This window comes from Camellia sinensis, chromosome 8 (genome assembly GCF_055761805.1).
Source record: "Camellia sinensis isolate YWXY chromosome 8, ASM5576180v1, whole genome shotgun sequence".
Classification (NCBI taxonomy): Eukaryota; Viridiplantae; Streptophyta; class Magnoliopsida; order Ericales; family Theaceae; genus Camellia; species Camellia sinensis.
Window position 1 is genome coordinate 28,005,054 of NC_138968.1, and position 72,089 is coordinate 28,077,142.

Genomic DNA, 72,089 nt, shown 5'->3' on the forward strand with positions numbered 1-72,089 from the left:
GCACAAAGTTACTCCTAAAGTAACTCAAAATTTACACAAATATATATTATATTAAGACCTGCAATATTTTCTATTTTATTTTTTTCACTATGCACATTTTCCTGTTAGGTTAAATCTTCCAATCCAAAATAGATGTATCCAACATGTTCCCATGCTTCTCCCTTCATGCTTCTTGTTTTTCTGTAAATCCAAACTCCAAATAATGTGTCCAAGGATTTGTGTAACGCCTTTAAAATAATACAACATGAACCACCCACATTAATCAACATTCACCCAATAAATAATATCATAGCTCCAACCTTTACATAATATACCATCAATGTTTATACATTCAAGAATATGGAGATACATAAATCTATAGCATGTGAAGCATCTAATCTAAACACAAATACAATGCCCCTAAGGGCTTACATCTTCCAAGGCAATAGCCCGGTTACACACAATGGTTTCTCGGACCCATACACATTAGCCCTTGGCTTACAAAAAGATCACAACAAATGGAAGAGCAAGACTACTCTTCACCAAAACATATCCACGCCCTTAGTCCGGCAGGACCACCACATCTTAACCTATATCAAATCCCATAGGGGTGAGCATAACGCCCAGTAGAGAATTCTAACAAAATATATACAGTCATGCAATTCTCAATAAAAATAATGCAAAATGCCAATGCTATGCCATGCTCTTTTAAAGAAATTACATTTCATGCTTTTCTTAAAGATTTCCATTTTTCAACAAAAGCTTGCAATCTCAACACATTTCAAAAACTTCCAATTTTAATCAACAGGGGCGGTAAATATGACACTGGTAATCCCTAGGCTAGTGTCTGCAAATAGACTCTGCGAGTACTACCAAACTGTCATTTTTACCGGGATTAACCGGAAGGCTCGACACCAATCCGCGCGGTTTTCTGGTCTTTCATCATGGACACTCAGGCCAACTTAACAAAATTCATCTACACTCCCTAACCGGACTTACCACCGTATTTACCCCTTTTCACATTTCCATAATTCATATCACAACGTTATTTTCTTTCATAAAATAAATATCTTCAATCAGAATTTACAATGCAAAAATGATAATTGAATGAATATGCAATGCAATGATTTTCCATAACTCAAAACATTTCTCCATTCAAGTACATGACAACAATATTGAATAAATACATTTCTCATTTTCTTTCTTCAATGTTATTTCACAAAATAATATATATACCTTCAACTCATAGCAATTCCCGCAATCCATGGCACATACCAATTTCCCATTCCTCAATCATGCATGCTCATGTATTATATAATAACTTCATAAATAGTTTCTCATTTTCAAAGTCTTTACAATAACATCAACAACCACAATTTTTCCATTACCTCTTTTCATTACTCTTTCCCAAGATAACCATATGTTATCTACACTTAGCCACAATTTCACTTTTCACAATTCTTAGCAATATTGTATCATCAATACAACATGTAATGTTTTTCAAACATTAACTCTCACAATCCATAATACACAACAACCATCATCTTCCACTTAAATATCTCCATACATTCAACAATAGTTTAAAAATAAGTCCTCCACTCTTTTATATCATGAAAATTATCATTTCTTTATATCACATTGTGAAATCCAAGCCCTTTTACTTATTTAGACACAAGAAAAGAAGAATTTCATAGTTTTCTTCATGTTTTCAAAAACCCCCAAATTTCCTAGGGTTCTTTCTCAAAACCCAAAACACCTCCCATTTTCATGTGAAAGCTCATCAAAATCATTTTTTCTCATATCATAGGAAAAAGGCTTCAAGGGTCACTTAGAACATGTAAGGCTTAGATCCTCATTTTGAAAAAAATCTCATCGTTTTGAAACAAAACTAAAATTTCATAATGCAACCAAGATAAACACAAAACCAACATCAAACCTTGCAAAACATGTATATATAACTCAAGAATGTCGCTACCTCAAACTTGGAAGATAAGATGAGCAAAAGGGTTGAAACTCCAAAGTTGTCGAAACCAACTTCTACTTGGATCAAAACGAAGCTCTTGACGAGATCTACAATCTTTCTCAAAGAAGCAAGGCAAGAAGATGCTTCCAAGAGAGTAGATCTAAAGATTTTTGAGTGAAAAGTGCTTTTTCAGAAGAGAGAGAGGGTCTCACGGTTTTAGAGGGAGAAAAGAGAAAAAGAAATAAAGAAATGGGTTGAGTGGAAGCCTATTTATAGTACTAGGTCAAAGTAAAATACAGTCCCAAAGTCAACCTAAAAGATCAAGTCAAGATCTTCAAAAAGTAGAACTAAAAACCGTACAGAAATCTTAAAAAAAATTCGCAGGTGTCGACCCTTATGAAGAAAATCTGAAACTTTTTGTTTGACAGCAACACAGGTGTTGACCCCTCCCAAACCTAGTGTCGATACCAAAAAACAGCAAGCAAATTTTGGACAAGGGTCGACCCTTACAGCAGGGGTGTCGACCCTTCAGGCAGAAAAACAAAGAGTGTAACAGGTATGGTGTCGACCCTTCCTAGGCTGGTGTCGACACCAAAAAGCAATGAGCAATTTCAGAACAAGGGTCGACCCTTCCCAGATTGGTGTCGACCCTTGTGGCCAACAAAAGAAGAAGGTGTCAACACCATCAAAACCGGTGTCGATCCTAGAACAAGATTTTCGAGTTTCCAAACAACTTTTCAACGCGAACAAGTTTGAACGAACAATCCCAACAAGTTTAAATTAATTTTCACTCATCCAAAACCAAGATACAACAACACCAAAGGTTCCCAAAACAAAATAAAGGATTCAAATACACTTCTCAAAAGTTTTAAAAGGGTACAAGTGCTACAATTTTGCAACTAAAATTAAGTTAGCAATGACAATATAATGGATTACTTGATATTGGAAGCACTACAAAATTTTATAGAAAAAATGAAGTTTTTCAATCTATGTCAACAATCATTTTTTTAAATACTTTGTCACACTTAATTAAAACTATTTCATAAAAGTCTTTAATTTTGTAGAGTATAAGCAAAGATATATGCACAGCTTAGTTGATAAGAAAGCACACCTGTCAATGCCTACTGCTGCCAATCACAAATGAGATTCAAAGGTCTTGAAAGAGAGAGAGAGAATAAGAAATGGACCATAGCAACTACAAAAATACACTTTCAGTTTATAAGAAAAAATTATAGATTAAATTTATACAATCATTTAGTAGAAAAGAACCATGCTCATCTTTAGAAATTTTACACTAAAATAGGTTCTACATGCTCCAAAATATACACATTCCGTAGTGATTGCTTTACTTGCTAAATATTCCAAAAACAAACTCAAAAAGTAATGATTGAAGAACCATACCATTTGCGGTACATTTTGTGTTTCCATTCCTGCATAGCTTTCATTTTCATTTTTGTTAAGACACCTTAGCCTTTTCTTTTTCCTTTTGAAAAAGAAATAAAATTTAGTAACAGGGGTTTCAAATAAGATTAATTAAAGTATGAGATTAATTAAAGCTTGAACAATATATAACACCACAAATTCAAACCAAAGTATGAATTTAAGAAATCAAACGGTATGATACCACAATATGAATTTAAAAATCAATTAATTTAAAAAATTAACTCATGAATTCTATAAGGGCCTATTCGTTGAAATAGAAAAATGAAATGTTGTTTAGATTTACGTATTGGAATCAGTTATATATATAATCATAATCATATATATATATATATATACATAATCAATATTAGAGCAACCAGATAAAACTTTTGCACCCTTGTTGTTGGGGTCTCAATGTTCAGTTTGTATGTTTCATTACATTAATCCAACTCCTAAATAAGTACTAAACATATACATACAGGGATACATTCAACACAACTCTACCTAGATGACAACTAAAAAAAAAAAACAGGGATACATACTTAATCATATATAAAATTATATATATAATACACATAAATGCATATATATACATAGATGACAACTACCAAAAAAAAAAAAAAACAAAACAAAACAAAACAAAACAAAACAAAAACAAAAACTAGAGTGATCTCTAGGCATTTCAATGTTCTCATTTCAACCTTATGTATATACATACATATTCCATATATATACATAGATGACAACTACAAAAAAAAAACAAAAAACAAAAAACAAAACAAAACAAAAACTGGAGTGATCTCTAGGCATTTCAATGTTCTCATTTCAACCTTATATATATACATACATATTCCAATCTCTGAATCTCAACCTTATATATATACATACACAATCATATATAAAATTATATATATAATACATAGAAATGCATATATATATATATATATATGCATACATTTTCGACTCCCATTTCTGAATCTCTCTATTTTATTTCGACTCCCATCTCTAAATCTCTTATCTCTCTGGTCTCTTTTGTAATGGCTCCATTCAATCTAATGTTCAATATTGAAGGGGGTTTGGGGCTGCCACTATTGATGACGATTGGGAGGAAGAGAGAAGATGAAGAGACTAATAAGGGGTTGGGGTTCGGTTGTCGGCAAGGGTTGGGCTTCGACAGGGAAGCACGTCTGATGGAGGTAGAGAGAGAGAGAGAGAGAGAGGGTGTTCAAAATTTGAAATCAGAAAGAAAGAGATGAGAGGAGTGTGTGTGTGTGTGTGTGTGTGTGTGTGTGAGGGTGTGTGTTGAAAATGGTCCATATTTTGGACCAAATAGAGGATGAGTGATACATTGTGAGCCCTTGGATTGAATTGAATCTAAGGGTCCATCTTTTGACAAAGAGATAAAAGTCCATCAGGAAAAAAAAACAGAGCTATTTTATTATATAGATTAGGACATTTATTTGGACCCTCTTACATGAGAGAAAAATTATAATATTGTGTATGTCTTCTAGCCCCTATTTCTTTCTCCCTTTTATTTGCTCGCTTACAATGGTTGCATCCATATTTTGGTTTCATATCATTCCAATGTGTAAATGCACATTTTTGCATGTATTGGGTTCGGATCATCATTCTAACCATATTGGCATTTCCTTACTTGCTTGAATACGTGTGTTACTGCATGTTAAGGTGATTCACATGACACATTAAAAACTGAATCTCGTAGTTGCATTTTTATGTGTTGCATTAGTCACTTGCATAATAGAGCATTCATTTTTCCAATGGTTTCATTTCTTTTGGCTCGCCTCGGTTGAGTACTAGGTAAGCATTTTTTGCTTTAGCATATTGCATGTGTGTTTGTGTTGCCATATCAAGTATGTTTACTATGAGGCTAAGTGCTCACTTGATATACTTCTTAAATGCCTGTGGATGACAAGCTTTTTCTCTTAAGTTGGGATGATTTGATTAATGTAAATGTGAGCTTATTTTTTCAAGTAGCACATATTCAAAACTCTTTTCAAACAAATATGAAATCAAAATGTTCCAAAGTGGGTGAATTAGTCTATATTTGTGTGCATCACATAGTCAAGATAACATAATAATTGGAACAAGAGCATATACTGTACATAAGAATCACATAATAATTAGTAAAGGTCGATTTTTGATCGGGTGAGTGGGGTGCTCAATGCATGACCTTCCTTTCTCATACCTAAGTTCCCGAGCTGAGACATTTTGGTGATGATGGATAAGTGGCCTTTGGCATGAGTCACAAGTTTCCTAAATTTTTCAAAAATATTTAGGTAGCGACTCTGAAATCTGGCAATGTGGTCCATTTTTTACATTTTTTATTAAAACTCGATTTTTCAAAAATTTGCCGGATTTGGACTCTTGTGTTTTCACTATTTCACATTGCACTTGTGAAATCAGATTCAGAACCACGGGAGTCTGAATTGTACGGTTATCGTATCCGAAGAGACTAAACTCCTTCGAAGAGCATGAGAAACTAGCTACAGGGGCTATTTGTAATTTTGCAAATCACATGGGGCCGTCTGTATTTTAAGCAAACCTTAGAAGATGTATTTGTAATTTATCCAAAAATTATATATAAATTAGAGAATTGACTCATTTTTTAAATTATTTAGGAAACTAACTCACTTTTGAAATCATATTTTGAACATATAATTCTAACTTGAAGTCACATTTCTAAAATGCAATTTTAGGTTGACAAGGATAATGATGCATTGATGTGACAAGTTGAGATCGCATATTAAAAATGCGATTTTAAGTTGACATGGTTTCTATTGTAATGACATGGTAACTTAAAATTATATTTTCAACATGTGATGTCAATATAAACTCGCATTTTGAAAATGCGATTTTAAGTTGCGCAATTACAAAACTCATTTTGAAAATGACATTTGAAATTCAAATTTTGTAAATCCTTAGCAGATTGAAATTCCTTTCACTTAGAACATTTTTTAACATACATAGACAAACTATTCATATTATTTTAGTACATATAAATTTATCACTCGTTGAATTTTTTTTTTCATATATATTAAAGTGAATTTTGAGAAAAGATAAAGACTCCTTTAACATAATATAGTAAAAGCTATTTTAATATAATTATATTGAGTTCTCTTATTTTAATTTGTATAATAGTTAATTTTCATCAATAATTTTTGTAGTTATATAGATGAAAAAATAACATTGTCATCATTTTTAAACAAAATTGTATATTTTACATTATTTATTTTATGCTTAAACAATATCTGCATTATTTTTTGTCCATTTCACTTTACTAAAAAAGAGATTAGCATAATAATATGAAATATGTGAGACTTGATTTATTTTTATTTTTTTAAATTTCAAATGAGGTCAATATAATTTATCCTAAAAGTTAATAAGTGCACAACATAATATTTTTATTGAAGAACCACATAGTGGTATGGTACAATTCAAACTCTAGTTCATCGTTGGTTAATTCGACAAGTTATTATACATATATATATATATATATTAATTGGCAGTTATTAATGCCACATGCATTATTAGCCTTAACCAAAGATAAAGTCAATTTGAAAATGTGACAACTCTCTAAATCAACTATCTACATAAAACTACAACTATGTTAATTGTAATGTTTATCATTTACTTCATTTTACTCATAAAAACATAAATGTTATAGCACATTTTTATATTAAATTTAAAAATGTGACAACTCTCTGAATCAACTTCTTACATAAAACTATAATGCACATTTCCAAATTTTCAAATTTATGACACATTTCCAAATTTAAAATAAAAATGTGTTATAGCATTTATGTTTTTATGAGTAAAATGAAGTAAATTCAGAGAGTTGTTACATTTTTAAATTAGCTTTATCTTTTGTAAGGCTAATAATGCATGTGGCATTAGTGACTACCTATTAACATATATATGGACTTTTCTAATTAACCAACGATGAATTAGAGTTTAAATTTGTACCATACCACTATATGGTTCTTCAATAAAAATCTTATGTTGTGCACTTATTATTATCTTTTAGGGTAAATTACTGACATGCTCTTAAATTTTTTATTTTAAAAAATACATTAAGCCAGGCATTTTTTATATAATCATGCTAATCTCCCTTTTAGTAAAATGAAATTGAGCGAAACTAATGCAAATATTGTGTAAGTACAAAATAAATAACGTAAAATATATAATTTTGTGTAAAAAAGATGATAATATTATTTTTTATCCATATAACTAAAAAATTATTGATGAAAATTAAGTATTGTACAAATTAAAATAAATGAACTCAATGTAATTATATTAAAATTATAACGTTTACTATGTGGGTGTTTGGGAAGTGGGTTTTTATGTAGGTTTTTTTAGTTGTAGGATATTATTGGATAAAAAAAATTTGGTGTTTGTGAAGATAGTTGGGTTTTTTTGTGGTTGGATGTGATGTTTGTGAGAGAAAAAGTGAAATGATTATGGGGTTGGATGTGATATTTTGTTTAGATTTGTTTTTTTTTTTATTTTGTAAAACGTTTGTCTTTTAGTGTAAAAAATCAAAAAAAACCCAACCCACATCCTTATATTTTTCTTAAAATTCACTTTAATATATAGGAAGGGAAAAAAAAAAGTGATGATTTGACATGAATAAAAATTTATATATACTAAAATAATATGAATAGTTTGACTATATATGTTAAAAAATGTTGAAGTGAAAGGAATTTCAATCTGCCAAGCATTTGCTGAATTTCAATTTCAAATGTCATTTTCAGAATGGGTTTTATAATTGCACAACTTGAAATCGCATTTTCAAAATTCGATTTTATGTTGAAATCACATGTTGAAAATGCAATTTCAAGTTGTCACATCATCGCAACAGAAACCATTACAAGAAATTTCACTTTTGGTGACTAAATTTTTAGGCGCCAAAAGCATGATTTTTGCTGCCGAAAATTTTGCCCGACTAAATATTTTGGTCACTGAATTGGTCGCGAGAAGGTTGTCGGGGAAGATATTGGCGACTAAAAATATTTAGTTGCCAAAAGTCCTATAAATGGCGACTAATATTTTTAGTTTGCAAAAATAATATTTTAGTCGCCAAAAACCTTATTTTCCACTACTAAAACTTTGGTCGCCAAAACTTGAAGTATCTACATCGACTAAAGTTTTAGTCGCCAAAGGGTTTTTTTTTTCATCTAATTTATTATATTTTTTTCATTTTATTTTTTGTAGCTACTAAATTCTTCGTCGCCTAAAGTCTGCTTTTATTTTAATTACTAAATATTTAATAGCCAAAAGTTTTTCTCCATTTTATTTTTATTTTTAGCTACTAAATAGAAGTTTTTTTTTCCATTTTATTTTTATTTTTAGCTACTAACTATTTAGTCGCTAAAAATATTTACTTCATTTTTGGCCACTAATTGTTTAGTCGCCAAAAACATGATTTTATTTTATTTTTTAATTAATTTGTCCATAACATGTATGTGTTCCATGCAACTTGTATCATATATATAAACAAAACAATACATATATTATCAATCATTCTGCAATTTGCATCCATTTCACTTCCAACCATCCAAACAGGAATAACTTTCAATGTCAAATTTTATACAAATTAAGTATATTCCAACCTAAAATAATAATATTATTTCATACAAAACAGAGAATCATATCAAAACATGTCCTCCATACACAAATATATTCACTACCATGCCAAATATATTCCCTAAAGAAGATATCTTTATTGTTGTAAAGTGAGTTGATAATGATGTCCATAAGCCGAGACACCCAACCTGAAATTCAAACTTCTTTGTATTATTTTGGAGTGATATCTTTATTGCTCTAAATCCCCAAGTTGTTTGCTCTAATTATCTGTCATAAAATTGGTTAGATCTAAATATATGTATATATAATATCAAAGAGGAAACTGAACTGTAGTATCCATATCTGCCAAAGACTATACTTTGGACATACGTAGTTTGAAAGTAATTTGACTCGAACATATTGAAATACTTACCATGAGAGGATTCAACATCTAGAATTAGATCCAGTGCATAATCATAATATGGAACTAGGCTGCTTAACCCACAAAGATTAAAACCATCTTGGATGTATTCATCATCAACTTCACAAAAAAATTCATTTCCTCGCAAATTGCAAAACCAAGAAATCCAAGACGTGTCATCCCCATCAAAACCACTAACATCAGATTCCTCACTGTCCGTCTCAGATTCCTCTGCAATATAGCAAACATGAGCACATTAATTTCACTGAAGTGGGAGTGATTACATGTATTACAATTATGTGTATTTCTTAGGGGAGCATTTGTGCATTTTATGTATAAACAGATTGTAAGAAATACTTTTTCCTAAGTTGTGGCAAAAAAGAACAAAAGGCAAGAGGTTCGGGAAATCTTATATTATTCCAATTTATTCGCCATTTTTTAACCCTTCTTTTTTTTTCTTTTTTTTTTTTTTTAACTCTAAAGATTATATTCAAGAGGTACTAAGGGGTCAACCCTAGGTTAATTGGGATGCCACCCAAATACCAGCTAGGCTTCAAAACTACCATCCAGTCAAAAAAATAAGAAACTGAACTCAAGTAATTGGGATGTGGCTTTGAATAATGCCAACTAATGACCAATCCATGTAGCCAACCTACAGAAAATGGGGTTAAAGCTTGTTGAGTTGAGTCGAAAGGAAATTCAGGAACAAGATATCCACTAAGATATTTTAGCCTCTAACAATCAATGAATTAAAAAAATGAAAAAAAAAGCTAAGAATTATGGAACCACCACATATGCTAATCATCATTATAACAAATGTGGTCACTTAGCAGAGACGGAATGACAGAGTGCCATGTTTTGTACCAACTCATATGCTTGAACAGCCAAAGCAACCTTCTCATCAGCAATCCTGATGGCATGCTTTTGCTCATCAAGTACCTCATCTGAGAACCTGATATTTGAAGCATCTGGTGTAATGTTACCAGACCTGATTCCCTCTTAATTTCCTCTATTTCCTGTTCACAGTCTTGTTGATTTTGCTGCTGGATATCTGTTCATAAACAAAGTCAGTAAAAGCTTGTTTAAGAGTTTGGTGGGGGCAGACAATATGATCACATGCATTGTCCAAATAAAAATAAAACAAAACGAGCTGCAAATACTGATATACATAGAACAGAGAAGAAAACAGTTTTAAGGTCTTGGCTCAGGTCATCAACCAGTGGGGTATAGATTGATTAGGGCCCTAGGCTTAAATCTTGCCTAGCAGCATGAGAAATACAGAAATACCAACAATTGACAGAATTATAACTTCACATATGCAATTATTATAACCAATATCGCCTCCCCATATTACACTCCTAAAAAGTTTTATTATCTTTATTGACTTATTTATTATTTATTCTCCGCTTATTTATTTATTTATTTATTCAGTTTAGGACGGGTGGAGTTCATCCATCACAGCGTAATTAGTTCATCAACTGCGTCTCTTGTTTTTTGCTCTAACCCAATATGTGCGTTTGTAGTTCAAGCTGCAGCTGCTGACTGCTCTTCACAGAGAAATCAGTGTGGTGATTCATTTTAGTATGGAGATGGAAGCGGGACATCTGGTTATTATTTAACTGATTTGCTGTATGTAAAATTTTTACACAAATATGGGGGCTTCTTTAGTCGCTCACTCTTCTGCTCCAATTGTTTTTGGGCAAGTTGTTGTTGTTAATGTTAATAGTGTTTGACACACTATGTTTTCAACTCAGAAAGCCCTTAATTTTACCAAATATTACAAAAATGTTCTTAGGTCATAATAAATGAAGTTATGAGTTCATAGAAACATTAAATCAATTATTTAGTACAGAAGCAAACAACCCATATCAAAATCAAGCTAAACACTGATATAAAACTAACAAAACCCAAATCAAACATCTAACAGAACATAACACACCAATTCCCAATTCAAATGAATTGATTGAGCTCGGACACCAAAATAGAGAGGGAGAAACACAGAATCAAAGAGAGATCAAAGTCGATGAACACTCACTTGAACCCACTTGTTTGACTCTTATGGACATATTGTCAAACAGATGGTGTGCGTAATTTGTGAATGCAATAACAAACACTAAGACAATACAAAAACAAAAAATTCAAATATCAAAATCTCTATCATCATCCCTACATTTATGGGATGGGTTAAACCGTTGGAAGAGTGAGAAAAAAAAAAAAAAAAAAAAAAAAAAAACAGTGCATGTGTATCTATATAGTTGGGACGTGTTCTGTTAAATGAGAGTGGGATACACAGTGTGATATATATGCACAGTGAGGAGTTGTATTTGTTTCACCATTGTAATTGTTCTATTATTAGTGGATTGCTTCTCACAGTAAGAATTTGAGTTCTATTATTGGAAAGTAAGAAGCTGACTATAATTACAGATTAGAGAGAGGAAGATCAATGGATTAGATCGATACGTTTAAGCAATAATCGGTGTAGAGATTATTATATATATATATATATATCAGTCGATTAGAGAGAGGAAGATATAAAAACCTTGCAATGCGAGGAGCTGCGAGGGAGGAGCCGCCAATCGAGCTTCCTTGGGTGATGGATCTCAGGCGACGGTGACCAACAACGAGGTGAATCGGTGCTCCGGTTGCTGGCGACTGCGGGGGAGGGAAGAGGAGCAACGGAGAGGGAGGGAGAGAGAGAGACGCTGAAGAGAGAGAGACAGAGGAGCTGGTTTGGGTTTGGAAACCACATATATCATTAGCGACTAAATATTGTTCGTCGCAAATTAATTTTATAAATCCCTCCAAAATTTGAAATGTATCCCTCCAAATATTTTAGTTTTTTGGCGACTAAAATATTACTTTGTCACTGAAAATATGTTTTTGGCGACTAAAATTTTGGTTGCCAAAGATAAAAGAATAATTTTTTATTTTACATTTGGCGACCAAATTATTTTAGTAGCTAAAACTCAATATGCGGTGACTAAAATATTTTTTTGTCGTTAAAAATATATTTTTCGTAACCAAACTTTTAGTCGCCAAAGATTAAAAATAATTTTTTATTTTACATTCAGGGACTAAATTGTTTTACTAGTCAAAACTCAATATACGGTGACTAAAATATTTTTTGTCGCCAAAGATAAAAAAATAATTTTTTATTTTACATTTGGCGACTAAGTTGTTTTAGTAGCTAAAACTCAATATACAGTGGCTAAAATATTTTTTTTGTTGCTAATTCTTTTATTTTTAGCGACTAAATTTTTTTTAGTCGCCCATAAGCAATATACCCCAACTAAAAAAAATTAGTAGCTAAATATTGTACTTTTGCTAATTAAAAAAATTTTTGGTCGCCAATTCCACAACTTTTGGCAACTAAATTTTTTTTAGTCGCTAATTTTAGTCTCCAAAGGTACATTTTGTTGTAGTGAACCATGCCAATTTGAAATTGCATTTTTAACGTGGGATTTCAACATGCCATATCAGCTCATCGTCATCCATGTCGATCTAAAATCGTATTTTGAACATGCAATTTTAAGTTGAAATTACATATTTAAAATGCGCTTTCAAAAGTGAATTAGTTTTTTAAATAGTTTGAAAAGTAGGTCAATTTTCTAATATATATACATATTTTTTAGAATATTCCAAAAAAAAAAAAACTCGACTTTGGGTGGTTTGGATTTAAATTCAAATTAAAAATAAATAAATAAATAAATATATAATTTGATTTCGGATCTTTTTGTTGTTGCTGATTGCCCCTCCTTGGATCCAGCTTGTGATTGGTTGGGATTTTGTGCCAAGTTAGATTTTTTTTTTTTTTTTTGGGGGGGGGGGTTGGGGGGTGTTCAATTATAGGTGAAAATTACATATTATTATTTATAAATATAAAATAATTACTTTAAATTAGACAATTATAAACAAATCCAAACAATAAATATTTACAAGCACAAAACCAACAATACAAAACAAAGACTAAAGAAACAAGTCACACACACTTGGTTATCAAAAATGAAAAACAAACAATCGAACAAGTGACCCTATGATCTTTCAATTAAGAGTGTGTAAGAGTGGGCAACTAAAATAGTTTTACTAATTTTATGTGATAACTTAGTTGGAATAATGCTTTTTCACCAATGATGTCATTCTTTCCTTAACTTTTTGTTACATTTTTATTTTGTGATGATCCTTTCAATATAACTCTTTTTCTTTGATAATAAAAACAATAAACAAATAAATGAAATGCTATAATAATATTCTTTTAGATTGTGTTTGAATTTTAAATTTAAGTAGGGATATGCAAAAAAAGGAAGGGGGGGGGGGGGGGGATTACACTTTATTTCACAAAATTTTACTCAAATTTAAAATTAAAAAAGCAGTTCAAAATTTCTTAATTAGACACCAAAAAAAAAAAAAAAGGGCCCTGAAATTTGAGGGACTACTCACCAAATGACTGAAGGATTCAACATGGGCCCATTGCGAGGAATCAGGTATGAAAGTGTATCAGTGTTTGGGTCACCAACATATATAATAATATGTTCGTTTACATTTTGTTTTGTTTTGTTTTTCCTGTTTTTAAACTAAACAATGATGGTATCCTCTATACTTAATAGAGTTTATTAGTAATAAGTCTATTTTTATAATTCACCCAAAAAGACGTTAGGTTTGATAATTGAATTTTAATAGAGACAGACATGATTAATGAAATTATTTGGTAAAAAAAATAAATTACGTTTTAAATTTTTTTCCCTCCATTTTTACGCTATTGCTGCTAGATAACCATTGGACCACTGCTAGTGTCAAAAAAGTCACTGAAAAAATGGCCGAAAAAATCATCAAAAATGATCGTGGTTAGGAATGGCAACGGCCGGGGTAGGGCCAGCGATTACACTCTCCGTCCCCGATTCCCAAAGGTAAAAAAAATCTCCGCCTCCTCCCCCGATCCCCGGCGGTGAACCCATCACCCCTCGCCTCCGCCCTCGTCCCCGCCCCCTAACGGGGATCGGGTTTCCTCGACCCTAAAAAATCCCCGATTTTTTTTTTTTGAATTTTGCATATCCCATTTTATTTTTATTTTTTTGAGACAAATAAAAATAATATTGATAAAGCAGAATGAATCCACAAATAAAAATTCCATTCAAAATTGATAAAGCAGTAAACACTTCCAGTGACTCAGTCAATGATACAACACAATACCAATGGCAGTGTGAGATGCTTAAACCCCAAAAAAACAAGCTTTTATGTATTGACAACAAACAAATGACAATACAGTCCAAAAAACTGACCACTTCCAATTCTGGAATATATAAAAATATATTTTTAATATTTGTATAGCTAAACATGTTTATCTGTATAACAAACACTAAAAAAAATTGCAACTGAATTTACTTGAAAGAATATGGCGGTGGATCTGGAGATCTCAATGTTGTGGTGGTGGAGACCTCGATGTCGTGGTGGTAGAGATCTGAGGTCCTTGGAGTAGATTTGGAGATCTTGATGTCGTGGTGGTGGAGATCGGCTTCTATCTCTTCTTTTTCCCTCGCTGGCGGCAGCAGAGACTGTTGGAACAATCTTCTGTGTAAATAAAATAAATTGAAATAAAATAGAACAAATAAATAAATAACGTACTGAATTTATTTATCGAACCGAATTAAAAATTAAAAAACCAAGTTGAGTGTGTGACACTCTATCCTTAAGACAGATTCGCCCTGCTACGGTGCTTATGGTTGAGTGGCGTCTATCTCCCAGGATAAAATGATCTTAACCAATTTGTAGTAGCACTCCAAAACAAATTGTACGGCGAACCAAACCTGTGTTCTAACTCTCTGAAAACTTATTCTAAAACTAATATGAAGAATTAATGCAAATAGAAAAATCTGGACAGCAAGAGAAATAAAATTCAGACAGATTTTTTTTTCCGTCTTTAAGACTGCAGAAAATGGTCTGAATTTATAGGCAAAAACCTGACCCCGAACAAGTACCAAATTGAAGTGAATAGGTGCACACACTATTCAAACAGATAACTGTTGAATAGTGATTTGATCGTTGCAAAGATTAATTTTTCAAACTGATTGAAAAAAATCCGTTGGTGGCACAGTTTTAAAACTGTTGGAATTTTATTATTAAACTATTTGAATAGTTTAATCAATAAAGCCAATGGTGGAAAAAAACTTTTAAAACTGTTTGGAATATAAATATTAAACTATTTGAATAGTTTAATCAATAAATGAAGAGGTACAAACTTTAGGAAATCACTAATGAACCCAAAATTTGAATTTAGATTTAAATTAAATTCCCACAATAATTTTTATTGAAAAAATTCAAATGAATTTTATCTAAAAAATTAATGTTAGACCTGAAAACGACGTCAATTTCTTATTCACTTATAAATGGTTTTGACGTTCTGTTTTCACCGTGTGACTTGCCACGCGGCAAGGAACACTTCACCTCTTCAGACCCACCCCAAAAGACGTTTGGGGCCCACTCAAATTTGGGCTAAAAAATATGCCTATATTAAACCATTTTTCCAACAATCCCCCACATGAATGGAATTTGACGGAGAGAAAATGCAACAACATGATCTAATTACAGAGAGTACAGAAATTGGAAATATTCTGCAAAGGATAGGTAGCTTTTGGCTTTGAACCTTCCCTTGTGAGACACTATTGGATTTACTAGCTAACTAATAAACATGATGTCTTGAACTGTTCAGCCGTTTGTGTAAACCAAGACAATAGAACTCACACAATATTTTCCCAGACGCAGTTTAGTTATCACTATTGTTTTCATTTTGGCCCTGAACAACTTGGTCTTTTATGAGTGCTCTAGAGAATTGTAGCCCTTCACAAATCTCATAGAACCGGCCCAGTTCACACTCATATAGGTGATTCTTATGAAGAGTATCCTGCCATACTCCACTAGGTATACCTAGATATAAGAATAATTAAAAGTATTACTTAACCTAAAACTCTGCAATCATCACTATTTCATCATAGAAATTGGTAGGAGTTTAACTCCCCAGTGACCCTTCTGAGTCATACACAACTCGGTTGTCCCTTTGAACCTAGATCTTGGGATCTCCAGTCAACTAGGTTGGGTTGCCGTTGTGGTAACTCTTATTGAATAGGCTTAAGTCTCATTCCCCTCGATGAATTCTCAACTAACTCTCTTGCTAACCCTTTGGTTAGTGGATCCACTATGTTGTCTTTAGACTTCATATATTCAATGGAAATAATTCCATTAGAGAGTAGTTGTCTTACGGTATTATGTCGACGACGAATGTGTCTAGACTTACCGTTATACATATGACTCTGTGCTTTATCTATTGCTGATTAACTATCGCAATGTATGCATATAGCAGGCACTGATTTTGGCCATATTGGAATATCTTCAAGGAAGTGACGAAGCCATTCTGCCTCTTCCCCAACTTTGTCTAAAGTTATGAATTCTGATTCCATAGTAGACCTAGTAATACAAGTCTATTTGGAAGATTTCCAAGATACAGCCGCCCCACCAAGAGTAAAGACATACTCACTGGTGGACTTTGAGTCTCTAGTATCCAATATCCAATTTGCATCACAGTATCCTTCAAGTACTGCTGGATATCTAGTATAATTAAGCCCAATGTTACAAGTAAATCGGAGATATCATAGAACCCTGATAATTGCTTTCCAATGTTCTACTCCCGGGTTACTCGTATATCTACTTAATTTACTTACTGTATAAGCTATATCCGGGCGAGTGCAGTTCATCAAGTATATTAAGCTTCCAATAATTTGGGCATACTCTAATTGAGAAATACTTTCCTGTACATTCTTAGAAAGATACAAATTAACATCTACAGGTGTTCTAGCAAGATGATCATCATCTTTCCTGAATTTGTCAAGTATTTTCTCAATGTAATGAGATTGTGACAAAGCATATCCTTCTGGTGTTTTGATAATTTTCATACCAAGAATTACATCAGCAATGCCCATGTCCTTCATGTCAAAATGTTTATTCAACATTTTCTTAGTAGTTTTAATCATATCATTATTACTACCTATGATGACTATATCATCTACATAAAGACATACAATGACATAACCTTTGTCTGTGTTTTTAATAGAAACACATTTGTCACACTCATTAATTTTAAATCCATTTGACATTATTGCCTTGTCAAATTTCTCATGTCATTGCTTTGGCACTTGTTTTAAACCATATAATGATTTAACCAATTTACACACTTTCTTTTCTTTTCCTGGAACAGAAAAACCTTCTGGTTGTTCCATGTAAATTTATTCATTTAACTCACTATTTAAGAAAGCGATTTTTACATCCATTTGATGAATTTCTAGATTGTATAGAGATGCAATGACAATTAGCATTCTAATGGATGTTATTCTAGTAACCGGTGAGTATGTGTCAAAATAATCTAGACCTTCTTTTTGTTTAAATCCTTTGACCACAAGTCTTGCCTTGTATTTGTCAATTGATCCATCCGCTTTCATTTTCCTTTTGAAAATCCACTTATATCCAAGAGGTTTACAACCTGGTGGTAAGTCCATTAATTCTCAAGTGTGATTTCGTAAGATGGATTCAACTTCACTATTGACAGCTTCTTTCCATAAAGGAGCCTCAGAACTGGACATAGCCTCTTTGAAAGTTAAAGGCTCATTTTCTAACAAAAATATTAGAAAATCTAGACCAAAAGATTTTGAGGTTCTAGCACGTTTACTATGCCTAAGTTCCTCTTCTTCATTTTGATCTAGCTCTTGCTCTTGATCAAGTTCATGTTCTTGATCCTGACTAGTAATAGCATCATGAGATCTTTTATTACTACTAGTCTCTTGTCCATTCTTATGTGGAAATATATGTTCAAAGAAAGATGCATTTCGAGATTCAATAATAATATTTACATACATTTCGGAATGTTCTGATTTAGGAATCAAAAATCGATATGCACTACTATTCTTAGCATAACCAATGAAAATGTAATCAATGGTCTTAAGACCTATCTTAGTCTTTTTAGGACTAGGTATAGCCACTTTAGCCAAACACCCTCACACTTTTAAGTATTTGTAGGATGGTACTCTTCCATGCCACAATTCATAAGGTGTTTGATTCACTTTCTTTCGGGGTACTTTATTTAAAATATAATTAGCAGAAAGTATTGTTTCCCCCTACAAGTTCTGAGGTAATCCAGAACTGATTAACATGGCATTCATCATTTCTTTTAAAATCATATTTTTTCTTTCAGCAATTCCATTTTGCTGAGGTGAGTAAGGAGTGATGGTTTGATGAATTATTCCATGTTCTTTACAAAACTCACCAAAAGGTGATTCATATTCACCACCTCTATCACTTCTAAGTTTCTTGATTTTCTTACCAAATTGATTTTCAGCGTCATTCTTATATTGAATAAAAGTTTCCAAAACTTTATCCTTGGCTCGAATTAAATAAACATAACTATATCTAGTATAGTCATCTATAAAAGTAATAAAATATTTTTTCCCACCTCTAGTTTGAATTGATTTAAAATCACAAATGTCACTATGAATTAATTCAAGTGGTTCCGTACTTCTTTCATTTGAATGAAAAGGAGTTTTAGATAATTTTGCCTCAATACAAATTTCACATTTATGATTTGAATCAATGTCAAATTTAGGTAAACATTCCATATTAATTAATCTACGTAAAGATCCATAATTAACATGTCCTAGTCTACCATACCATAAATTTGAAGACTCAAGCAAGTAAGAAGAATATGTATTTTATTAATAACTGAGAGTACAACGGTCATTACATTCATCTTGAAAAAGCCATCAGACATGTAACCTTTTTCTACATACATCCCATTCTTAGTAAGTACAAATTTATCACTCTCAAACACTAGCCTAAACCCATTCTTACTTAACAAAGATCCGGAAACAAGATTCTTGCGAATGTCCGGTACATATAGCACATTGTTGAGAGTGAGTTCTTTTCCAGATGTCATCTTGAGAACAATCTTCCCTTGTCCTTCAACTTTGGAAGTTGAGGAGTTGTCCATAAAAAGTTGTTCACCATTATCCACTGTAGAATAAGATGTAAACATCTTTTTGTCGGCACAGATATGACGAGTAGCACTAGTGTCCACCCATCATTCTTTAGGATTTCCAACAAGATTTGCCTCGGAAACAACTGCAGAAAGATTGATGTCATCTACACCGTTGGAAATATCGTCCACTTCGGTCATATGGGCTTGAGCAGGCTTCTTGCTTGTTCTTCTTTTTCTTTTGCCTTTGCTACGGCAATCTTTGGCCCGATATCCCTCTTTGTCACAGATGTAACATTTACCATTAAACTTGTACTTTTTATTCCCCCCCCCCCCCTTAGAGCCTTGTGATAAACTTTCTCCAGAAGACTTTCATTTCTTGATTTTTTAAGCATGTTTCACCACATTTGCCTTAGACTCCATAGGATGCTTACCAGCTCGCTTTTTAGAATTGCGGTTGTCCTCTTCAATCCTCAAACGCACAATTAATTCTTCCATAGACATTTCTTTGCGCTTGTGTTTGAGGTAGTTCTTGAATTCCTTCCAGCCTTGTGGTAATTTTTCAATTAAGGCTGCAACTTGGAAGGATTTACTGAGAGACATGCCTTCTGCGTGAATGTCATGCAGAATGAGTTGGAGATCTTTTTCTCCAAAGACTCCCAAAGTTCCTTTGTTGTCTTGATAGGACTGTAGACGTTGTATAATATGTTGTCAAGTCCGTTCAAGATGTAGTTCCGGCAAAGGAAATTGGCATGTTTCCAGGCATCAACCGCAGTAACCATTTGCCGGTCGGTTTCATCCTCTTTCAAAATAGAAGCATCCTCACGGAGGAAACGAGCCAGGTTCAGAGTTGTAAGATAGAACAACATTTTCTGTTGCCATCTTTTAAAATCAGTTCCTAAGAACTTCTCTGGCTTTTCACCGTGATTTACCAGTACAATCACAACAGGAGAGGGGGTTGGCGTCATTGCAGCCACCACAGTAGTATTTGTTTGACATTTGTTTCAGAAGCCATTAATTCTAAATTATAAAACAAAATTATAATTAGAATTTATACTACACAGAAAATTAATCCAAATTCACATAATTAAATTCTGTTAAAAATAAAAGAAACAAGAAAGTAACTTTTATTTTTCAATTAATTTGGAAATAAAATAAAAATTTTATTTAGCCAAATTAATTCCACACAAAAAATTAAATTTCTGTTTCACTTCAATAATTAAAATACTGAAACATAATTTTAATTAATGAAAACTCAGAAAATAATTTCTAAAAACCAAAATTAATTTTTGAAAAAATTTCACAAAAATATATTCTGAATTGTTAATAACACAAATATATTACTACTAGTTGTCAAATAAAATAGGCAGTATATTACTACTATCTGTCAAATAGCATATAATCACTATTTATTTTTCCAACCAGAATATTATTTTGTAAATCCACAGAAAATAATTTTCTTAAAAGAAGAAAGAGAAAAGGAAACAAATGAAAAATTCTGTAAACAGAATAATTTGATTCTGTCTTAAGATTGATGGAACAATCTTCTGTGTAAATAAAATAAATTGAAACAAAATCGAACAAATAAATAAATAACGTATCGAATTTATTTATCGAACCGAATTCAAAATTAAAAGACTAAGTCGAGTGTGTGACACTCTGTCCTTAAGACAAATTCGCCCCGCTACGGTGCTTACGATTGAGTGGCGTCTATCTCCCAGGATACAATGATCTTAACCAATTTGTAGTAGCACTCCAAAACAAATTGTACAGCGAACCAAACCTAACCTGTGTTCTAACTCTCTGAAAACTTATTCTAAAACTAATATGAAGAATTAATGCAAATAGAAAAATCTGGACAGCAAGAGAAATAAAATTCAGACATATTTTTTTTTCGTCTTTAAGACTGCAAAAAATGGTCTAAATTTATAGGCAGAAACCTGACCCCGAACAGGTACCAAATTGAAGTGAATAGGTGCACACACTATTCAAACAGATAACTGTTGAATAGTGATCTGACCGTTGCAAAGATCAATTTTTCAAACTGTTTGAAAAAGATCCGTTGGTGGCACAGTTTTAAAACTGTTGGAATTTTATTATTAAGCTATTTGAATAGTTTAATCAATAAAGCCAATGGTGGAAAAGTTTTTTTAAAACTATTTGAATAGTTTAATCAATAGAGGAAGAGGTACAAACTTTAGGAAACCACTTAGGAACCCAAAATTTGAATTTAGATTTAAATTAAATTCCCACAATAATTTTTATTGAAAAAATTCAAATGAATTTTATCTAAAAAATTAATGTTAGACCCGAAAACGACGTCAATTTCCCATTCACTCATAAAATGGTTTTGACGTTCCGTCTTCACCGTGTGACTTGCCAAGCGGTAAGGAACACTTCACCTCTTTGAACCCACCCCCAAACACTTCACCTCTTCGGATCCACCCCAAAAGACGTTTGGGGCCCACTCAAATTTGGGCTAAAAAATATGCCTATATTAAACTATTTTTCTAATAGAGATGACGTAGATGTTGATGGAGAAGATGGATATGGAGAATATGGCGGTGGATTTGGATGGAGGTTAGGAGGAGGATGGTGGAGCTGGAGCTTAGAAGGAGGACAAAGATCTTGTTGGAAAAATTTGTTTTATAAGGCTTATTTTGGGCCAACTTTGAGCCCAAAATTGAGTGGAAAGAGTTATGGACAAATGAAACCTTAGCTCAAACCACCACATATGCGCGCGTTGCCGCCAGGTGGGGTTGTGGGTCTGGTCGGTTCTAATATTAATTTTTTGGAGAAAATTTATTTGAATTTTTTCCAAAATTCTTAATGAAATTGAATTCAAATTTTGTACCAAAATAGAATTTAATTTTCTGTCCATTTTCTAGCAGTTCAACAGGTTCAAACTGTCCAACAGATTGGGAAAAACTGCCCAGCAGGTCCGAGCATTTTTAAAACTACCAAACAGTTTGCAGATCTGTTCAAAACAGTTTCAGATCTATCCAGCACCTGTTCAATTCAATTTTACACTTGTTCGGTTCAAAATTAAACCTGTTCGGCAATTTATGTTGTCTATAAATACTGCCATTTCCAGCAGTCATTCTCATTTGAAAAAAAAGTCTGAAAATTACTTTTGTGCTGTCCAATTTTCTGCTCTGTTGCATATATTCTTCATATTAGTTTTTTTAGAAAAAAATTAAAGAGAGTATAGAACACAAGTTCTAGTTCACTGGACAAATTTATTTGGAGTGCTATTATAAATTTGTGAAAATTATTGTATCTTGGAAGATAGACGTCATTAGTTTGTAAGTACCATAGCGGGGCGAATCTGTCTTAAAGACAGAGTGTCACACACTCGACTTGATCTTTTATTATTCATTCGATTCGGTAAAATAAATTTTGTAAGTTATTTATTTTATTTTGTTTGATTTAGTTTCAATTTATTTTTTTACACAGAAGATTGTTCCAACAGATCTCACGCCAGTGTTGGTGAGGCGACAGAAGCGACAGAGCTTAGACGATAGAGGGACGATGGTGATCGGCGGTGACAAAGAGTAAAGAGAGAGAGAGAGAGAGAGAGAGAGAGAGAGAGAGAGAGATGGGTATATATATGAATGGATAGAGGGGTATAATAGTATTCGAGGGAAACGGGGACGGAGATGGGCTAGGTTTGAGGTTGGGGAACGAATCACCGTCCCCGGCTTGAAAATTATTGAGGATTCATTTTTGAATACCATCCCCGTTTGTCAGGGGTGTTTTTCAGGAAAAAACAGTTCTAATCGAGGTCGGAGGCTGGGTCCCCATCGGGTCGGGTTCAAATTGCCATCCCTAATCGCAGTAGAGGCACTGACAGGTGGTGGTGGTGATATGGAAATTAGGTGAGCAAATAGGTAAATCGTGGACAAATAGAGTTTGACACATAGACAAATAAGTAGATAGATAGATAATACTTGGACAAATAGATAGATAGATAGATGATATGAATAAAAAGGTGGACAATGGATAAATATACAAATAGATAGGGTAATATGATATTTCAAATTGTTTTATTCTTTTAGCCCTAAAGGAATAGAATTTGAAGTGATTGCCCTAAAAATTTTGAAATTAAATTTACAGCTTGAGTGCCCATACTTCTTTTAGAAGTTAGGGGACCAATTTTTGTTAAATATAAAAATTGATAATTTACTTCTCATTATAGATTTTTTGTTATATTGCTCATTTCTCCCTCTCTACGGACTTGTGTTTGACTATATGATGTTGACCGCTTCTCACGGAAACCGTTCATAAGAACGGGTGTCAAACTTCCCCTTCTTTCAGGAAATTTGTTTTAGATAATGGTCCTCAACTTCTATGCATCTTCATCACGTTCATAGAGCAGTTGGAACGTGCCCATGATAATCTGAAACAGTGGCAACATGGAGCCACCGAAAAGCTTGATGGAAGCTTGGCTATAAATACTTGGTTTTGGTCCCCAAGCTCACTGACTTAATTCTCTTCAGTCTTACACCATCATTTAGAGTGAGCAGAGTTTGGAAGACTGTTAAACCAGTGTCTCCTAAGTGAGCAGCACCAATGGCTGGAGGTATTATTCTTGAGCAATTTGGTTTCTTCTATTATTGCGATTCATATCAAGCATTTATTCCGCACTAAAGAATCGTATCAGTTACTTCATTTGGTATCAGAGCCATTTCTATTCTCTGCCTTGGTGTTCATAAAAGTGATGCTCTGTTTTATCTCTCTCCATTATATATATATATATATATATAATATAAATACCTATAATAATAATAAAAAAAAAAAAAATTGGGTCTGCCACCCAGTTTTGTTCCTTTTATTTTTGTTCCTTTTCTGTTATTAAGTCCTTGCTTGTTTAATTTGATAATGTCTAGTGATCTATATAATCTTTAATTAATTAGAGAATAGCCACAGCATCTTTAATTAAATAAAATTATATATATATATTGATAAGGATCACATAAAGAATATTAGACATTAATTGTAATTGATATAATAAATTTTATCCCACAGGAATTTTTATTATTATTTATTAGGATAAAATATCAAGTTATTCATAAATTACCCACATGAATTATGAATTCAGTAAATAATTTGATAGTTTTATCATAAAGTTCAATTTGTGATACTATATATCATAAAGAATAATTGAATCTACTTGAATTAAAATTTTAGTCCACAGGCAATTTTATATGTCATTAGATTCAATTTTTATTTCTATAGCATGATTCACATTGGTAGATCATGACCTTCATTTATACCTTATTTTAATGTAAGCATGTATATTTAAATTTATGCAGCTAGCCAACCTGTTAAAATTTCTGATGTCGGTTGTGACATTCCCGAACTTAAGGGTGACAACTTTAAAATGTGGAAAGAGAGGGTTTTACTTCATTTAGGGTGGATGGACATTGATTATGCTATAAGGAAAGATGAACCACCTGCAGTTACTAATACCAGCACTGAAGCTGATATTGCTCTTTATGAACATTGGGAGCGATCCAATCGACTCATTGTTATGTTCATAAAAACCAAAATCTCTACTGGTATTCGTGGTTCAGTCGATCAGCATACCAAAGTCCGTGATTTACTCAAGGCCATTGATGAGCAATTCGTCACTTCAGATAAGGCGCTTGCAAGCACCCTAATTATGAAGTTTTGTTCCACAAAGCTTGACAATGTGAGGGGTGTGCGTGAGCACATCATGCAGATGAGGGACACTGCAGCCCAACTTAAGAAACTGGAGGTTGATATTTCGGATTCTTTTCTCGTGCACTATATTTTGAATACTCTCCCACCTCAATACAGTCCTTTCAAAATCTCTTACAACACACATAAGGATAAATGGTCTATTAATGAACTAATGACCATGTGTGTTCAAGAGGAAGGGAGATTGATTATGGAGACGGGAGAGAGTGCAATGCTGACTACGCAGGGAAAGAATAAAGCTAAGGCCAATAAGAAAGGGAAAGAGAGGTTGGCTCCACAAGCTGACATAAAGAAAGATCCAGTGTGTTTCTTTTGTAAAAAGAAGGGACATGTTAAGAAGGATTGTCCCAAATTCCAGAAATGGCTTGAGAAGAAAGGTAATCAACTCTCTTTAGTTTGTTATGAATCCAATATGGTTGATAATGTTTATAATACTTGGTGGATTGATTCTGGTTCTACAATCCATGTTTCGAATTCCTTGCAGGGTATGCGAAACCTAAGGAAGCCGGTGGGAAGTGAACAAAGCATCTATTCGGGAAACAAGATGCGTTCACATGTGGATGCTATAGGAACATGCAATTTGGTTTTAAGTAGTGGTTTTGAATTAATTTTGGAAAAGACTTTCTATATTCCTAGTTTTTCTAGGAATTTAATTTCAGTTTCTAAACTTGTACCATTGGGATACTCTTTTAAGTTTTCAGATACATCTTTCAGTTTAGATTATAAATCTGAAATTGTTGGAGTTGGTACATTGTGCGATGGTCTTTTCTGTATTGATTTACAAAATGATGCCACTCATAATGCTATGCATGTTCACACCGGTATAAAAAGATGTGTTATAAATGAGAATTCCATTACATTATGGCACCAGAGATTAGGTCATATCTCCATTGAGCGTATTAAAAGATTAGTAAGTGATGGAATACTTAGTACTCTTGACTTTACTAGTTTTGAAACTTGTGTGGACTGCATAAAGGGAAAGCTGACCAACAAGTCTACGAAAGGTGCCACAAGGAGTTCTCACATATTGGAAATCATACATACAGACATTTGTAGTCCAGACATGGACTCACATGGTCAGAAATACTTCATTTCATTCATTGACGACTATTCACGATACATGTATCTCTACTTGCTTCATAATAAGAATGAAGCATTAGATGCCTTTAAAGTTTTCAAGGCTGAAGTGGAGAAACAATGCGGTAAGCAAATTAAGATTGTGAGGTCAGACCGAGGTGGAGAATACTATGGTAGATATACAGAAGATGGACAAGCACTTGGTCCTTTTGCAAGGTTTCTTCAAGAAAATGGGATTGTTCCCCAATACACTATGCCTGGTTCACCGGATCAAAATGGTGTAGCTGAAAAAAGAAACCGAACATTATTGGACATGGTGCGGAGCATGCAGAGTAGCTCCAATCTTCCTAAAAACTTGTGGACTGAGGCACTTAAGACGGCTGTATACATCTTAAACCGGGTTCCAACCAAAGCTGTTCCTAAAACACCGTTTGAGTTATTCAAAGGTTGGAAACCGAGTTTAAGGCATGTACGTGTTTGGGGATGCCCGTCTGAAGTGAGGATTTATAATCCACAAGAAAAGAAATTGGATCCGAGGACCATTAGTGGTCATTTCATTGGATATGCTGAAAGGTCCAAGGGTTACAGATTTTATTGTCCAACTCTTACCACCAGGATTGTGGAATCAAGGAATGCCAAATTTCTTGAGAATGACTTGATTAGTGGGAGGGATCATTCAAGGAACACAATTTCTGAAAATGATCATTCAGGTAATCAACCTTCCACTTCAAATAATAGGATGATTGTTGTTCATAACACCCCTTCAGTACAAATTGGTGTTGAACAACCAATCATTGAAGTTCCACAAGCGGCTGACATCATTCAAGTAGATCAGCAAGTTCAAGAATTACCAATTTCTGAACAAATAGTTGAACCACATCCTCCCCAAGAAGATGTTGGTGCAACATTAAGAAGATCTACTAGAGCAAGGAAGTCGGCTATTCCTAGTGACTATGTAGTGTATCTACAAGAAACTGACTATGATATAGAAACTGAAGATTGTCCTGAATCTTTTTCACAAGCCATTAATTGCAAAGAGTCCGAATATTGGTACAATGCTATGATAGAGGAAATGAATTCTATGAGGGACAACAATGTCTGGAGCCTTGTAGAGTTGCCTAATGAAGCTAAAGCTATTGGAACTAAATGGGTCTTTAAGACCAAAAGGGACTCGTTGGGCAACATTAAGAGATACAAAGCTAGACTTGTTGCTAAGGGATTCACTCAAAAGGAAGGAATCGACTACAAGGAGACATTCTCTCCTGTATCTAAGAAAGATTCCTTAAGGATTATTTTGGCATTGGTAGCACATTTTGACATGGAGTTGCACCAAATGGATGTGAAAACGGCTTTTCTTAATGGTGATTTAGAGGAGGAGGTTTACATGAAACAACCAGAAGGATTCCCCTCTAGTAATGGTGAGCACTTGGTTTGCAAACTCAATAAATCCATTTATGGTTTAAAACAAGCATCCCGCCAGTGGTATTACAAGTTTCATGGTGTTATTTCTTCATTTGGATTTGTTGAAAACGTCTTGGATCAGTGTATATACCAGAAGGTCAGTGGGAGTAAGATATGTTTTCTTGTTTTATATGTGGATGATATTCTACTTGCAACTAATAATATGGGGTTATTACATGAGGTGAAACAATTCCTTTCTAAGAATTTTGATATGAAAGATATGGGTGAGGCATCTTATGTCATTGGCATTAAGATCCATAGAGACAGATGTAAAGGCATCTTAGGTCTGTCTCAGGAAACCTATATTAACAAAGTCTTAGAGAGATATCGAATGAAGGATTGTGCACCTAGTGTAGCTCCCATTGTGAAGGGTGATAGGTTCAATTTGAACCAATGCCCAAAGAATGACTTGGAAAGGGAACAAATGAAAAACATCCCATATGCCTCAGCTATTGGAAGTCTAACGTATGCTCAGGTTTGCACCAGACCTGACATAGCTTTTGCTGTGGGTATGATGGGACGATATCAGAGTAATCCAGGTTTAGACCACTGGAGAGCTGCAAAGAAAGTGATGCGGTACCTTCAAGGCACCAAGGACTACATGCTTACCTACAGACGGACTGACAGTTTGGAAGTAGTTGGTTATTCTGATTCAGACTTTGCCGGTTGTATGGATTCACGTAAATCAACATCAGGTTACATCTTTATGATGGCTGGTGGAGCTATTTCATGGAGGAGTTCCAAACAGTCCTTGATTGCTACTTCCACTATGGAAGCTGAGTTCGTGGCTTGTTTTGAGGCTACATCGAATGGTGTATGGATTAGGAGTTTCATTTCGGGGCTTAGAATCTTAGATTCTATTCACAGGCCATTGAGGATATTTTGTGACAATTCAGCTGCTGTTTTTATGACTAAGAATAACAAAAGTGGTAGTCGAAGTAAGCATATCGACATTAAGTACTTAGCCATAAGGGAACATGTTAAGGAAGGAAAAGTGGTCATTGAACACATCAGCACTGAATTGATGATTGCTGATCCTTTGACTAAGGGCATGCCACCATCTAAATTCAAGGATCATGTAATGTCAATGGGACTTGATTCCATTATGTAGTTCATTCATTGTACGAACTATGTTTTCTCATTAAACTCTTACTTAATGTGATGTTTTTTCTCTATTTTATGTGCACCTTAAGTTTGAGAAAAATTCATCTATGTTGGATCAAGAATGAACGTAGGGGTCATTCATTAAGAAATTGTTGTCACATAAATTATAACATTTAAGAAATAAATGCATTGTAATACATGGAAGGTAGTACTCGTCATAAGAGGACCTATTGCCATGATTCATGTGTTTATTACTTAAATACTGATTATCAATGAAGTTTAAGTTGAGACAATAGTTTAGAAGTGTGGACCAAGTGGGAGAATGTTGACCGCTTCTCACGGAAACCGTTCATAAGAACGGGTGTCAAACTTCCCCTTCTTTCAGGAAATTTGTTTTAGATAATGGTCCTCAACTTCTATGCATCTTCATCACGTTCATAGAGCAGTTGGAACGTGCCCATGATAATCTGAAACAGTGGCAACATGAAGCCACCGAAAAGCTTGATGGAAGCTTGGCTATAAATACTTGGTTTTGGTCCCCAAGCTCACTGACTTAATTCTCTTCAGTCTTACACCATCATTTAGAGTGAGCAGAGTTTGGAAGACTGTTAAACCAGTGTCTCCTAAGTGAGCAGCACCAATGGCTGGAGGTATTATTCTTGAGCAATTTGGTTTCTTCTATTATTGCGATTCATATCAAGCATTTATTCCGCACTAAAGAATCGTATCAGTTACTTCATTTGGTATCAGAGCCATTTCTATTCTCTGCCTTGGTGTTCATAAAAGTGATGCTCTGTTTTATCTCTCTCCATTATATATATATATATATAATATAAATATAAAAATTGATAATTTACTTCTCATTATAGATTTTTTGTTATATTGCTCATTTCTCCCTCTCTACGGACTTGTGTTTGACTATATGATTGTCCGAATCTTTTTTTCATCATATTCTCTTGGCAATTGGCAGAAAGGATAAAAATGAAAACTTTAAAAAGCACGAATTATTTCCATATTGTTTTCAGTGTTTGTGTCAAATTTGTTTTACAACATCTTGGCATTTACCAAATCAAACCAAATTATGCCTTGTATCTCACTTAAGTGGGGTCACATGAATATTTTTTTGCCATTTTATTATGTCAAAAACTATACGCTCAATTAATCGCATGTAACAAGGATTTTGACTTTGAACTAACTTTAGTAATTTAATATTTAAAAAATAATAATAGTAATAAATGTAACGACAACAATAATTATGGTCTCACAATGAGTCATGTTTTCAACTCCAAACATTTAGGCAAAGCATGGAGATGCAAGGTTTTGACTTGCCAAAACATATGTTCCTCTGGATGAAAGACTCATCATGTGATACATTTATTCATCAAATTCATAGATTTTTTCAATTATTAATGTACTATCATTTCAAGCCAAACATAATCAATAATGTTGTTATTGAGCCCAAAAGCTTTTGGTTGTTTCTTCAATCACTTCTTCCACATCTGCACCAATAAAATGCTTCCAAAAAAATTAGAAAAATTACAAATTAGTTCACTAGATAAAAATAATAATTATAAATATATGGAGCTGCAATTCTTTCGGTATAAAAACGGGTTTATTACATTTTATATTCTTAAATTATCGTCAAATTATCTACATAATTTCCAAATAATCAATTGAGTTTATTAGGTTCCCAAAGTATATAAATCAAAATCTATTTAGTCTCTAAAATATTGATTGAATCTATTAAATCCCCAAAATGTTTAGTTCCAGAAAGGATTATAAAAATAAAATATAAACCTATAATTATTATAAATTAGTAAAAGACCCTAATTAGTTAGAATTTTATTTTAAAAAAATCTTAAATTTTTATTCTGTCTTTGAAAAGTAAGTGTTAGTTGTTATGATAAATTTCTTTTATAAAGGTAAGGGTAATTATCCATAGTGTTTTTTTACATTTCTTCTACAATGGCTATGTACTTGCTTTTATCTAGTATATATGTCAAATTCTGTTTATAATTTTTAATTGATTGTTTTTAGATTTTTGCTAAGTTCTTTTTATAGCTAAATTAATGTATTATTTTGTTCTATCATTATGTGCAGTGAAGTGTTATTATTTAAATTATTTAATTCTACTTCTTTTTTATATCTAATACTTATGTAATTTTATTGGCAAAATTGAGAAACCAGACTCTAATACTAATTTAAACATACAATGAAATAAAACACTTTTTAAATGCAACAAAATTTCAGATTTTTGCTTTAATAAAATCTTTCGATAAGGGCTTTTACTAATTTATAATAGAGTTAATTACTTAAAAGTCCTATTTAAAAATGTTATGGTAGCTCAGGTTTTAACTAGTAAGTCCTATTTAGTAAAATTGAAAATATTATCAATTTTTTCTAATTTTTAAAACAAAGAACATTATCAATTATGCATAATAATGTTCCAGATAATTGTTATACTAACTAATGAAAAAAAAAACAGAGCATGAGATTAATGTTTTTGCATAACATATGTTTGTTTCCAGTTTGTTGAAAAAAAAATTCAGAAAATTCTACTTTCTTGTTTTCTATATATTTTTTTGTTTTTACTGATTTTTTAAAAATATTTTAATTATTTTTTTTAAATTTTTAGACACATCTAACATAAATACACTTTAAAAGTATAATTTTCATGAAAAAATCTTTAAAAAATTTACAACATATCAAAAATACCAAAAAAATATGAAAATTTAGTATATTTTTCATATTTTTGTGTATTTATTAATTTTTTAAAATATTTTTTCACAAATATTTTACTTTTTAGATACATCTAAGTAAGGTGCATCTAATAAGGTAAAAAAAAAAAAAAACGCTTAAAATTTTTAAAATATTCATATTCACTAAAAATTAAAAAAATATGAAAAATTAAAAAATTAATTTTCATAAAACTGAATTCAGAAAATTAAAACCAAGCACATTGATTAGTTTTTTCCAGTTTTAAAACTGAGAATATGTTTTTTCATTTTTAATTTTTTTTTCTAGTTTTGCATATCAATGTTCCATCATCATGCTCCTTTATAGACACAAAATTTTCAGTTTTGCACAAAAAACTAATTTAGTTTTTTTAATTTTTTGCACATAATTTTTTTATTAATTTTTTCAATTTGAAAGTTGACATTTTAAAATTTTAAAAATCAAAATAAATGTCAAATCATCATATTTCTTTATAAATAATCATAAATGTTGAACAATCATGGTTTGAAAGGCAGTTTCAACTTTTAAAATTTTAATAGGACTTAAGGGTCTAAAAAATTTTATAAACTTAATTGATAATTTAAGGATCAAATAAATAACTTGACAATAATTTAAAAATAAAAATTGTAATAAACCCTAAAAAACACACAACAAAAATCACACCGCAAGAAGATTCTGAACCTTTAGGTGTCGTTTGGTAACACTTACGTTTTCAGTTTTCTGTTTATATTTACAAAAATTTTAAAAACTCAAATAAAAACTTGTTTGGTAAAATTTTTGATTTATAAATCAGTAGTCTCAGTTTATAAATTTGGCCAAAAAATGAAAACACAAAAAATGTGTTTTCATTTTGAGTTTTCAGTTTTTTTTTTTTTTTTACCATCCAACACTAGCCACCACCCTCCACCATTTTTTACCACCGTCTTTCGCCACCACCACCCACTCGCTACCCGCCACCACAACCTGCCACCACCTGCCACCACCACCCGCCACCACCACCCACCTGCCATCTACTCACCACCACCACCCACCCCTGGCCGCCACCACCATCACCACCATCACCCACCTGCCATCCACCCGCCACCACCCGCCACTACCATCCACCGCCCACCACCACTACCCGCCACCTACTTGCTACCACCACTCACCACCCACCTGCCACCACCATCCACCACCTGCCATCACCAGCCACCCACCACCACCAGCCACCACCACCACCATTACCACCACCACCACCATCACCCATCACCTACTCGCTACCACCTACCACCCGCCACCGTTACCGTCACCCACCCACCTACCACCACCACTACTACCCGCCACCACCAACCGCCACCACCAACCACCAACCACCATCCACCACCAACCACTACTCGCCACCACCACCATCACCCACTCGCTACGACCTACCACCGTCACCCACCCGCTCACCATCACCACCCACTACCCACCCGCCACCACCCGCCACCACCCACTCGCTACCACCCACCACCCGCCACCGTCACCCACCCACCCACCCACCACCACCACCACCAGCCACCTACCCGCCACCACCACCCACCACCCACCACCACTCGCCATCCGCCACCCGCCACCCACCTGCCACCACCACCACCCACCCGCCACCACCACCATCCACTCACTACCACCCACCACCCGCCACCATCACCCATCCACCGTCACCATTTTCCACCACCGTCTTCTGTCGCCACTTGTCATTTCTCACTCTTTTCTATATTTTTAAATTTTTTTAAACATTTTGTCAATTACTAAACGCGTTTGTAGTTTATGTTTTTCTAAAAATAAACAAAAATCAATTTATAAAATTTTTGTAAGTATAAACTGAAAACGTAAACGTTACCAAACACACCCTTAGTAAATAATTGCCTCACTTCCCAATGAATCATAATTTCCCATTAAAAATTTATCATCTGCATAATTATTAGTGTGTAAATTCAACTTCCAATGGCACTGCATATGTGCTTTTTCATGCATATCTTGGTTCATTATTTAGGGTATGGAATTTTTGTCTCTAAATTTTTTATTTTTTTTATTTTAATATATTCTCAATTGTATGATCATATGTCAAGATGCACATCACATCAGGGTATTGAAAATATATTAAAGGCAATGAGACAAAAATTTGGGAAATAGAACATTATGGGTCATTTTGCTAGCATACCTGTAGATTTTTCATGTAAGATTTTGTTGATGTTTAAGTTTTATTACTGAAATTGATTTTTTTTTTTTTGGCTTCTTGTTGTTGTTGTTGTTTTTGTTGTTGAATTCGTCAAAACTTTGAAAATGGCTATTGGAGTTTGCAATTGGAAAGTAATTTGTGTTTTTTTGGCTACCTCTAATAGGCCTGCGAGCAAAAAATAAATTAAAATATTTGGCAATTCTCTAGTTGAGAATGAAAAGGGTGTTCTTCATAATTGAACTTAATTCTACTTTCAACCATGCAAATTCCTAAAGCAATGATGCTGTTTACGCCTTGGTTTTGCCTTCTTCCATGTAATTTTGTGCACTCCTTGTACTTTGATTTATTATTTTTTTTATTGTTAAAAAAAAGGATAAATTACAGATATATTCCCTAAGTTTACTTAAAATACAAATTATCCATATGATTATGGAAATTATAAATATTCCCTTGTCATAAATTTTTTATTTAACAGTATTAACAGAAAAAATAAAATTCCTAACTACTTTTCTGTACAATAATAAAATTATCAGAATTGTTAATTGAATTATATTTCTAATGGCATTAAAAACTATTAATTGATTTGATAATTTATTAATAAAATGAGTTATTGATTATGTGATTATACACTTGAAAGGACAAGATATAATTTCCAGAACTATAAAGAGCAATCTGCATTTTAAGGAACTTCAGAGGATGAATTTGTGATATACCAAGAAAAAAAAAATACATTCAAAGAAAGAAACATGTTGAATTTTAGGGATAAGAAAAAGAAGATGAAGAGAAGTAGACATACCCAATGTGGAAGGTCAGGGTTTAAGACTTCACAGTCTTCAGACTCGTTAGGATTGGATTGTGAAGGATGCACTCGAATGTCATTGTTAACCATTGTTGCGCTTCCACTCCCTAAACTTTGAACTTGCTCATCTAATTCCTCAAGCTGCGAAATTAAAATGTTCAGAATATAAAGACTAAATAACTAGAAACATTATCATTAATATAATTTCATAGCTCATGATGAGAGTAAATCACAATTATATATATATACTCTTTTTTTTTTTTTGGTAAATTACACTCACCTCATTCGTACGACTAATAAATTACTGATGAAAAATAACTTAACTGCTATATTTATTAAAATATGAAGGAAGACTAATATAATTATGTCAAAAATATAAACAAATTGTATTTTTTTCAAACATGTAATTTATCGATTTTTTAACCTACCTTTGCTTTGAGCAGCTTACTTTTCTCTTCAAGATCATGCTCCTGTCAGCATAAATAAAAATGCATGATCAATTATATTATGTTCTTTGGCTTGGGCTTTATATTTTTTTCAAGTTTTTTTTTTATATAATAATTTTAGTATAAAAAAAAATTTGCGAATTTGTTTTTTCTTTTTAGAGAGCTAATTAATTGATACATTTTGGCTCCTATTGCAGGAATTTACTGAACAAACCTTTTATTGACAATATATATCAATTTCTTTATTTTTAGGTACATTATATCAATTTCGTTATAAAAGTATCAAATTATAAGACACGTATGGCAAATCATAAGGCATTGACAACATTAGTACTTACCTTTTTGTGTAATTCTTCCATTTGTTCTAGCATCATCTCTGTCTGCATGCATTAGCAGAATTTCAATAGTTGGGACTGATGAGCATAAACTTTTAATAAATTTAGTAACTCAGAAGCATGGTTTTAACTAATAATATTAGAATATATATTAGTATCGACGATACGATTTATATATCGATCGATATATCGATATATCGGTGAATATTACCATCAAACGGTCAGAATCTTGGCATGTGTCGGCCAATATGATTATTTATATGAGAATATTTAAAACCCGTCCTAGAAGTTTCCTAATAAATTTGTTAAAGCTTACGGAACACTTGAACATAATTTTAAATAACTGTATTGAAATATATATCGGTATTAGTGATATACAATCATATAAATAGCAGACTCTTCTCTAGTAGGGTTTTTCAATTGGAGGGTGTTTTTGGGCCTCCGTGGGCCCACCATGGAGCTCGCATTGATGATTTGAACTATTCACTATGTAAGGCTCGTCGAATACTTTATTCCTGTAAACAATCACGTTAATTGGATATCGATAAATTTGGAAGTATTACTTGTAGGTGCTGTGAATGGGTCGGAGGGGGTAACACCCAACATAAATTTGGAAGTATTACTTGAAGGCCTGCAGGTTGGGCCTGAGCCCAGCAGACTAAAGTTGGGGGTAGGATCGGATTTGAGTGATTGTGTGGCCTAGTCCCAGCTTAGATCATCTGTGGCCCATTTCTCCAACATATCCCATTCGAGTGTGGTCAAGAGGGCTGGGAAAAGCACAAAGAGTAAGGCAACAACTATTAATAAAGTCTGTAACTCATGGAAAAAGGGTATGGGGATAAAGAGAGGCATCACTTATGTCGGAGGCCATAGCAAACAAAAAGGCATGGTTGGAAGACTTCGCTTTCAAAGAGGAGCACTAGTCAGAGCATCAACAGTAGCAACAGCAGCTGCTACCTCTCTGTCTACTTCCCAAAGTCATGCAACACAAAGGAGGAAAAATATACTAGAGAAAGCACAAGTAACAATGAAGATTGGAAAATTGTTGAGTTGCAATGCCAATGTCAAGAAGATGAGATAGTTAGCAAGATAGTGGAACTTGAAGAAAATGATCTACAAAGAATTGCAGGTGAGGAAGGGGCAGTCAGACTTTAACTGATTGCCATTTAGGGGACTAAGGAGATAATGTAAGTTTATCATGCAGATTTTATCCTAGAATGTCAGAGGGCTGAGAAGGCCACAAAAGAGGGGCAAAATGAAGAACTTGGTGAAGGCCAGTAGTGTGGATGTTTTACTTTTACAAGAAACAAAAAGAAATTCAATGGAGGAGCACTTTGTGAGATCTATATGGCCTTTTGAAGAGATGGGTTATATGATGGTGGACTCAGAAGGAAGTGCTGGAGGGTTGCTGTGTATATGGAGGCCACAAGTCTTTGATCTAAAAGACTGTTGCAGCAGTAAGCATTTTATTATACTCTTAGGTACCTTGGCTCAATCTTTTGATTGTGTGATTGTTAATATATATGCTCCAAATGAGGTGTTGAAGAGGAAGAAATTATGGGATTCTCTTGTGAGCTTACATCCCCATTTTCCAAACCCATGGTGTGTGGGTGGTGATTTTAATGAGATCAGAATATTGTGTGAGAGGAAAGGGTGTTCAAGAAGAGAGAAGGGGATGAAGTACTTAATGAATTTGTGAACCAGATGGGGTTGTCTGATCTGCCTATGTTAGGCAGACAATTCACTTGGTGTAATGCATTGGATGAGGATAGGTAGAGTAAGATAGATTGATTCCTATTAGACTCCTTGTGGCTGGAAAAGTTTTCATTTAATCAGTGGGGCTTACCCAGAACAATTTCAGACCATTCTCCAGTTTTGCTGAAGGAAGATAATAGGGATTGGGGACCTAAGCCATTTAAATTCATTAATGCTTGGACTTCACATCCTACATTTTTGGTTGAAATCAAGCATATTTGGGAGCTCACACAAGTGACAGGGTGGGCAGGGTATAGATTAATGAGGAAGTTATTCTTTCTAAGGAGTCATTTAAGGGTGTGGAATAGGGAGGTGTTTGACAATATAGATACTAATCTGAAGGCAGCAGAATAAGCTACATGAATAGGATTTGAAGGCAGAGTCTAGGCCTTTGGATGAGCTGGAAATAACAAGAAAAAGAGAGATCAAATGTCAAGTTTGGAAGCTTAGTAGTAACAAGGAGAGGCTATGGCACTAAAAGTCTAGAATGCTGTGGGCTAGAAATGGAGACAAAAACACTAGTTTTTTTTTTCCCCATATCATGGCAAGTAATAGGCAGAGATTGAAGATGATAGATTCTATTATAGTGGAGGGGGTGAGCTATGAGGATCCAGCTCAGGTGAAACAAACAGGGGTTAGCCATTTCAGAAAGCATTTCTCTGAAAATTGGATTTTCAGGCCACAGATTTTTGGACCTTTTGCTAAAATTACTTCTGAGACAACAGTGAGTTTAGAAGCAGTGTTCACTGAAGAAGAGACTTGGGCAGCTATCCATGACTGTGATGGGAACAAGGCCCCTGGTCCAGGTGGTTTTAACTTAGCTTGCATCAAAAATGTTGGAAAATAATGAAAGGAGATATAATGCAAATGTTGCATGAGTTTCACACAAATGGTAAGTTGGCAAGGGGTGTCAACAGTTCATTTATGGTGCTCATTCCTAAGAAGGACAATCCCATAGGCTTGGGGGACTATAGACCTATCAGCTTGGTCACTTCAATGTACAAGATTTTGGCCAAGGTGCTATCTAGAAGAATAAAAAAAGGTTCTTTCCTCTATCATAAATGAAGTGCAGTCAGCTTTTGTGAGTGACGGGTATATCTTAGATAGGGTGCTAATAGCAAATGAAGTTGTAGATTAGTGGAAAAACTCTAAGAAAAAAGGCATTATCCTAAAATTGGACTTTGAGAAAGCCTACGATTCAATAAATTGGGAATTCTTGTTGGCAATGATGAGAAATTTTGGATTTGGTGACAAATGGATTAGGTGGATGAAGGCTTGCATTTCTACAACTTTGGTGTCAGTTATGATTAATGGTGCACCTACAGAGAAGTTCCATCCACAAAAGGGGCTAAGGCAAGGGGATCCTCTATCTCCATTCTTGTTCATTATTACAGCAGGAGGACTTAACCTGTTACTAGCTAGGGCTAAAGTACAGGGATTATTTAGGGGTGCTACTGTTGGTTCCAATGATGTGAGTGTCTCACATCTTCAATTTGCAGATGATACTATCATATTCTGTGAAGGGGATAATGAGGATATTCTGAACATTAAAAGGGTGTTGAGGTGTTTCGAAGTGATGTCTGGGTTAAGAATTAATTATCATAAAAGTGTAGTGTGTGGTGTGGGCTTCCAAGAAGACCAATCTAAGGATTTTGCTAAAAGTTTGAATTGCTTGACTAAGAAATTACCATTTTCTTTCTTAAGTCTACCTTTAGGGGCCAATCCTAGGAAACAAAGTACATGGACCCCAGTTGTGGAGAAGGTGAAGAAAAAATTGTCCTCATGGAAGAGGAAATTACTATCTTATGCTGGAAGGTTGACTTTGATCAAATCAGTCCTTGCTAACTTGCCAATCTATTTCATTTCTCTTTTTAGAATGCCTAAGGGTGTTGCTAAATCCTTAGTCAAGTTGCAGTCATCCTTTCTGTGGGGAGGGAATGTTAATAAAAGGAAAGTGCACTTGGTCAAATGGAACGAGGTCACCAAAAGTAAAAGTCAAGGAGGTTTGGGTGTGAGAGATTTAGGTGAGGTGAATGAATGCTTGTTATTAAAGTGGTGGTGGAGGTATGGTAAGGAAGATACAACTCTGTGGAAAGCTGTGGTTTGTTCAAGGTATGGTAGGAATAGAGGAGGATGGGTTCCAGATTTGAGCCTCTCAAGAGGGGTGTCCACAGTATGGCTGGACATTGTGAAACTTCTCTCAGTAAACCAACAATTGGGTGAGTTCTATGGTGACCATTTTAGAATTAAGGTTGGAAATGGAGGGAGAATCATGTTCTGGCATGATACATGGCTTAATAACACAGACCTGCAGGTTCAATTTCCCAGATTATATAGTTTATCCACTGAGAAAGAGGAGACCCTTCAGCAAATCAGTGCCAAGAAGAGTAACTTGGGGGTGTGGTAGCTTAGCTTTAGAAGATAGTTATTAGTTTGGGAAGCTGAGGAGCTGCAGAGATTAATGGGTCTGTTGGAAACATCTACATTGGTTAGATCTGATTGTGTTGATTCTTGCACTTGGCTAGCAAACAGTTCAGGACAGTTTTCAGTCTCTTCTGTGAGAAGATGGTGGGATGCTGCAATAGGGCCTGGCCAGGTTGTACCTAAAGGGGTATGGGTTGGTTTAGCTCCGCCAAAAGTGCAGTTCTTTTGCTGGTTGGCTTGGAGAGACAAAAATAAAGACTTCAACCTTACTTCAAAGGATTGGGGTGCTATATGCATCAGTAAATAACATGTGTGTCTTTTGCCAACCTGAGGTGGAATCCTTGAATCATGTGCTTCTATTTTGTCCACCAGTTTGGAAGTGTTGGTCTCAAATGGTAAGATGAAAGGATCAGGTTTGGGCAATCCCTAGATCTGTTCAGGGCCTACTGCAGTGGTGGTCTGTGGGTAATAGTAAGCACTGGGTTTCCAGATTATGGGAGTTAGTCCCATCTGTCATGTTATGGTTTGTATGGAGATTGCGAAATGAATGTATTTTCAAAGGGGCACAACCCATTTTTGATGAATTTTGTGATAAAATGAAGGTGCAGATTGCTATGTGGGTAAAATGAAGTTTGGAGGTTGATTATTCAGTTGATGATATTGTTTTCAATATCAATCAGATCAGGTTGTCTGCTTCAGGACCTCTGTAATTCTGCTTCAGGCCCTATGCTGCTACTGGTTTTTTGAGTTTAGCAGTTGAGTCTTATGGGCTGCTTCAATGGTTGCTTCAATGATCTGGCTTTGGTTGTCTACTTCAGGACCTCTGTAATTTTGCTTCAGGCCCTCTGCTGCTACTGGTTTTCTGAGTTTAGCAGTTGAGTCTTATGGGTTGCTTCAATGGTTGCTTCAATGATTTGGCTTGGGTTGGTTTTTTGCTGAATTTTCTTGGCTGGTTTGTTTATCAGAGGCATGGAAGTAGAGGTGTTGGGCTTTGGTTGGTTTTTGTTCTTTTTGTATTTGTTTTGTGCTTTGGTCTTGTTGCCTTAGCTCTGTTTTGTTGGTTTCTCACCAACTAGGAGGTTGGAGATTGATTTAGCTCCAAGCTCCTCTTTATTAATGTATCTTCTCATGCATTGTATGTGCTCCATCAATGAAGTCTTCTTTTGTCGATCAAAAAAAAAAAAAAAAAGGATATCGATAAACATTTGATTAGATAACATTTGTGTCAACAATTTATTCGAGCCCTATATATTGAATGGTTTGGATCATTGATGCAGAGCTCCGATTTGGACTGAAGAGGAGCTACCCCTATACGTATATATTTTTATCGACAAAAAAGGGTAATCTTTTCTTAATGATAATGAAACATTACGCAAGAAAATATCAATATCAGAAGTCCGTAAGTTCAATTCATACTATTTGATATTTAAAACGTGAATTAACTTAACTCTACCTTCTTTTGTCTTGCTTTTGAGAGGCCTTCATCAATCTGTTTCTCAAGATGTTGCAGCTCTTTCACATTAAGAGATCCAAGATCTTGTCCAAGCAAGTGCCTTGCACATACAATGCAACAAAAATGGTAGAAGTCAAGTAGAGCATCCAATTTATTTTATTTTTGTAAAATGCTATAAACAAACTTTACATAAACAAATATTTGTATTTGTTTTTCTTATAATAACTAGACACAAAAACACAAATCTACCATGTATTTTTAGGAGTAAGTAAATAAGATTGCAATAAAGTGATCCTAGTCACACTATTGACTTGAACCCTGAACCTTTAACTTTTTTATCGTCCTAAAAGACAACTGCATGAATCACTGGGTAAATTGTCCGGCCCTCACCATGTATTTATTGATATGAATCCCATACATCTGTGATGCAAATTTTGTTTATATATAGAATTACTTATTACTTTTTACATTGATTAGTATTGTTTGAATAGGAATGACCCTTTATAGGTTTAAAACATAAAAATTCAGAAATTCAATGACCTTTGCGAGTGTTGAAGGGATTCACATGTGGCCTTTAACTTTGTGAGCTCTAGGTACAAAGACTGCATTCACCAACCAACAAAAAATGGTAATTGAGGATGTGAGAAGACCTTTGGAAACAAACAATCTTTATCTCATAATGATCTGTACATTATATAGTGACAGGATTGTGTTATTTTAAATTATGTCAATTTAATTTTTAATGTTTAAAAAGTATTTCATAGTTAAAAATGTATGTTTCTACGAGTAATTGAAAGAAGTAAAATTAAAATAAGACGAGATGAGGCAATTTATGAATAAGAGTATGACTTTTTCCAGTAAATAGAATCAAATTTTATAACAAGTAACACGATATGATACACAAATGTTTAGTATCTAATCAAACTCGACTATAATTTATTTATTTTTTTAAAATTCTATTATATAATTACATCAGGGGTGTGAAATACTATAAATATAAAATTATTATATTAATTATTAGTGCAATATAATTTTTTTTAAAAACATTAGGGATGTGACCGCCCTAGATCCATCGTTGAATACTGATGTACAAGACAAAACAACACTACATTCAGCTATTTGAAAATGAGATTGTATTTATTACAATTTATAGGGTAGTATATATATTGTTTGGTGTAGTTTTAGAAATAATTTAATTAAATTTATAATAAAATAATTGATCATTAAGAATTAAGGGCGATAAACGAACCGAACAGTTAACTGTTTAAATTTGGCTTGATAATTTTAACGAATTCCAAAATTTGTTCAAGTGTAATTCATTAAACTTTCGAGTCAATTTCAAACGAGTTTTTATCGAGTTGAACTCAAATAATTTGATATTTTATATAATTTTAAGTTTATTAAATCGAGCCGATCAAGCAATTGACTGGTCAACTTTGGTTTGAAAATCTTAACAAATTCTAAAATATATTCAAAATTAATTTGTTTATTTAACAAATCAAATTCGAACAAACTTTTAACAAATTAAACATGAATCAAACTCAAACTATTTAGTTCATTTATCACTTCTATTAAGAACTGAGCAAGAAAGATAAATTGAATTCGTGAATATTGTTTGAAGTTAATAAAATTTCTTTTACTCATAAAATAAATAAATCAAATCAAACCTCTTGCTCAGTGGTAGTCTTGTCTTGTGATGTGCAACGACATCGCCGGTACCGTTGGATGGTTTGTCTTACGCTGAAAACATAATAAAAATTTTACATATTCATTATTAATTATCACCCAAAAGAACTCGGTTCACACATGAATTTTTAATTTTAAACTCAATTATTTTAGTTATATAATTTTATTTTTATTCTAATTCTGACTATTTTAACTTTCCTAAACTTATAATTTATCCTACCCATCAATATTCTCTCAAATTTTTTATATTAAAATCAAGTTGAGACAAATATAATCAAGTTAGATAATTTTTCCATCCCTATAATAGGAGGACCAGAGAAGATTGGATGCGGTTGTGGGAGGGTTAGGTTGCAAGGGTAGATGTGGTGGTGGCTCTGGCAGTCGAAGGTGGTGATAGGATAGTAAGAAGTTAAGATTTGAAATTTAAAAGGCGTGAAGAGAGGATGAGAGGTTAGAGATGGAAATATATTTGAAATTATAAAAGGCATAATGAAATAAAATATTAACTTTAAATTTTAGACCTCCTCTCTTTTTCTTTTTTGTAATAAATAGAATATATATTGTATACATATATGTAGGTATGGAGATAGATAGAATATGTATGGAGAGAGAGAGAGAGAGAGAGAGAGAGAACCTTGAGCTTCCAAACTCATGAAGCTTGCCATGACTAGAGAAGATGATAAGAGCAACCTCAACATCACACAATACAGAGAGCTCCAAAGCTTTCTTTGCCAAACCATTCTTTCGTTTTGAGAACGTCACCTGTCTATTGCTCATGTTCTTTATCCTCTCCAGCACCACCTTCCCTCTTCCCATTCTCTTCTCTCTCTCTCTCTCTCTCTCTCCCACCATAAACTTGTACAACATAGCCTACCTCTCTCTCTATATATATTTATATTGTAAGAAATGGTTAGAAAAAATTGTTTGGCAAAAATTGATTTTTTCTTAAACTTTGGTTTAATTTTAGGAGGGACCTATGTGTCAAAGTTGGCGGGTTCATGTGGCAACGCGTTATTTGTCGCGTAACGAGTCACGTCGTATATTTGGATACTCAAAACCATTATCGAGTGAATAGAAAACTGATGCCAAATTGAGCTCCATGAAAATGGTGCTTTGGTGAAGTTTTCATAAAAGATGGAGTTAAGGTTTGTTCCGTATTGTTTTGGTGGGCAAACTTAGTTTGGGTTTATAAGCCTTGGGTTTACAATTTGGGAAGGGCCCCAAAGGGTACTCAAGTTTTGTAGAAGGGTGGGGTTATGAGGCAAAGTGGGCTAGACCTATTGGACCCAAAACAAACACTCAACCTAAACAAGTTTTACCTGTTCAACCCTGTCTCAAATAAATTTTTTACCTGTTGCAACCAGTTCTGAAAAGCCATTAGTTCTCCTATAAATAGTCAGTCCCTCATTTGGATTTTGTACTCAATTATTTTCATTCTTGCTTATGCTATTGCTCTCTGCATTTTACTGTATTTATTTTCTATGAAAAAGTGTATAAACACAAAGTGTGTTCATAGTGCGAACAGTTTGTAGTGCTGCTACTATTCGTTGTAGATTATTTCATTCTAGGAGATAGGCGTCCATAATATGTTAGCACTTGGAGAGAGGACGAATCTATTTTAAGGGTGCAGTGTAAAATACTAGACTTGATCATTTTCAGAAAATATTTTCTGTAAGAATTTTCCTTTCTTTTTTTTTTTTGTTTCCTTCCTTCTATATTTCCATTTTTTGTTTTGTTTCTGTACTTAAACAGATTCTAGAAAAACTTTATTTATTATATATATTTTTTTTGTTTGTGTGTTCTGTTTTGTTGTTAAATACACAAACAGAATATTTAATTAATATAGTGAAGATTGTTGAACATATATTTCACATGATTCACATCATACAAAATTTATATATATATATATATATATATAAATTAAGTTTTTTTAAGGGTACACACAAAATCACACATAATTTAAAATTCTAACTACATAGAATCAAAAAATTCAAAATTAAAAACATTTCATATATTAAATATATCGATTATACATTAAAAGCTTAATAACTACCTATTACATGATCATTATCTAAAATATAATAAAAATTAATTTGGTAAAATTAATAAATAAATAAATGTCTAAAAGATTTATTACTTTTATATAATTTTATATTTGGTGGGTAGAAATAATTTTTAAAAATTTAAAAATATTTTTTTGACATTCATTTTTGTCAAATTAGTTTATATATTATCAAATTAATGATTTTGCCCTTGAAAAGTCCAATAATATATTCAATTGTTCTTATTTAAAACAAGAATCAAAATTTAAATTTAAATATATTACAATTAAAAAGTTAAGGATCAAAATGATACGAATCCCATTGTGCAAACGTTTTGTTATAGCTCAAAGTGGACACCCCTGAAATGAAACTGTCTGTTATAGCTCAAAGTGGACACCCCTAAAATGGAATTTTCCCTTGCCTAACAGAATGGTTTTTGTACTTCTCGATTTCATTTCTTTTTCCTTTATAATTTGATAATTTTTTTTTTAATATTTTTTTTCTGACTTGTTCATTGTGACTGAATTTTTTTTTTATATATATTTTTTTATAAAATGTTTTAAACGGACGTGCAAAGTAAAAAATCGACGTGAAAGTAAAAATAAAGTAAAAAACTGAAGATAAAAAATCTTTAAAAATATATATTTTTTAATTTATTTTGTCATTGGTGAACATTATTTTGATTTTTCAATTTTATTTTTATTTTTTAAATATTTCTAGACTAAACAAACATGAAAAATAAAAACATTTTTGGCACAAATTTAAAAAGGGTAAATTACACTATTTCCTTTGAAATTTAAAGAAAATATAACAAATTTTACAATTTTAATATAATTACACTGACTTCCTTTATAATAAGGTTATAGAAAGCAAACTAATGCGGGAAACTGCTCCCTGGGCTTAGGCTTGAAAGCCGGTTGGATTATACTCAAGAGGAGAGGAGTCTTGGTACAAAGAGCGTTGTCACAATGATCGCGGGGCTTTGGAGGGGACTAATGATGTAGATAAGCCTTTTCGTTACTCGTTTAGACTTCCCCCTTCAAGAGCTCCACTAATGATATGAAGCTATAAAAGGTAAAATATACAAATTTTATTTTATGACTAGTGTCCAGATTAAGTTACGTGCATCTTAACTAATCTCGAAACCTACGCAAAGTGGCCCCTCCACTTGAATCACGCAAAGCAAAAAAATATATATTTTAATATAAAAAAAAGATAACAACCCCATTTTTTTATTCATATGCTCAACGAATTTCTGATGAAAGTGAGACTAAGTGTTATATGAATTAAAATTTTATTAGAATCCAGTATAATTATACCAAACTAGTGAGGTTTGTTATATTTTTTCCAAACTGCAAGAGAGATTAGTGTAATTTACCTTTAAAAAAAATTACTAAAAATAAAAAGAGTAAATTAAACTGACTTGATGTACGGAGAAAAGACATCTAAATTTGTTTTCATAATTACATTAACCTCCTTTATAGTAAAATTAAGAGTAAATTATAAATACACCCTTGAGGTTTTCTTAACATACGAATTGTCCATGCAGTTTTGAAAATTAGATTTCGCTTTTAAATTTCTAATCACATAATAAATGATTCATTTTATTAATAAATCATCAAGTCAATTGATAGTTGTTAATGGTACCAGAAATATGTTTTAATTAATGATTCAGGTAATTTTATATTTCTATATAAGAGTAGTTAGAATTTTTTTTATTATTGATTATGTTAAATAAATTTTTTTAATAAGGGAGTATTTATAATTTTCAAAACTGCATAGAGCATTCGTATTTTAATAAATATCAAGGGATGTATAAAACAAATAATGTGAGATCACATTGATAAATGAGAAACAAATATACATTTTAGTATAAAAAAATATGACATCAAAATTTTTACATTTATATAATTAACGAATTATTGATTAAAAATGAATTAAATGTTGTATTAATTAAAACTTTAATAAAACCCAATATAATTATGTAAAAAATATATAATTTAGGATAAATTACAAAAACACTCCTAGAGTTTGTTTAAAATATGAATTGACCCCTCACGTTCTGAAAATCATAAATGCCACCTTATTAGAATTTTTTATTTAACAGAATTAACACTCTCCTATAAAATAATAAAATTATCTGAATTGTTAATTAAAATATATTTTTGACATAATTAAAATTTGTGAATTAACTTGATAATTTATTGATGAAAATGATCATTTGTTATATAATTAGAAACTTGAAAGGACATGATATAATTTTTAAAATCATAGAAGACAATATATATTTTAAATTCACCTCAGAAACTGTATTTATAATTTACCTTAAAATTTATTATATATTTTTTTTTAAACATGAGAAAATGCTAGTATGATTTACCCAAATAAAAAAGTTGAGGAAAAAATGAAGTGGTGGAGAGTAGACCAAGGGCTGTTTTGGAAACATGTATAAAAAATTAAAAGTCAATTTTTAATCTATTTTAAATTACATTACCTCTCACGTAAAAAAGTCAACTTTAATTATTTTCTCAAAATACTCACAAGTAGTCCTGGTGTGTCAAGTGATAAATGAGAGGTAAGGGACACTGCGACGTGTCGAACATGGTTTCATTTCTAGGTTTCAAGAGAAGGTCACGGTGGGTGGGAATTAGAAAAATACACAATCAATCACATTTGAGAATGATCTAAATAAATATTTTTTACTTTTTATAAAAAGATATACAAAAAAGTTGAAAAGTGATGTGATCTAAATAAGTGTACTTATTTAGTTTATGTCAAATAATACCTTCCTTATTTTTGTAACATTACATCTTTATGTTCTTACAAATTTGTTTATAGTATTAAAAAAAAGTTTATAGATTATACCTAAAACAACCCTAAATATAATATTTTATATAATAATACATTTTTTTTTAAAATGAGTATTATATATATATATATATATATTAACAATAAAATGAGTATTATTCATTCATTTATTGAATTTTTATATTTATAGTAGAATTAATAGAAATTTTACTAATAGAATGTCAAAGGTCCAAACTCTAATAGATTGTTTTGTTCTTTTTCTTCGTTCACAATTGGTAAATGAAAAAAAATTATATTCGTAGTATTTATAGTTCATTTTTTGTGTTAACTTTTTCCTTTCAACACTTAATTTGTATTTAATTTTTTTTTTATATTGTATTAATTTAGTCCAATTAATAACTTATGTTAAGAAATTAGATAGAAATTAATAATAAAATTATGGAGTTTTCTTAAGTGTGCAAGTGCACACCATGTGCCACTTACACAAAAAGTGTAAGTGTAAGGTGTAAGTATAAGTATAAGGTGTAAGTGTAAGGTGTAAGTGTAAGGTGTAAGGTGTAAGTGGGTTGCACATGGTGTGCAACCTCAAAAAAGGTGTAAGTGTAAGGTTTAATTTTTTACAAAAGGTGTAAGTGTAAGGTGTAAGTGTAAGGTATAAGGTGTAAGGTGTAAGTTGCACACCATAACCAAACCCTAAAATTATTTATCCACTCTCCTCAAAATGATTAAGAGATTGACCTCCAATTTAAAGTGGTATATTCTCTAACCAATCGCCTCACTCTTGTGACATATTTTGTTCTTTTTCTTTTTATCTCTATCTAATTTTTTAACGGATATTATCCTTTAGATTAATTGGCACAATATTAAAAATTAAAAGGCAAAATTGATACATGGAGAAATTAAGGACACACCCTTTTGTATGTTTTTGCTGGCCATTAAAAAGTTTGCATACTAGTTAAAGATCTATAGGAATTCAAATTTTAGAAAAATAAGAAATGTCTCTGATAGAAATGATTAAAACTGATTTTATAACCTTAAAAATCCTAGAATAATTTTTATTCGGCATCTCTCTCTATATATTCTCGTTTGTCTACTTTCGATCTCTCTTCTATCTCATCTACCTACACCACCTCAACAGTATCTACGGTAATATCGTCAACGTCATCAACAATTGTTGCTACTTACGTTATCTTTACTTAAAGCTATCGCCGCCACCACTGATCTTCTAGTCTCTGAACTGGCATCTATGGGCTATTTTCAAGCAAAACTATCATAGTTAGAAATTTCACAATCTTCATTAGTTGCCTTCATTATTGTTTGCACCTCTATTTGAGTTTCCCACTTTGTCAATCCAAATATGGATGATTGTTTATTGTTTACGACTACCATTCATTTCTCTCTTTCTAGCGCACCTCATTGATTCTAATTTCGTCCATTGCTCGATTCCATTGTCATTCATCTCTCTCTCTCTCTGTCTCTCTAATTTGTATGTTGTTTTATAGTGATCCGGTTGTACTATTTGATTTGTATGTTTTTTCTCATAACAATTGTTTTCTAATATTTTGTTTTAATTAATCAGTAAAATTTCACAAATCTTGTGCAGTTGCAATGACTTTGGTTTGTGACTAACAGTCAGTTAAATTTCACTGACTTAATCTAGTGAAATTTGTGCAAAATAGAAGAAATTTCAGTGCGCTGACACAGTATAAATTTAGATATTGGAAATTTTAGGTATTAGTTGAAAATTTTTCAATTTCGCAATTAGTGAAGTCTCACTGATTTAAAATAAAAGGCAATAAAATTTCACATAGTTTTAATTTTGAAAATTTTAACTATCAATTAATTAATTTTTATTTTTTAAGTTTTAAAAATAATGAAATTTTATTGATATAAAACAGTAAAATCTTACTATCTCGACTGTATTGTGAAGAGAAGCTGCACTAAAAATAGTTTTGTCTAAAAAAACGTAGTGTCTTTAAACTAGAAATTCATTTTAACTTTCTCTAAACTAATAAAATATATTGATCAGAGCGTCGAAAAAAAAAAAAAAAAACTAATTTGCCACAGCACAAGAAAAAGTAATTAAATGAAGCAAGAGTATAATTCATTGATGAAAATCTTGTAAATTCCTTGGTAAAACTCTTCACCAAACCATGAATGGTATTAGGTGTTACTGTTTCACAGTAATTATAATTATTATCTTTCAAAATATTAACACAAAAACCATGAATTTCACAATGAATGAATCAAACTTATATTAAAGTATCATGAAATAATGCTCTAGAATTATCAAATAAATTCTCTACAAATTTGGATTGACTTAGGAAACGACTTGGATGTTCTAAAATTTAAAAAGTTTAATATTATAATAATACTAACGATTGAGTCGTGCAATACACCAAATAAAATATTTTCTTTTGAAAACAGTATATCATAAATTATTTATGTGATAGGCATATATACAAGCGAGGCCTAATATTCATATGCAAGGTATGGCCATTCATTCAAACTCACCCCACGTGCAAGGTCCCCACTCCCTTCCCAATCACACTATTCTCCGAGGATGGGACATTGTCCACAATTTATTGACTACAATTAATAACATCTCTTTATTTTTTTTCTCTCTAATAAAAATTAAGAATATTAATGTATAATACTTTATGCTATAAATAATGTATTTTAATTTATTAAAATTAAATATTTTTATTTTTGATAATTTGCATTCAAATTAAAGATTTCAACTTATGGTAATTTAGGTTAATTTGTATAAATCTTGGTCTTCTTAATAAATGTTTAAATTTTTATGCTTGAGGCTTGTCTTCAGGGTATTATTGGGTCTCGTGGGTTAATCATGGAATCCGTTTTGATAATCTGAATTATTAATTTTATTAAATTTTTTGTGTAGATTATTTTTGTAAAAAATAAATCAATCTAATAATTATAACTATATAATTTTATTATATTTATTTAAAAATAAATAAATAATAACTACAATTTTAAAAATATATCATTCATTTTTTAAAAATAAATATAATAAAATTATATATACTATGATTATTAAATTAATATGATTTTTTTATATAAATAATTTACACACAACACTTAAAAAAATAATCGATTCAAATGTTAAAATAAATTTTTGTAATGAGCTCACGAGGTTGAATGGCACCCTCCAAGGACAACCACGACCTTTTTTTATTTGAATTAAAATTTTTGACTCCACCGACACGTGACTTAAACGTGAGAGTAGAATAGAATAATTATGATGCCACGTGGCCCAATCTCTGTGGATATTGTGTACCACATTTAATATTTTGAATTTTGTGTCACAATCACAAACTTTAGTTTAAAGGAATTTGCTTTGTTCCAGTTTTTCTACGACATAGGAAGGAATGAGCTGTAGAATCTTTTGTTTCACTTTTTCTACGACATTGGGTGTTTTGGAAAGTTATTAAAAAGTTATTTTTTTGATTTTTTTAATTTATTTTATTATTTTATAAATAAATTAGGTGAAAAGTAATGTAATTTAAAATTGATAAAATTAAAAGTTTACTAACTTTCTAAAAGAGCACATGGGAAGGAATAAGCTGTAGAATCCTTATCCAACCAACCTCCTGTTTTTTCGTTGAACGCTTATCCGACCTCCTGTTGCAACTTGCATTTTCTTCCCCATCACCACACTACATGCATGTCTATTTCTCCTTTTCCTCTTGAATTTTTAGGAGAAATTTGTGTAGCAAAATAAAATGATAAAAGAAAATAGAGAAATTGAAAATTGATAGGACAGTCACAAATTAATATATTATAAATATATTTATATATTTTTTGTCTGCAATTCTGATACACACAAAGAGTTACACCAAGAACATAAAATAAATTTGTACCATGTATAGTGGAGAATTATACCATCATGAAAATGTAATTTTTTTTTTTATCACTGCCCCACTAAAATGAAAAATATGTTGGAGCTTTCGATTCACTTGTGCAGAGTTAGGGGCAATTTGGGAAATTAACTAAAATTTAATTTATTTTTGGTCACATAACCTCTCATATTTTTTACACACAAGATAAAAAAAAAAAAAAAATCAACTTTTAATCAATTTTTTAAAACACTAATGGTCAAATAGTTGTATGTTGGGAGACGTGTCAATTTGAGATGGGTTAGGGGAACTTGCCCCTGCTAAAATTCTGCCAGCCTTGATATATATATATATATATATATATATTTACTACTAGCATTTTTAATCTATGGAAATATGTGTGGATTATATAAAAATTTGTATATATATTACATAAATAAATAAAATAAATTCATTTTTGTATTTTTTCAATAAATAATATTTTAAAATCCAAGCAGCAATTATTAACGATTATTATTTAATGAGTTAATTTCCAAATGATTTTAGGATTATAGATCGATATTTAAAAAATGATGAAGGGTATTGTTAGACACCAACTTAAACCTTACCTTTATATTATAGTATGGAAAATAGATAGATAGATAGTATATAAGATAGTTTATATTATTTGATTACACTTGACCCTCTAAACTTCTTATATTTCACTTATATATAATATTTAAATATACTTGACCCGTTTGCTTAGACTTCTCCAATGCCTTTCTTTCGAAAAATTATAAAACATTTTTAAAATATCACGTGTCTGTATTCTCCAACTAATTATCATTTATTATATCTTTTCATATTTCTCAATCATCCAACACAATGTCCTACATACCCACATTCTTCAACAATCATAATATTATAGAGTACCATGTATTTATACTTTAAAATTATTGAATAATTACATTTCTTTCCTCCAAAAAAAAAAAAAAAAAGTCCTCCGATCCTAGCTCCGCCTTTACAACACTGTGTGAAGATTTTATCAATAAGAAAAGGCTTAAATCTCTTTGAAAAAAGTGATATTATCATGCCTCAGACCACATAATGTATATCCATTTGTTTATAAATCTACTATTATTTTAATAATAATAAATGATTTGTAAATACATGATTTAAAATGGTAGACATGAGTAAAGATCTATAGACATTGACAAAATTTATCAAACCACATGATTCTTATCCAATATTTATTTTGTAACTCTTATTTATTAATGTCAACCATATACTGCATCAAAACATCAATTTGTCATAGTCGTTCCATTCCTATGGCATCACCCTATGGTCATGTTTGTTTGGGTGGACATGAGCTTGGGATTGGACTAATAGTCCAACAAAATTACTAATCTGATGTTTGGTTAAACAATTGAAATACGGACTAATTATTTTAAACTTGATTATTAGTTAAGATAGGATACATAATCCAACGGATTCGTAGTCCTAGGACTATTAGTCATGGGAATGCTAATCCAGTCCGCTCAAACAAACATGGCCTATATTCTTTTCATAAAGCGTATTAGCAACTTAGTTCACATCTCAAAAAAAAAAAAAAAAAAAAAAAAAAAATGTTCACATCTCATGGCATCACCTTATATTATTTTCATAAAGGGCATTTGCAACTTAGTTCACATTTTTATCATTTGTGAACCTAACACTCTTAGAATCTTTTTTTTTTTTTTCTTTTTTGGAATCTCTTTTTCTGTGATATCCAAACATTAAAATATTCTCTCTTTTTTTTTTTTTAACCTTTTTATATTTTCCACTAGAATTCTTTGTTTTATTTTAGCCATTGGAATGATTCATGTGGACCAATCCATGATCCTCTCCAGCCAGTGCTTCAATTCTATTGGTAAATATGCAATTTTCATCCTCACTATAAGAAACTTGTACTTTCTCCTTCCTGGAATCTCTTTGGAAGATTCCTTCTTTACTTTTTGGGTAGCCTTGTCTTCCATCCTGGAATCTCTTGGGTAGCCTTGTCTTCCATTCTTTGCTCAATATTTCACTAGAAAATGCTTAGGTTTCAGAAAGTTGATCAATGGTATATATTTAAATTTAGGATAAATTATAAATACACCTCTTAAGATTTGTTTAAAATATAAATCGTCCTTTGTAATTTTGAAAATTACATTCTACCCCCTGAGATTTCTAATTTCATAACAAATCGCTTCTCTTATTAATAAATCATCACGTCAATTAATAGTTTTTAACAATGTTAAAAATATGTTTCAATTAATAATTTAGGTAATTTTATTATTGTATAGGAGAGCAGTTATGAATTTTATTTTTTTAATTAATTCTGTTAAATAAAAAATTCTAATAAGGGCATATTTATAATTTTTCAAACCACAGGGGGCAATCTGTATTTTTAGCAAACTTCGGGGGGTGTATTTGTAATTTAAATCTACCCTTAAATTTAAGATAAATTATAAATATATTTGTTGAGAGTTGCTTAAAATACTAATTGTCTCATATGATTGTGAAAATTACATCTCATCCTTTTAAGTTTCTAATTGCATAAAAAATAACGCATTTTATTAATAAATTATCAAGTTAATTAATAATTTTTAATGATATTAGAAATTATAAATATATTTCAATTAACAATTCATGTAATTTTTTTGTTATATAGAAAAGTAGTTATGATTTTTTTTTTGTTAATTATGTTAAATAAAAATTCTAACAATAAAGTATTTGTAATTTTCAGAACCATAAAAAAAATTCATATTTTAAGTAAATTTAAGAAAGTATATTTGTAATTTATCCTTAAACTTATTGTTGTGGCGTTAAAACTAGGGGTGATAATTCAGTATTCCCGGAATATAGACACTTGGTATTCTATAAGGTTTTGATTGGTAGAGAGGGGTAAGGGTCCACGATTTATATTAGGGATGAGGGAATAACACAGGGCTAAGTAAGAATGGCAACGAGGCCGGGGGGAGGGGATCACACTCTCCGTCCCCGATCCTCGACGGGAAAGTTATTACCGTCCCCATCCCCGTCTCCTAACGGGGATCGGGTTTCCCCGACCTCGATATTTCCCCGGCCAAAAAAAAAAACAAAAAAACAGAAAAACAAAAACAACATCAACATCAACATAGATCATCATCAACGAAATCATCAAACATCAGCAGATTTGAAATCATCAACAGATGTGGACAACATAGATCATCAACAACATAGATCATCAACAGGTCTTGGACAATGGAATAGCGATACGAGTGAGGTGGACAACAACATATCAATAACATAGATCATCCATAACAGATCTGAGATCATCATCAACATAGATCATCAACAACAGACCATCAAACATCAACAGGTGGAGCGGTGATGCGAGGTGGACAGTGGTGTCGGTGATGGATGATGGAGGAGGTGGACGTGGATCGACGGTACGACGTAGACAGAGGTGGAAGAAAGACGCGAGGGTGAAGCGGCGGTGCGAGCTACACGGCGACTCCGGCGTCTTGGACAGTGGCGGTGGCACCGCTAAGGAGGAGGAGATGTGTAAGAGTGTGAGAGAGTAGAGGGGAGAGAGAGAGAGAAAGAGGGACAGAGGAGGGTCATTCTAATTTATGAGAGAGAGATATATATGAGGGTATATATGTGAATGAAGGTATATATGTGAATGAAGGATAGAGGAGGTAAAATAGTAATTTTACTTCGGGGGGAACCGGGGCCAGGGCCGGGGCCGGGGCCGGGGAGGGCCAGGGCTGAAAAACGTGTCCCCATCCGCGGCCCGAAAATCACTGGGGATTTATTTTTGAATACCATCCCCGGCCCGTCGGTGGTATTTTTCGGGGAAAACCCGCTCTAATCGGGGTCGGGGGAGCGGGTCCCCGTGGGGTTGGTTTTAAATTGCCATCCCTAGGGCTAAGTAATTGATGATTGACTTGAAATATGATCACGTAGTGATCCGAGATTATTGAATAATTTCCCTAAAACTTGAATGCATCGAGCCTCTTTATTTTAAATTTTAAGTATTTTCTTGGATATATAGCATGACTGTATTTCACTAGCAAATTATTTGAAACAAAAAGAGTAATTTACACAATGGTTCCACAAGCATAGCACTTACTTTATTTTAGTCATTAATGTTTAATTTGTATCAATTGCATCCTTGAATTTCACATTAATTTAAGGGTTAATTACATTTACAATCTCCAAACCACGTTGTTTGTGTCATTTTAATCATCAATATTTAAATTGTGTCTATTTAGTCTTCAATGTAAGAAAAATGTTTTAGTTTAGTGTAAATGTGAAAATTTAGTTAAAAAATTACACTTTTAGTTTCAAAATATGCCATCAGTATGAATGATGTAAAAACTCAATTAAGAAAATTACACACATTTGGAAAGATATTTTCTTCAATGATATGAAAAGAAGCTCTGATACCACTTGTGGGATTTCTTAATAGAAATCTAAACCCAAGATCTCAAATTAAATCAATAGAAAAAAAAACAATAATAGTAGCATATCTGACACCATTGATGAAGATAATCTAAGCGGTAGACTTCTTGGTAGTTATTGTCTTCCGCTTCTGTGACGATCTCATCACATATAATGATTAACACTTAATTAATTAAGGAGATTGAATTCTAATTGCTAATTATTATAATTTAATCTGGGATTTATGAAAATTATAGAGATTGATTCATATATGATTCTATTGAGGATTTATTTTGAGCTTAGAAATTAAAAGCCTAAATGGCTCAAGAGATTATAAATTGGTGAATTGAATTATTTTAATTTCGAATATCGGACTATATAGGAGTTTAATTAAATATTCGATTCAGATTAATAAAATTGAGATTTTATTAAGTGGGTCCGAATTAGAGTTGATTAAGTCATGAGAAATTGGGACTTAAGATTATTATGAATTAAATTTATTTATAAGGTGTTCAATTAAATATGTAATTTATTGACGAAGATTTTGAAGTTTAATCTGAAATTGAAGGCCTTAATGATTTAAGAAACCAAAATTAAGGATGGAAATAAGTTTAATTTAATATTTGGAGTCTTGTGGGAGTTTGATTAAAAATATGATTCAGATTGATAAATTTAATATAATTAATTAGGCTCTACTGGAAGTCAAATTAGATTAATTAAATTATGTGGGATTTGTGATTAGGTATGATTAATTTAATTATGTGTTAATCAAGATTTATTAAGAATAAGTGCTATTTAATTAAATTAATCTTAATCATAAATTAAATTATAGAATGAATTAGGATTTGAGGATTTGTGGGTGTGTGTGCACTGAGAAATGTGTGTGCAAAGAAATCTGCGTGTGTGTATGTGAGTGTTGTGTTAGAGCTCAAAGAAATGTGCAAGTATATGCACGTGTTACAAGAAATGAGAGTGTGTGTATGTGTCTTGTGCTAAGCCTTTTTGTCAAAAAAAAAAAAAAAGAAAAAAAAAAGAGGGTTTGGCTTGTGAAGGGTGTTAGAGAGCTTAGAAAGAGAGAGAGCTCAAAGAGTGTAGAGAGAAACCCAATTTGGGTGAAAGATTGGAAGAAAGAAGAACAATTATAGGGGGAGCTCAAGAAATTCTACAAAATTAAAATTATGGGTAAGGATGTAAGACTAAGGTCTCGTTTGGGAACATACTAATTTAGCAACTTTTTGATTATTTGGCTAAAATATGAGCTAAAAAAAACTAGTATGTTTGTGATGACTTTTTGACTTTTTACTAAAAGATGTACAAAAAGTAGAGAGAAAGGAGAATTTTTGACTTTTTGGTGTGGATTGTTGGCTTTTTGGCTAATTTAGTAACTTTTTGGCTAAAAATGAGGGTTTCCAAACGAAGCCTAAATTAATCATTTAGTCATTATGTTGACCCACATGATATGGTAATATGAATTAGAGATTTGACAAGGTTATGATTCCATATTTTTTACTACAATTAATTGGTAAATAAAGAATAGTGTTTTTCAAGTATCCTACTTTAATGAGAAAGTGGAATCATTGTTAAATAAGGAAACTGGCCCTCTCTCTACCTATAAAAGGACATTCAGACTATCCATCAAATAATTCTGAATTCAATAAAGAGGGTTAAGAGAGAGAAACATTTTTTCCACTAATATGATTATTAGGTTTATGTTCAATCAATTTTGAGTCACTCGAAGGTTTTGCATAACTGATTTGGATATGTTATTTATTTTTCACATTATGTTATTATTTGTGAAAATTATGATAATTCACAATTTTGGATTATGAAGGTTGTTATATGCATAATACTATAAATTATTTTCATGTGGTATCAGAGCAAGTGTTTATAGATTATTATGATTTTCCTATAATATAAAATTGTCTAGTATACATATCAATTTTATGCTCTTACGCTCTTAATGCTTGATTGTTCATATGCAAAATTAGTTTCAATTACGTACAGATTCAATAATATGTTATCAAAATTTGATCCATATTTAAACAGTTTATATTGTTATAGTGATTTAATTAAAATAAAATTTTAGTATGTTATTTGACGCAATATATTAGTTTTGCCCATAGTCATTCGAATGGTGATGTTTCTTTTTGATCTTTGGCAAGATTATGGAAACCCATCATATTGTTTTTACTATGGTTTCGTAATTGACATTCTTTTTATGTGAGTGATTTTAACCAAAAATCAATTAATGTTATCTTGATACAAATATTTTTGGGCATTAAATGAATGTGGGATGCTACTAATTTTATTTTTATGATTGACCTTATGCATTATGATTACACTACAAGAAAACTGGGTATATGAGACGGAACTATTTGCGACGGCACACTTGCCGTCTCAAAAAGTCACTTTTTGCGACGGCATAAAATGCCGTCTCAAAAAAGCAGAGTATTTGCGACGGCATCATTTGCCGTCTCAAAAAAGCAGAGCATTTGCGACGGCACTAAATACCGTCGCAAATACTCTCATTTTTTGAGACGGCAAATAGTGCCGTCGCAAATGCTCTGCTTTTTTGAGACGGTAAATGGCGCCGTCGCAAATACTCTGCTTTTTTGAGACGGCATTTTCTGCCGTCGCAAAAAGTGACTTTCGTGTTTTTTTTTTAGTGAATATTTTTAAAATTTTAAATATTTTTTTTAGATGTACCTTACTTAGATGTATCTACAAAATAAAAAAATTATGAAAAAATATTTTTAAAAATTAATAAATACATAAAAATACAAAAAAATGGATTGAATTATTGTATTTTTGGTATTTAGTGAATTTTTAAAAGATTTTTTTTACAATTTTTTTAATTTTTAGGTGTATTTATGTTAGGTGTGTCTACAAATTTTAAAAAATACTTAAAATATTTAAAAAATTCAGTAAAAACAATATAACACGGAAAACAAGAAAGTTTAATTTTCTCAAAAGAGTTTTTGGAAAACTCTAACCTAGCATAGTGATTGTGGTTTTGAGATAGCTTCATATATATACAGTCACAAAATGGTTTGAATAAATTCAACGGTATTTTTCTGTCGCAAAAAAAATTAAAAAAAATAATGTCGTCAATTCTTTTGATATACCATTTCTCTTTTCATTCATTTTTTCATCTTCCCGTCTCTTTGTCTCTATCTCTCTCTCTCTTCTCTTTATCTCTTTCACTTATCACTCTTCTTTCTATGTCTGCCTGTTTCTCTCTCTCATTCTCTCTGTGTCTCTCGCCTATCTCTCTTCTCTCTATCTCTCTCATTTCTTTTTTCTCTCTCTCTCTCTTATCTTTCTATCTCTCTCTATCTCTCTCGCTCATTTCTCTTCTCTTTCTGTCTCTCTCTTTTTCTGTGTCTCTCTCTCGCTCATCTCTTTTCGCTCTATTTCTCTTTCTTTTTGTCTATCTCTCGCTTATCTCTTGTTTCTCTCTCTTTTTCTATCTCTCCATCTCTCTCTCTCTATCTCTTTTTCTGTCTATCTCTCTCTTCCTGTCTCTCTCTCACTCATCACTCTTTTCTCACTCTCTCTCTGTCTACTTGTCTATTTGTCTATTTCTCCCTCACTATGTTCGCCTTGTTCACTCTCTTACTCCAATCTTCTCTATTTATCGAGCTCCTTCTCGATTTATCGATCCACTATAAGAAAATACACTTTTAGCAACCACTTTGTCTATCTCTCTCTCTCTCGCTCATCACTCTATCTCTGTCTCTCTCTCTCTCTCTATCTCTCTTCTTTATCTGTCTCTCACAAAATTAAAATATTTTTAAAATATTTAAAAAATTGATTTGAATTAAGTTTTGAAAAGAGTTTTGAATTATCTGTCTTCTTTATTTATTGAGCTCCCTTTCGATTTATCGATCCACTACAAGAAAATGCATTTTTAGCGACCACTTTGTCTCTTTCTCGCTCATCATTCTGTCTCTTTCTCTGTCTCTCTATCTCTTTTCTCTAGTCGTCTCTCACTCATCTCTCTTTCTCACCACCCATCTTCTCTACCACATTTACCACTACTGCAAATGCCATTGAACTACCACCACTCTTCTCTTTCTCTCTTTCACTCATCACTCTTCTTTCTCTGTCTGTTTGTCTATCTGTCTGTTTGTCTGTCTGTCTGTGTGTCTTTCGTTCATCTTTCTTCTTTCTATCTCTCTCATTTGTCTTCTCTCTATGTCTCTCTCGCTCATCTCTCTCATCTCTTTTCTCTTTCTGTCTCTCTCGCTCATCTCTTTTTTCTCTCTTTGTTTCTCTCGCTCATCTCTCATCTCTCTATTTTTCTATTCTCTCTCTCGTTCATCTCTTTTCGCTTTCTTTCTATATGTCTCTCTCATCTCTTGTTTTTCTCTATTTTTCTATATGTCTCTCTCTATCTCTTTCTCTCTTTGTCTCTCTGTCTCTCTATATCTCTTTCTCTCTTTATCTCTCTCTCACTTATCACTTTTCTCTCTTTCTTTCTCTCTCTGTGTCTGTTTGTTTGTCTCTCACTCTTTTGTTTCTCTCTCTTTCTCTCTATGTGTCTGTCTGTCTGTTTGTCTCTCTCCCCCATTGTGTTCACATTACTCACTCTCTCCCTCATCGCTTCTCTATTTACTGAGCTCTCCACTACAAGAAAATGCACTTTTAGCGACAAATTGTGTTCACATTACTCACTCTCTCTCTCATCGCTTCTCTATTTACTGAGCTCTCCACTATAAGAAAATGCACTTTTAGCGACCACTTTGTCTCTCTCTCGCTCATCACTCTGTTTCTGTCTCTCTCTCGCTCATCACTCTGTTTCTGTCTCTCTCTCGCTTTCTCTCCTCTATCTGTCTCTCACTCATCTCTCTCTCTCTCTCACTACTCATCTCTTTTACCAACTTCACCTCTACGACTACCATTACTACTACCATTGCCACCACTCCACTGCCACCACTACCACTACTACCACTACTTGCCACTACTACTACCATTACCTCTCTTTCACCCCTGCCACTCCATTTATACTACCACTACCACAACTTCACTACTAATTTCTTTCGATATCACCACCACTACCACCATCTCTCTTTCACCTTTTTTTCATTAAAATATTTTTCATTAAAATATTGCCCCTACTTCTACCAAATAAAAAAAAATAATATTTTTTTTCATTAAAATAAAAATGAAACAAATAAATTTTCAATCTTCGTAACTAAAAAAAAAAAAATTTTTTTTAAAAAAATTCATTAACTAGAAAAAATATATATTTTAACAAAAAAAAAAAATTTTTGACGATAGCAACCCCAGTCTAAAAAAAAAATAAAATAAAATAAAAAATTAGACGGCGTTATTTTGTTATTTAAATTTCATTTTTGACCCTTAAAAATATATATATATATATATATTATTTTTTTTTTGTTCCCGCCCCTCATTTTTGACCCTTAAAAAAACATTTGTGGTGTGTGTAGGGTTTTTATTTGAGAACACACACACACACAACACAAACACAACAAGCCGGCCGTCTCCTCTCCTCCTGCTCGCTCTCTGTCTCTCTCTCCATCTAGGGTTTCGCCTTCCTCTCTCTCTCTCTTTCACACAATGACGGCGCCGATCATCCGTCACCGCCGATCCTCCCTCACCGTCGCTCGTACCTCACTGTCGATCCTCCTCCCTTACCGCCGCTGCTGCCTCCCTCTCTCTCTCTCTCACAAACGACGTTGACGGTTGCTCGCCCCTCACCGCCACTCCTCCCTCACCGGCGATCTTCCCTCACCGCCGATTTCAAAGGGTATCTCTCTCTCTCTCTCTGTCGGGATTTCGGATATAGGGGGTTTTCATACACACACACACACATATATATATATACACATCTGTGAGTGTATATAGGGGGGTTTTTGATCTGTTACATATATATATATATATATATATATGATCTGTTTTTTTTTCTTCATCTGTTTTTCCCATACAGATCTGCCTAGTACTTCAATTTCTATCCTTTAAACTTTACATTATACATTAGCTTAGCATACATATCCTTTCTATTTATTTATTTTAAATATATATATATATATATATATGAGTTGATCTTTTATTGAGTTTTTGATCTGTTACATATATATATATATATATATATGATCTGGTTTTTTTCTTGATCTGTTAAATAAATATATATATAATTGATCTTGGGAAATATAAATAAATAAATAAATATATATATATATATATATATCTGTTAACTCATGAGATCAGATCAGATCATCTCACACAAAATGTCCTAAAAATGAGGAAATTGTTGTGTTGTTTGTTTCTACACAATTTTGGTATTAGAGACCTACTTTGATTCACCGCTTGGCTTGATCAGCGAGGTTGCCTTCTTGGTTGTTTTTATGTTTAGGGTATCCTGTTAAATTTTTGGTTTGTAGGATCATATTTATACGAACCGTTTTTCTTAATTATTCTTTGGTTGGTTATACAGGTGGACATACAATGATCCTCTTTGGGCAAAGTACAATGCAAAAATGGCCGGAATGCATGCACCTATAGCAAAACCCAAAGGAAGCAAGAAGCTTAAGGATTGGGAGTCTCGGTGAAGCGAAAATGTTTCTTGTGCTGCCAAAGCACCCATACAAGTCCGTAACTTCTTTATCTATGTTGTTTTTAATTGGATTCGCATTGCAACCTCTATAGGCTTTTACTTTGTTAGTGCTATTAATGTGTGAAAGTACTATTTTTGTCATTAATGTAGAACTTGTGTTACTGTCATCATGTTTGCAGTTGGTACTTTTGAAAGATGAATATTAATATGAATGCCATATATGCAAGTCTAGAAAAAATGAAATGAACTGTTTCCAGGAATGCATGGTCTGAAAGCATATTAATATATATATATATATATATATATAAAATATACATTTTAATATAAAAGAGATGATAAAAGTCACGCGGGAGCTAACCTATGGCCATGAGATGAGTGGATTTTCCGGTGAGATGAGCTCCATACAATATTACCTGGACCTGACTACATCAACCCTTGATATTTGATAAAATAGTACCAATATAAAAAGATGTTAAATTTCAGAGTTTAATTGGCTTTACCAACTAGAGGGAATTGGACTCCTAATATTATAGCCATGTAATTTTTTTTGGACAATTTTTAATTGTGGAAGTGCATACCATATGTATTTACGTAAGTTATCTTATAAGATTGCGTAAGTTTTCACAAATGTAAGTTGATCTATAAAATTTTGAAAAATCACAATTTACGTATATTTGTGAGTATTTATGTAATTTTGTGAGGTAACTTGTATATATTTATAAGAATTTATACAAGTATATATGGTATATACTTTATACACCTAAATACTTTTTATGTACTTATTGTTGTTATTAATAAGAGCAATGAACGCAATGACTAAGGATGTAATAATTTTCTCCATATTATCATTAGACATGTCTTATTTTAAGATTCAAGCAATGGCTATGGATGTAATAATTTTCTCCATATTATGATTAGACATGTCTTATTTTAAGATTCATCAATTGGAATCTTATTTCAATATAATTTTATTTTGGTAATGACATGTAGTAGTTTTTTTCCATACATGAAGTTTTTCGTTCTATGATCTCAATCAATGTGTTGTTATTTGGCCATCTTTTTGTGTATTCTTAGGCTTTTGCAGGTGTGCTTATTTTATAGAAATCAAGCTGCTCCTGTGCCTCAGTAGTGATTCTGCTCATAACATATGGGTTTGGAATCTTATAGTTGTGATTGCTTTCTTAATTGTGTACATTAATGGTTAACTCACATGTCACTAGATAATTTTTATTTATTGCATTATATGCATCCCCCTAAACCTCTACGAAAGTACCAATCTGGTCAATTAATGATTGCTGCGATTATTTATCCGGGGCTTCGAGCCACAGTATAATGCTGCATTTTGACTTCAATATTTCCTTTTTTGTATCCCAGAAATTATGTTGTCCAATATATTATAGAGTTTAAGACCCATTCAGCTGCTGCCAGCTTGATTTCTTAGTTTGAAGGCCACTACGTTTACCTGTCCATGCAAAAATTCAGCAGCCATGTGGTTGAAAAATGCTTAAAGTTCTTTGAAGAGAGCCGCCCAAGAATTATCCATGAATTGCTTTCAGTGCCTCACTTTGAACAGTTGCTGCAAGACCCTTTTGCCAATTATGTCATTCAGTCTGCACTTGAACATACTAAGGTATGGAACCAACCAACACACACCTCTAATGTCATTAACTTGCTTCCATATTATCGACGTCAAGGAAAATGTTTGAGACTCCTAAAAACGTTTCCCCAATTTTATACCTACAATGATGTGGCATGATAAGTGTCAACTTTTAATTTGTTACACACTTGAGGTTCAACTCTCTTGTCTCATTATTGTGGGTCTCTAGCATTTTCTCCAACATTAATTTGGCAGGAAAATCTGAAAGTTTGGTGACTGTTTGGCTGATTCTGGATTTTTCACATTGAAAATTGGCCAATTTTCTTAAAAATTCAGTTTCACAATCCAATTCTTTTCTTTTTATGTTTTTTGGAGAGCTTTTATTTGAATTTGGAAAAGGATATAAAATTCAGGCTTAAAGTTGGCCTTAGGCGCCCTTAGTTCAGGATTTCTAGATATGTCATACTTTTGGGTCAGGAGAGAGAAAAGAACCACCCTGTATCAGGATTTCTATAAAATTCATCACTGGGGTTTAGCTGGCTCTCGGCTGTGCTTACAGCTTGAAAGTGCTAACATTTTAAAAAATCTGACATGTCAGGTGTGCAATCATATTTGGCTGGGCTTACATTCGCATTAGTTGCTTCACCTTGCAGCACTCCTGTGCTGGCAACCCTGCTTGGATACATAGCTGAATCTAAGGTACTTTTAAATGTTTATTGATATCAATTTCCATCTGAATTATTACCTTTTCGGACTGCTTTATACTAGTCGTTCTGGGCCTATAATGATGGGTTAGCACTCTTATAGGAAGCAAAAAGTCTGCCCAAGAAAAATTTTGAGACCCAGGAGGGGCCATGGCCCCCCTTCATCCAAACATAGGCCCACCCTTAGATCCATCTTTTAAGTTGATAGTTTGCATAATGCTGTTCTGATATTTTGTTCTGGCCCTAGATGTATGTATGACATGATACTAGGAAAGAAGTAAATAAGAAGTTACAGGTTTCCACTGCCTAATGAAAAAATAAAGATGAGTTGGGAAAAGTTTTAGTTGTTGACACATGTATGGAAATGTAAGCATGGGGAGACATGATTGGTTTTATGAGGTGTACCATTGAAGTATTATAACGATTATTCAGTGAATTTACTATCATTCCTATTTTCATGTCTTTGTTTTTCTATAGTTATATTTCCTTTTGATGTAATTTTGTTTATTGTATGTTCTGCTTTATTTTCTATTGTTTATTATTCAATTTTTATCTGCATTATTCTACTTCTTGACAGATAGAAACTGTGACATAAGTTCACTGTTCTCGTGCATATATATATATATTCTCTTTCAATGTCTGATTACAGGACGGTGTTAATATCTTGGCTGTTAATTATGGTTCTCCTGGTGCATGTCCATATCCTCGGCAATTGAAACTTGTAAGTTTGGGCCAACATTTTTTTACTCTCTCTCTCTCTGTCTCATGGGTTATTGTGATTGCAATTTTACTGCATTTGTTGAGAAAGAATGCAGAAGCTACATTAGATGTCTTTTTTCTGATCTCTTTAGGCTGCTGCAGTCAACACTTCTCCAAGAGGGAAGAAGCTGACCCAATTAGCCAAACTCAAGTGTTTGGAATCGGTTTCAGGGCTACCCTACTGGGGGCTTATATCCCCTTAATAAGCTTGTTCTTAGAAAATATGGTATCTAACAAATTTTAATCTTGGGAATGATTAGATTTTTAACTTTTCAATTTTGATTGTGAGGTGTTGTGGCTCAACATGATGTTTTAATTTGTTATGAATTCATTTGTTTCAACGATGTACAAGAAAAAAATTCATATTTTTCAGCTCTAAAGCGAATTATATCAAATCAATGGAGTAGATAGGTCAGGAGGGTCAGGCTTTGGTTGGCCAATTATAGTGGTCCTTGGGTTCTGTATCAAACCTTCTAACATGACTGATAAATTGGTCAGGTTTTGGTTAACATTATGGTTCTTACAAAGATTTCTCAGCCTTACAAAACCCACTTGGAGCCTCTGTTGCGATGAGCATCCAGTTTTTATTGTTCTCCATGCTGTATGAATATTATTTGAGCATGTTTGACCCAATTTTAATTGAGCTTGGTCTGATCTAATTTTGGAGTTTTTATGGCAGCATGAACTGCATGGCACGGAGTGGTGCTTGCTTGAGTCTTAACACTTTTTTGGCAAATTGACAGTATCATTTCTCAATTACCACTTAGCTTGCTTTCATATATTAGATTATAACTTCTGTTTTTCAATTACATTTGGAACAGGGAATATATGGTTATCCAATTGAGATCCAGGCCCTTTTCTTTTTGCACTGAGGTGTGCACAACAAATGTTAAAACCAGAGGGTGGTGGCAAGGAATTGATTGAGCGGATTGACAAGAGGATTACAGCCCTGAGCTTCCACATACAAAACTGGCTTGATTTCACTCAATTGAATATTGAATTTGAACATGTACAGTTTAATTATTTTTTGTAAAATATTGAATTTGATGGTCTAATCAATTTTTATTTTTATTTTCTGTTATGATTTCACTCAATTGAATATTGAATTTGAACATGTACAGTTTAATTATTCTTTGTAAAATATTGAATTTGATGGTTTAATCAATTTTTATTTTTATTTTCTGTTATGATGTTTTTGTGAATGGAATGTAAATAATCAGCTCTTAGAGAGTGAGAGACGGCACTACTGTCGGAAAAAATAGAAATTTTTAATATTTTTATTAATTTTGTTATAGGTTTTATTTTTTGCGACGACATTATACTGTCGCAAAAAATAGAAATTTTATTATTTTTTAATATTTTTTGCGACGGCATTACACTGTCGCAAAAAATAAAAAATTTAATATTTTTTATACTTTTTGCGACGGCACCACACCGTCGCAAAAACAGTAATTTTTTTTTAAAAAAAGATTATTAGCGACGGTATTTTTTACCGTCTCAAATAACATTTTTAGCGACGGTAAAATAGGGTCGTCGCAAAAAAGTTAAGAAATTTCAAACGTTATTAGCGACTGTACGGTTCCGTCGCAAAAGGTAAAAAATGCCGTCGCAAAACATTAGCGACGGCACTTACCGTCGCAAAAACTCTTTTGCAACCCCTGCAGTTGCGACCCCCCTATTGCCGTCGCAAAAAGTCATTTTGCCGTCGCAAAAAGTATTAGCGACGGCATTAAGAGTATTAGCGACGGTATTTTACCGTCGCAAAAAATCAATTTTTTTGTAGTGTTATGATGATGAATAATTGTGAGTAAATTATTATTTATTCAATAATGTCCATACAAAGTTTTTATTATGATTTGAAATTTAAATTATGATACGATTGGTAGTTGTCAAAGTGACCCAATTGGAATGACACTGTGATAACCCTATTCCGTAATTAGCTAATTGGTCCTTATTATGAGTTTGATTATATGTTTAATATGATTTTGTGTGCCATTATGTGAAAATTTGCGATTTTGAATTTCTATTTGTTCTCCGTAGGAATATCTGTTTGATTATCTGCTTTGGAATTTAAATTGAAGGCCTTATCGGCCACCGAAACCAAAATTGATTGCGCCATTGTGATTGGCATAATTTTTAGAGCTTCCGGTGAAATTTAATCGAAAATTGATTCGGACCGATTAAGTTGATTAAATAGGTGAATTAGTGCCCAATTATTTATTATTATTATATTGTGTTGAGTGGGGGCCTTAATACACTCTCCCTTACTTCCATTGAACTCAAAAAATCTGAGTTATACAATTGTGAGAGAGAGAGGGCCGGCCATAGAGAGAGAGAGAGAGGGAGAGACTTGTGCAATTTTTGGCTCAAGCTTGGGAATTTGAAGATTGAACTCAAGAATTGGCTAGAACTTGGGTGTTTGAAGCTCCTACGTGAGTAAATCCATGAGTTTAATGTGTGATTTTGTGTATTAAGTTGATTAATGATCAAGAGTAAGGATTGAAGTGTAATTGAATTGGTTTTGATGAATTGAGAGCCAATATGTGCATGCATGTAAGAAATTGTTTTGAATTTGCATGTTTGAGCCAAAATACATGATTCATGTAGAGTTTTGGTTAAAGCTCATGTTATGATCACCATTTGTATCATCTAAGTTGAAGATGAGAGTAATACATCACATGCATGTACAATTTATGAGGATAGGAGCTTTGAATACATGAATGTGTTATGATGAAAATGAGTTTGGTGTAATTTGAGCCATGCATGTGATTATTTTGTGAAATTGAGCTCCATTATGTTGTAATTTAGTGTTTGTACCATGTTAGTACACAAATATGTGAAGTTTGAGCTGAGATTATGAGTTTGGAACACCCAGAAATTTGTGCTCAAGAACACATTCTGGAAAACCCAGAAATTTGATGTCCGCTCGAGCGGGAAAACCACCGCTCGAGCGTGAATTTCGTGCTCCCAGTATTTTCTACAGACCTTGATGTCCGCTCGAGCGGGGAAGTCCACGCTCGAGCGAGGAGCTATGTAGGATGGACTTCCGCTTGAGCATAAAAATGACACAACTAGTACTTTTGCAGACCTCATGAGTCCGCTCGAGCGGGGAAGTCCACGTTCGAGCGGGGACCTTGTTTTGTGAAATTTTGAAAATGCATTCTGTGTTTTGTTTTCCGTTCCCTTTCACTTCTAAGCACTCTTAGGCATACATTGGGCATTGTAATTGAATTAAAGAGATAAGAATGAAACCTAAAGAGGAATATGTGAATTAAAGAACGGATTGACTTATTTGTGACTCATGTGTGTTATATGATGTGTAGGGTCAAGCTCCAGGGCAAATTCACAAGCCGATCACTGTGAGTAATACCTTAACAAAGATATCTGAATTATGTTGTTGTCCAAATTGCTTACTTCTATGCAAGTCTTATAAGTTCATTGATTCGTTTGGTGGACAATGGTTGTTAAGAATAAATGAATGGGCCAGAGGCCGTTTTGATAAGAATGAATGAATTGACCAGAGGCCATTTTGATAAGAATAAGTGAATGGGCCAGAGGCCGTGTTGATAAGAATGAATGAATGGGCCGAAGGCCGTTTTGACATGAATGAATGGGCCGAAGGTCGTTTTGACAAGAATAAATGATTGGGCCGAAGGCCAATTGACATGAATGATTGGGCCGAAGGCCGTTCTGACACAAATGAAAGTTTGGCATGCATGAATAGGCTAGAGGCCAGATTGACATGAATGAAAGTTTGAAAGGCCTAAAGGCCAGTTTGATATGGAAGTTTGAAAAGGCCAAAGGCCAGTTTGACACGAATAACAGTTTGACACGAATAACAGTTTGACTAATGAATTGGGCCCAAGGCCGTATGATGTGTTTGGAACCGCAGTTACTTAACTTACATATGTCTATGTATGTATGTATTAGTAGAAATGTAAATTGGACCCAAGGCCGTTTGGTGTATATTGCTCCAATGTGTATTCTTTATTTGATATTATTCACTGGGTTTTTGCTCACGCTCATTCATATGTTTGTAGGTGAGCCAAGAGAAGTCCAAACCCAGCCCCAATGAAGTCTGTATGGAACAACTAAGGTTTTGAAAAGTCAGCCCTTGCATATCACGCATGAGACACGTCTTCGCCCTTCTGCCATTCTATGTTATTTTGTCATATTGGCGAGGACTCTGGTGTACGTATGTATATAGCTTTGATTTGGCTGACTTAGATTTGTATGATCCTGTCTGTATAGAACTTTATGTTACTATACTTTCTGTTGTGAGTTATTAACATATGTATGTATGGAATGTTATGATGTGCATGTAAGCACGACTTTATGGACAAAGTTTTAAATTTACTTCCGATTTGGCTCCTTTACTCTGATGAGTTTTGTCTTATTTGGTTTGAGGCCGTAGGTAATCTCGTGATTACTGGCCGGTTACGGCCTTAATCCATAGGGGTGGGTTCGGGTCGTGACAGACACATAGATATCAAATCAAATAATTAAAATTTAATACACTTTCCAAGTATTTAAATATATATATATATATATATAAGACTTTGCCAATTACAATTCTTTAATTACAAAGATATTAGGTTGGCCCAAAGGTGCATCGCTTCTAAGTAATTGTTGAATTGGAATATGATAGTTGATGGGCATTCATAGTTGATATTGGAATAAATATCTAAAGGTAACAGACCTACTTAATTATGAATATTTTATCAACTAGTCCTATTTGTGAAAGGGAATCACCATAATTGTTAAATAGTATACCATTAGATTATCCCAAAGGTAGATCACGGTGATACTATTTGTGATTGTTTAAATATGTGTTTATCTTGACTAATTGTCAATTATTAATTAATGACTCTTAGCATTAATGTAGCGAGCATGAATTACTGATTAAAGTTTTATTTCGCTATATTTTTATACCTTGTTTGTTTCAATTTTAAATGAAAAAGATTTCTCAAAATGAATAGAACAAGTTTAGTTTTATCTCGATGTTCTAAATTTTGACTTAGTGTTACTATTTGAGAAATTTACTGCTATTATTCAAGCAGTATAAAAGAAAGAAAGGACTTTTCATAAAGTAGAAAAGGATCGAACAAATAAAGTTTATGTTTTTATACGAATGAGTATAGCAAATATTAAGTTTTAACTTCCTTAAATTGATAATACTAAATAGTGTGAAAGAACGTTTCCGAACTGTTAATAAATTTTTTGTTGGGACACCTGTGGTTGAGCTTACCAACATAAAGTTTGATGATATGCATGAGATGTATGAGCATGTCATTGAATTGTCTAACTTGACTGCTCAATTAAAGAAGTTAAGAATATTTGTGAATAAGATTATTTTCATGCAATTTATTTTGAATTATTTATCTCTTCAGTATGTGTCATTTATATTAACTATAATTCTATGAATAGTAAGTAGAAAGTTAATAAATTTACTAGTATACTTATTTAAGAAGAGATAAAACTTGAGTAATTGAGATATCATTTATTGATTTTGTAATTCAAGGAGCTAAAAAGAAAGGGAGAATGCTTATAAAAGGACATACAGAAACAGCCACATAAAATGAGTTTGCTCAAGATTTTCGGTCTCATAAAAAAGAAAATGGCTACTCATGTTTTTAATACGGTGCAAGATTATTTTCAAACAAATTATGTTAAAACTCCAATTGAAATTATTGGATCTTATTGTTTATTTTTTTTGGCATTGATCATTACTTAGACTTTGTTCAAAAAAAAAAAATTTCTATTCATTCTAATTTTGAAAATTATTTATTGATTTGTCTAAACTTAATTAACCTTCATGATTCTTTTCAAAAATTTAGAATAAACGTTTAATTTATTGATAATACCTTTTTCAATTAATTTTGGTATTATTTATAATGGTTTGTATAAATTAAAATTTAATGATCTATCAAAAATTTAATTTAGCTTGCATCATTATGTTGGTCCTAAATATAGCTTGATAAATGAAAACTCCTCAAACTTGTGGCATAAAAGATTGTACTTTTTTTTTTTTTTTAAGTTATAAAAACTAATAAAGATGAGATTGTTTTGAACTTAAATTTTATTGCTTTTAGTGGGAGCATGAGTTGCATTAAAGAAAAGTAATTTAATCACATTATGTAAAGTGCCACAAGATATATATGACTTCTTCATATTACCCAAATAGACATTAATGTGCCCTTTTGACACTTTATATTTGGTAAATAAAATTATTTTATCATTTTTATAGATGAATTTTCACTTCATGATTTTGTTTATTTATTGTATAAAAGATCTCTAGTAAATTGATATCATTGCGGTATACATTATCAAGGAAAAAAAGGTAATTAAACAAAAATGTGAAAATCATAAAGATAGTATAAAGCACAAGTTTATTTGCTAAACTCTATGAAAAAACATAATATTTGTGAATGCCTCAACAGAATAATGTAGTTGAGAAATATTATTGTGCTCTAATGAATATGACTAAGGCCCCATTTGTTTTGGGGCATGAGAGGGGGATTGGGATTAGGATAGCTGTGGACCCCATTTAATATGCTGTTTGTTTACAGAGTTAAGGAAGGGACTGTTAAGCCGAAGGGCTAAGGATAGGCCTTGCAGATGGGATTCGGATGGGCCTCCAGGACTTGGTATTAGAAAAATAGTCAAGTGGACTAGAAATTTTTTATTTTTATTTATTTTTTATTTTATTTTTTACATGTCGGACATTTTTTTTA

The 72,089-nt window shown here is 32.5% G+C and overlaps 1 protein-coding gene and 1 long non-coding RNA gene across 4 annotated transcripts; both read right to left on the reverse strand.

Annotated features, from left to right (window-relative positions):
* Positions 1 to 8,950: 8,950 nt before the first annotated feature.
* LOC145796869 (uncharacterized) lies at positions 8,951 to 12,106 on the reverse strand. The gene is made up of 4 exons (XR_014337502.1): positions 11,908 to 12,106; positions 10,233 to 10,419; positions 9,381 to 9,599; positions 8,951 to 9,235 (listed from the first exon to the last, which is right to left on the reverse strand). It is a non-coding gene; the product is annotated as an uncharacterized LOC145796869 (long non-coding RNA).
* A 17,879-nt stretch (positions 12,107 to 29,985) lies between these two features.
* LOC114296849 (agamous-like MADS-box protein MADS3) lies at positions 29,986 to 43,418 on the reverse strand. Of its 3 annotated transcripts, none has more exons than XM_082882387.1 (8): positions 43,212 to 43,418; positions 42,559 to 42,631; positions 41,432 to 41,493; positions 40,892 to 40,991; positions 35,263 to 35,304; positions 34,907 to 34,948; positions 34,476 to 34,619; positions 29,986 to 30,242 (listed from the first exon to the last, which is right to left on the reverse strand). In XM_082882387.1, the coding sequence occupies exons 1-8, from the start codon at positions 43,391 to 43,393 to the stop codon at positions 30,228 to 30,230; spliced, it is 660 nt and encodes a 219-aa protein (XP_082738513.1). In that variant the 5' UTR covers positions 43,394 to 43,418; the 3' UTR covers positions 29,986 to 30,227. The 3 variants fall into 3 exon arrangements, with proteins under 3 accessions (XP_082738513.1, XP_082738511.1, XP_082738512.1); XM_082882385.1 differs by having other exon boundaries at positions 29,986 to 30,258; XM_082882386.1 differs by lacking the exon at positions 34,907 to 34,948 and having other exon boundaries at positions 29,986 to 30,258.
* Between the last annotated feature and the right edge of the window lie 28,671 nt (positions 43,419 to 72,089).

What these genes read in the sequence shown, in the direction of transcription:
- LOC114296849 (XM_082882385.1), bottom strand. Translation starts at nt 43,393, where the DNA reads ATGGGAAGAGGGAAGGTGGTGCTGGAGAGGATAAAGAACATGAGCAAT. An exon ending in CATGAGTTTGGAAGCTCAAG is followed by an intron (nt 42,632 to 43,211) that starts GTTCTCTCTCTC and finishes TTATGTTTTCAG; the next exon opens with CGTAAGACAAACCATCCAAC. An exon ending in GTAAGCTGCTCAAAGCAAAG is followed by an intron (nt 34,620 to 34,906) that starts GTAGGTTAAAAA and finishes TTAATTTCGCAG; the next exon opens with CTTGAGGAATTAGATGAGCA.